Source organism: Globicephala melas, chromosome 20, assembly GCF_963455315.2.
Source record: "Globicephala melas chromosome 20, mGloMel1.2, whole genome shotgun sequence".
Lineage (NCBI taxonomy): Eukaryota > Metazoa > Chordata > Mammalia > Artiodactyla > Delphinidae > Globicephala > Globicephala melas.
The window spans coordinates 27134350-27195297 of record NC_083333.1 but is presented as its reverse complement, the minus strand read 5'-3'; the positions used below and the strand labels follow the sequence as shown (position 1 = coordinate 27195297).

At 56.2% G+C, this 60948-nt stretch overlaps 2 protein-coding genes and 1 non-coding gene across 5 annotated transcripts; 1 reads left to right on the top strand and 2 right to left on the bottom strand.

The window, feature by feature from the left end:
- Window positions 1-201: 201 nt before the first annotated feature.
- Window positions 202-40126, bottom strand: TTYH2 (tweety family member 2). 2 transcript variants are annotated; one of them, XM_030837554.2, is made up of 14 exons: window positions 39933-40126; window positions 32499-32671; window positions 27066-27177; window positions 21604-21824; window positions 16637-16732; window positions 16075-16147; window positions 11582-11651; window positions 11257-11312; window positions 10688-10780; window positions 10378-10470; window positions 8447-8589; window positions 7620-7802; window positions 7095-7173; window positions 202-2009 (listed from the first exon to the last, which is right to left on the bottom strand). In XM_030837554.2, the coding sequence occupies exons 1-14, from the start codon at window positions 40059-40061 to the stop codon at window positions 1929-1931; spliced, it is 1602 nt and encodes a 533-aa protein (XP_030693414.1). In that variant the 5' UTR covers window positions 40062-40126; the 3' UTR covers window positions 202-1928. The 2 variants fall into 2 exon arrangements, with proteins under 2 accessions (XP_030693414.1, XP_060146151.1); XM_060290168.1 differs by lacking the exon at window positions 202-2009 and adding an exon at window positions 2018-4272.
- On the top strand, window positions 2676-2803 carry LOC115842797 (small nucleolar RNA SNORA35). The gene has a single exon (XR_004035478.1). It is a non-coding gene; the product is annotated as a small nucleolar RNA SNORA35 (small nucleolar RNA).
- Window positions 40127-45083: 4957 nt separating the features above from the next.
- On the bottom strand, window positions 45084-49488 carry RPL38 (ribosomal protein L38). Of its 2 annotated transcripts, none has more exons than XM_070044517.1 (5): window positions 49402-49488; window positions 49157-49190; window positions 48934-48994; window positions 45902-46024; window positions 45084-45158 (listed from the first exon to the last, which is right to left on the bottom strand). In XM_070044517.1, the coding sequence occupies exons 2-5, from the start codon at window positions 49157-49159 to the stop codon at window positions 45133-45135; spliced, it is 213 nt and encodes a 70-aa protein (XP_069900618.1). In that variant the 5' UTR covers window positions 49160-49190; window positions 49402-49488; the 3' UTR covers window positions 45084-45132. The 2 variants fall into 2 exon arrangements, with proteins under 2 accessions (XP_069900618.1, XP_030693413.1); XM_030837553.2 differs by lacking the exon at window positions 49402-49488 and adding an exon at window positions 49308-49397.
- Window positions 49489-60948: the final 11460 nt, after the last annotated feature.

Genomic DNA, 60948 nt, shown 5'->3' with positions numbered 1-60948 from the left:
CGAGCAGGAAGGCCTGTCCTAGGTCCTGAAGAGCAGCAAGGTCACCGCCGCCAGAGAGGCCCTGGGACATTCATTCAATAGCCCTGTCTTTCAATCCTTGATACTGAGACCCGCTCTGGAGCACTCCCGGCGCATAACCCAGCCAGAAGGCGCTGTTAGGTACCCTCGTCATTCCCAAAGTTGAGGAAGCTGGACACGGTGTGCATTTTAGTACCAGTGGTTTATTTCTCCCCCAGGTGAGGGCACACGTGTGTCAAGCAGAGGTGTGCCCACACGGCCCCTTCAGGAACCACCCAAGGGATTCTAGTTTAGTTTACATGCATTAAAAACAACTCTAGTCGCCAACGAGTGTTAAGAAGCACCACCTTGATGTCGCCAAGTCCTGTCTGCACGTGACGGGCCTCACGAAGGTGGCTTCACGGTGCACATATGTACAGGTGAATGGGGGAGACAGAGTCCCAGAGGCCCCGTGGCCCCGCTGTCGTGGGGGCTTGGCTGGGGGCTGAGAACCACTCTGCTGACAGTGTTCTGACCAGGAGGTGGTGCTTCCAAAATGGAAATGGAGCCCCTGTCCACAGCTACACGACCCTGGCGCCCCTGCTGCGGTGTGCCGGGCTGCGGAGGCTCCCGGGCCGTGCGCTCTTCGGCGGCAGGAGGTTGGAAGCACCAAAGACCCTAACCCTGGATCCTCAGCGGGAAGGGTGGTGGGTCATTATTTTCTCCTGGTCCACAAGCTCCTTCTCACCCAGCAGGTGTAGGTCAGGGGCTGGGGGACAAGGGGGTGGGGACGGGATGGTGGGAGAGGTAGGGAAGACACCTATCTTCACATCAGGACACAGTCAGCCCATTCTGCTAAAACCTTTTATGACAAACTTTCCTGAAGACAAAAGCGGGGGGTGGGGGGGGTGGGGGCGGGGAGAGCTGACCTGGGCATTGAGCCAGTCTCCTGGACCAGACTCTGTTCCTGTTCAGACTTGCCTCTTAGAGACTTTGTTCTCTCAAAATGCCTCCCTCGGGGTGGGATGAACCCACAACCCCATCAATCAGCATCTTGGGACAGGATGTCTCACTGATCTTTATTTTGGTAGACAAATCAGGTGGGAGGGATGAACCCCACATCTATAGTAAAAACCGGCTGTGCTGTGAGTTTCAATTCTTTGGATAATCAAAACTCTTTAAAACACTGGCAAAAAAGAGAATTGCTTTCCAAGTGTCTGTGAATACCTGAGACTGTCCCTATCCGCGGTGAGCAAACTCACAGCAGCGATTCTGGAATGGAGGTGAGGCGACAGAGGGTTGCAGAAAGACAGGCCCACCCCTGCCACCTGGAAGCCCACCAGGCATGAGGTTCTGGTCCCCCAGCCTCCTATGCAGAGCCTGCCAGTACCTTCCCCTGGTGGCACAGGAAGAGTCCACCTGGCCCCGGGAGACGGATTTGGACACTGTCTGGTCTCATCAGGGATGTCATCTCCTGATCCGCCCTTCCACCTTTACCTGTGGGGAAATGGCACCCATCCGAGCAGCCAGGAGGAGGCACAGTCCAGGCAAGGGGACCCTCAAGCCTGACCCGGTCCTCCTCACTGTCATTCACCACCTGGTGAGGGTGGGGCGCAGGCGCAAACTGAACCAGGCTCCCCCAGCTGAGGGACGGCCAAGCCCCTGGAGGGCATTTCCGGTGTGGAGAGGAGGTCAAAGGAGGGAGAGGCTGGTCCGAGTCATGGGTCTTCTGTCTGCCTGGGAATCTCAGCCAACCCCAGGCCGAATCTCCCTGAATCTCAGCCACTCCCTTGCGCCAGCAGGAGCCTTCCAATCCTGCAGGTCCACGCACAGTCTCTAGGTGCCTTTGGTTTCTATGAAAGAAACACGCTTGCACTTGCCTTAGTTAAAAACCAAAATGCATCAAGGAGGCAGGAACTCCCGAAAGCGTGTTAGGCTGGAAACTCATTCCCATAGTGCCTCAGGTGTTCATCTGCCACGGACAGGTAGGTGGCCCTCATGCTGGGAGAGTACTGTGGGAGAGAGGGGAGGGGACAGTCAGAACAGGGTCACACATCACCCGTTAAACCAGACACCGTACTAGCAAAAATGCTGGAACTTCTGAGGAAGCGCGAGCTGGGCCAGCCACAGTGGCCGGGCGCCAAGTTTCAATGTCAAGGCCTCGTGGCGATTATCAGAGGATCGTCGAGTGGCCTGGGCAGGCTTCGTGTTTGCTGATGCTTCCAACCCTGGGGCCATCAGGACGTCTGGGTCTCAGCCTCGAACTCAAGATGCACACACCGACCAGCCACCCTAATGCAGCAGTGTGCCTAGAAGCCCGCCTAGTGAGCAGGCCGGGGGCACAAGCCCACTGACGCAGAGAGCCAGGCTCAAATCCCAGCTGTGCACCTTACTCATCCCTGACCTCGGCGGAGGCTCTCCAGTCACTCCAAGCCTCCGTTTCCCCACCTGCACGATGGCCCTAAGAACACTCAGCTCTTCCGCTGAAAGGATGGAGTGACATAAAGCAGGCAAGACCCCTGACACGGGGGTTCTCAAACTTGGCTGGGTATCAGAGACACTGCGGGGGCAGGGGTGGGTCTAAAAGCATCCTGAAACCTAGGCCACACCCACCAGTATTGTTTTTTATGTGATAAAACACACATAACATAAAATTAAGCCTTTTAAAGTACCACCAGCAGCACTGGCCGGTGACCCACGAGGCTCCTCCCTGACCAACTGGCATCGAGTAGTGCAAAAGCAAATCCCTCCATAAAGCTGGGAGAGTCACGCTGTGGGCTACACCTGCATGCAGCTGGGTACATATCTCCTGGGTCCTGGGACCCTGCCTAAGGAAAGTGAGGAGGTGGAGAGCAAGTCAAGCAGCTCAGTATCTGCTACTACTAGATAAAAGTGACTTGGGGCTTCCCTGGTGGCGCAGTGGTTGAGAGTCCGCCTGCCGATGCAGGGGACGCGGGTTCGTGCCCAGGTCCGGGAAGACCTCACATGCCGCGGAGCGGCTGGGCCCATGAGCCATGGCCACTGAGCCTGCGCGTCCGGAGCCGGGAGAGGCCACGGCAGTGAGAGGCCCGCGTACCGCAAAAAAACCCACAAAAGTGACTATGTCTGAATCAGCTTAATAGTAGGTGCTCAATAAATGTTATCACTATTATTGCTTATTATCATCATTATTACTAGCTGCGTAGCTCTTAGCAATTCACATTAATCCTCTTAGACTCAGTGTCCTAGTTCGTAAAACAAGCTTGACAACTACTGGAATGATCTAAGATCGTCATGGTGATTATATCACAAGATAAATTCATTTAAATTCGCTGGCAAATTGCTCATTAAGGGTTAGGACAGGAGAGATAAGTTGTTTTCTCCTTTTCATGTGAGAAAAATAAGACTATAATTATCTTACAGAAAAAAATAAAATAAAATGCCACGAATATTTTTCTGTAAGTTCTTCCTAGTGCGGCCAAGTTGGAGAAACACAAAGTTTAAGCATTCATTCACAGATGTTAGCCGGCCTCTGCTCGGAAGTAGAGATGCGGCTTCTTAGGTTAGCACATCTCACATCACACGTAGGACCTGAGATTCTGCATTTCTAACAAGCTCCAGGTGCTGCTGGGCAGCTAACTCCAAGTAGCAGTGGTCCACAGGACCCTGACTGTCTCCTAGCGCCAGGGATGTTTCCGGGGTCCAGGTCTAGGCCGTTCACACCAGAGATGGACGAAGGCTTCCTGCTGGGGGGCAGGGAGTACGGGCCTGAGACCCCTTAAGCCAGTGGGTCTCAACCAGGGGCAATTTTGCCCCTGCCCAGGGACATCTGGTAATGTCTGGAGGCGTTTTCAGCTGTCATGGCTGGGGGCTATGGAGTGGGGATGCTACTGGCATCGCGTGGGTGGAGGCCAGGGATGCAGCTAAACCTCTGACAGTGCACAGGACGGCTCCCGTGACACCAACGCTCTGGCTCAAAGTGTTGGTACGCCGAGTGAGGAAGCCTGTCCCCGAGCAGCCTTCAGGCTTTACCTGGGAACAGGTTAGAAATGCAAATCCCCGAGCCCCACCCCAGATATTCTGAATCTGAAGCAGGGTGGGCCCAGCGGCCTGTGCTGTAATGAGTCCCCCAGGTGATGGATGTTCAAGAGTGAGACCCTCCTCCTTGAAGCAGTATTTTCCAAACTTGCTTGACGACGAGGTTCACCCGGGCTACGTCTTCAGTGAAGTCCCTGGACTGGTATTTTTAAACAAGTGCCTGGGTCATTTTTGTCCATCGGGCCCAGGATACGGTGCCTGGAAAGACAGGAGGTGAGTCCTAGAAAGCAGAGCTAAGGGAAAACACATTTCTAGCCGAGGGAAGAGGCTGTAGGTTCCGATGGCCTGGCTTGATATCACCCACCTTAGTGAAATCCCCAATGTCCCAGAGATGGGGCTGGCAGGGGGAGGGATTTTCCGTGCACCAAATGCACTGGGTACCGATGAATAATATTTAGAGCAGGTGCAGGGGGAGAGTGGGGAGCGGTCAGCTGTGTCCTCTTTACTGGGGCTCACGTCCGTATCCTCCACGCTGTGGCTTCCTTGGTCAGCAGGCTCAGCCGTCTCTTCATGCCTCTTGCATGTCAGGAGGGGAGGGGGCTCATCTCTGGGGCAGGCTGAGCTGGGCAGGGCAGGGCAGTCAACTCTGCCAAAGCAACTGGAGTTTCTGGGCTGGTCTCAGTTATAGCGGGGGAAGGTTTAGTCCGTCCTTGTCCTTGCAAATAAGGTCAGTTCTTGATCATCTCTGCTAATGTCAGGGAGAGTGGCCTGGATCTTTCAGAACAGAAGGTAATCCGAAATTCATTTTTATTTGGCATCCCAGTGCCTCGAGTAATTTATTTTTCACAGCAGCGGATCTCCCCTAATTATGTTGTACTGAGATTAATATTAAAAATCAATCTGCATTCCTGGGGCCACAGCAGCTGGCGGGAGGAAAAAAGGAACCCCAGAGGCTTCTGGTTTAGAGAGAAGCCAGCTTGGGATTTCAAAGGTGCCAACTCTGGAAGCAGGCTTGGACCAGCCGCTCTCCCTGCCTCAGGCCCCCAGGGAGCGAGTAAGGCCTGGGTCTAGTGCTGTTTGTAAAAGGACAGCAGGGAGGCGCTCTGGGCAAAAAGCAGCAAGGTGGGGAGAGCCAGACGGTCGGTCTGGGCACGACACTGCACACATCTGGGGCCGGTCATCCTGCGTGGTGGGCGGTGCCCTGTGCTCAGCAGCTCCCCTGGCCTCCACCCACTAGATGCCAGTACCAGCGACCCCCCAGGTGTGACAACCAAAGATGCCTCCAGACGTGGCCAAATGTCCCGCGGGGGAGCAAGCTCCCTCCTGGGTGAGACCCAGTGCTCCAAGGTAAGGCTCAAATGTCACCTCCTTAGACCCCGAAGGAGCAGTTCCTCCCTCTAGTCCTAAAGCACCACACGGCACTTATTACAACAGCCTTCTGAGTCTCTCCCCTCCCCCCCCCCCCCGCCCCTGCAGGCTATCCATGTCCTGAAGATGGGCCTGGGTCCCCATCTCTCCTTCCGGGGTCCGGCACTGTGGTTTTCCCCAGACACACTCGCTGGATTCCCTGAGCGCACGTGAACGTTGCGGTTCTCGGGGCCAAGGTCTATTTCATTAGTCCCCCGTCCTTGGGGCTCCAGGGCTGCTATTTCACCAACTAGACGGCTCCTTCCAAACTACCTGGATGGGGCAGGTGAAACACCTCGCCCAGCCCAGTGAAGGCAGGGGCTCCTTCCCAGACAGACCCCTGGCTCAAGAATGCAGACTTCAACCTGGTCTTAGAGCCCCCCGCTTTCTTACATAGGCCATGCCTCCGTGGAGGAGGTGGGGTGGGAGGAAGCTTGAGTGACAGCAGGAGACGGTGAAATAAACAGGTGGCTCAGTGTCACAGCACTTTCTGCGTCACACAAACACGCTTCTGTAAGGATCAGTTTCTCCAATGCTCCAACCACCTATGTGCTGTGCGATTACATCCCCATTCTACAGATGGGGACACTGAGGCACAGAAAGGTAATGTACTCGCCCAAGGCCACAGAGGTCATAAGCAGTGAGCTGGCAATGGAGCCCAGGCATTTGGTACTGGAGTCTGTTTTTTTTTTCTCTTTTGGCCATGCCACGATGCTTGCAGGATCTTAGCTCCCCGACCAGGGATGCAAACTGGGCCGCGGCAGTGAAAGAGTTGAGCCTGTGTTTCTGACCTCAGCTGTCTCTATTTGCAGCTCTGTCTCAGCCAGTAGTATGAGGTGACCCTCATACTTCTCCAGGGGCAGACAGCTGGCACACCCCTCACACCCCGATGTTGCGTCTAGGTCCCCTGGCCGGGGTGGAGGGTGGGTGGGAAGGGCGGACCCCACTTGGGCACAGCCTGGGGACGTCAGGAGCTGCGGCGGTGGGGGGCGGTTTGGAGCAGGCAGGTCTGGTATTAGCCCTCCCAGACCTGCCACCACAGGGGCCCCTGACCCTGTAGCCTAGGGTGTCAAGGTAAACGTAAATCCAAAAAGAAAAAATTTCCCTGGTGCAAAAAGGGAAAGAAATGCTTCTTTGAACAGCATTTCCTTTAGAAAGCTGATCATCATAAATTACTCCTCTGTCCCTCTGAGAGGTGTGTAAAGCTTTTTAAAGGCCAACAAAGGCTCTCAGCAGTTTTACAGTCCAGGAACGTTTTCTTCCGGGGCTGGGAGCCATCTCTGAAATGGTAGCATCAGGGAGACTGTCCCCCATCTCCCCGGCACTTAGTGAGCCCTGATGGCCACACGATTAGCAGGTGGATTTAGGATGAACCAGTGTGACAAATGGTGCTGCCGAGTCCTCTTGCTGGTGGACAGGAATCGCTTATCTTGAGGACGGGTACGGAATGTGGTGCCTCTATCTGCCTGGCTGTGTAGGATGAGCTCTGTCTTTACAGTCCAGATAGCCTGCGATGTGCATGGCAGTCTGGTTTAATGCTTATCTGGTAACAAAACTGTTTCATTCTTTTCTACCTCTGTGGCGGGGAGTCACTGGGTCCGCAGGAGGTTTTCTCTTCAATTATTCCCCCCTCCCCACAAGGGCAGTGCCCTTGCCCCGGGAGACCAGGTTACCGTGGGTGGAGGGGAGCCTCTTCCAATGAGCGGCACATTCTCGTAGCGTGGGTTCCCACCGAAGAGCAGAGCTTGGTTCCTGCAGGGCCGAAAGGAGCGGGGAGTGCTCAGGCTGGGGAGGCCGGGTTGGGGGGTGTCTGCTCAGATTTCTACAGGAGGGTCCCGGGGGTGTGCAGATGGGAGATGGAAAAGGACCACGGATAGACGGGAGGGAGTGAGGGCAGGAAGACAGGGAGGCCTGGGGAGGAGCAGATGGGGTGATGGCGCCGGGAGCAGTGTGGCCTGGAGAAATGCAGCTTCTCGGGCTTTCAACCTGCCCTGCAAGCTTGAGGCAAAAGACCTGACGCCTGCAGGGGCTCTTCCTCCAGCACGAGATGCTCCCCGGGGGCCTTCCCACCTGGCATCCTGGCGCTGGCCTCGGATGCCTCCTCCCCACCCGGCTCTCTGGACCCAAACGTGCTGCCCGCAGATCCAGCCCGATGTGTCGGGGGAGGTACCGGGGAGGCCCTGGGAGCCCTGCCGTACATGTACTCCGAGACGGGGGCATTGGAGATCGTCTGGGCCGGGGGCTGCAGGCTGGTCTGGCTGCCCAGGCCGCTGCTGTAGCTGCAGAAGCTGCGAAGCTGCCCGCGAGGGGGGTTGTGGGCAGTGATGTGCCGGGCCTGGGGGTTGAAGGGGTCATCGTCGATGTCGTCGTAGTCTCTGTCCCTAGAATGACACGTAGGATATGGCCAGCTGTGAGGGGCGAGGGAGGCTCCAGGCAGTGCGGCCCCGGCCTGCTTCCCTATCTTTCCTCCCAGGACTCTCCCTCTGGCCACAGGTGTTTCCTTGAGGTTCTTTGATATCACTCTGCTCCATTCCCAACTGCACATCCACCTCCTCCAGGCAGTCCACCATGCTGACCACAGGCACACGCACCCTCCCTACCCTGCTTCCTTTTCTGATCTACTCTGAAGACACTGAAATACCATCTTGTCTCTGTCTATCTCCTCAATGAGACTATAGGTGCCCTGGTGCTACAATATGTCCTTCTGGTATTCCGAGGCACCCCTCCCAGCAGCAGCATCACACCACAAAGTCCTGCAGAGGAAGAGGGGATAAGCAAAGGATGCCAGGCTGTGGCACGACGTTGTCACCATTCTTGACCCTGCTCCTGCCCTGGCCCCCTCCAACCTCCTTTTGGGGTTCTGTCTGGACTTTCAGGGACGCTTGGGCAGAAATCCAGCCAGCCTGTTGGGGCTGAATGCCTGGTCCCCCTGCTGCCCTTCTCCATCTCAGGTTATCAGCTCTTGGTTCAGTCACAGAGCTGAGCCTCCTGCCTCCTCCCCCAGGAAGCCGCCCAGGCAGCCCACCTGGTGGCAAAGTGCTTCCAGGCCCCTGGCCCCATGCAGATCATGGTGGAGAAGGCGAGGGCAGCCAGGAGGGAGAAGAGGCCGAGGTACAGCAGGCCCTCGAGGCCGTCGTAGCAGATGCCAGCGAGGGCGTCCAGGTAGTCCTGGAAGAGGAAGAGGGACACACAGTTGGAGGGGGAGTGGGACACAGCCTGGGGTTTGCGCTGGTCTCTGAAAGCCCCTCTCCCCCAGCCTGGACTCGGGATCTCTGCCCCTCCCCCATCCCAAGCACCTTGAACAGTCCACGCTCGGGACCCCGACACAATGGGGCGTCTCGGGCTCTCTCTACAAGCCTTTGCTGAATACCTACTGTGTGCTGGGCTCTGAACAGGGCAGATGAGCTTGCAGGGTAGGGGAGCCAGGGGACAGGGGGCATTGAATCTGAGGCCAGGACGGCAAGGAGTGGAGTGTGCCTTGAGCAGCTGAGGCAGAGCAGACAAGCTTGGTGTGTTCAGGAAAGAGGAAGAAGGCCAGCAGGGGACAGGTGAGAGGGCACCAGGTCATGCTGGGCCTCGCAGGACAGGCGAGGAGTTTGAATTTTACACAAGGTGATGGGAAGACATGGGCAGGTTTGGGGATGGAAGGGATGTGATCCTATTCATTTTTTTTTTTTTTTTTTGCGGTACGCAGGTCTCTCACTGCTGCGGCCTCTCCCGTTGCGGAGCACAGGCTCCGGACGCGCAGGCTCAGCAGCCATGGCTCACGGGCCCAGCCGCTCCGCGGCATGTGGGATCTTCCCGGACCGGGGCACGAACCCGCGTCCCCTGCATCGGCAGGCGGACTCTCAACCACTGCGCCACCGGGGAAGCCCGATCCTATTCATTTTTAAAAGACCGCTCTGGCTGCCTGGCTGCCATATATGAAAGGTAAGGGGACGGGAGAAAGTGGGGACCGGCTAGGAGGTCACAGTTGTCACCCAGGGGAGCGGGATGGTGCTCGGACCAAGGCGGGAGCTGTGGAGGGAGAGAGAAGTGGACGGAGCAGGATATATTTGAGAGTATAGCTGTGAGGACTTGCTGAGGGATTGGATGTGGAAGGGGAGGAAGGGTACTGGGGCGACTCCCATGTTCTCAGCTCTGAAGTCAGACTGCTGGGGTCGGAAACCCAAGGCCTTGCATTGATAGCTCTGGGATCTTCAGTAAGCTACTTTTTAGATATACATACAGATAGGTAGGTAGGTAGATAGATACATCTGTCTATCTACCTATCTATATCTATCCATCCACATACATAGACACACACACACGTTGCTTATCTATAAAATTTCCCATAAAATAACATGTATCTCACAGTAAAACTGTGAGGACTCAATGACATGTTGGATATAAACTGCACAGAACAAGGCTGAACACAGAACCAAGGACTCAGTAAACCGCAGCTGTGAACGTTATTACGAATATTTGCTTGAATTCCACATGGGATGTGAAACATCGACATGCACTGGCTTTCCGCTCTGGGGGAGAGAGGGCCTCACATACTCCCAGTGTGTTCCCTGCACGATTGTCCGACATTCCAACTCCTAGAGATGACCCTGGCAATGAGAATGGGATGTCCACTTGCAATTCAGGAACTGGTCAGGTGGACCAGATGGCTGGGAGTCTGGGCAATGGGGAACAGCCACCCTCATATAGCTCAGGGCCCCCCAGCGTTCTAGAGGTAAACGGATCCAACTCTCCTACCTGCACCCCCGGGTACCTTTCACTGAGGCTCCCCAGCTCAGCTACTGGAGAGAATCCAGAAACCAGGCACCTCTTCCACCCCATTGCCTGGCCTGAAGGGAGCCCAGGTAATCACTCTCCCAGCCTCTGCAGCCTTGTCTCTGGGAAGATGTGGCCTGCTGGGGTGCCCCCCGCCCCCGCCTTCCACCCGCGCCCCCAGGGCCACCCCGGCACCTTGTGCAGACCCCGGCAATCCAACATGGCCATCAGCTGGTGGAGGCTGGACTCAGATGAATTCAACAGGAGCTGGATTCTGAGCAGATCTTTCTGAAGCAGGAAGAAAGAAAGAGACAAACATGCAGACAGACAGAGAGGCAGAGAATGAGCGCTGGGGGGAGGGCTTGTGGATAAAACCGCAAACCGCAGCTTGTGCAGAGAAGCCTTTAAAGCCAAAGGAAGCGGCTAGGCTGCCGGGAGGGAACACTTTCTTTCCACAGCCTGGTCTCCGAAGCCCGGCCCTGTGGGAGGTGGCCGGCCACCTTACCTCTGCTGTGGGGAAGAGCGGGACAGCAAACTGCAGCAGTCCCGTCACCTGGATGTGCATGGTGGTCAGCGAGCGCTGGAAGATGGTCAGTGCCTGGGCCAGGAGAGACCGAGGTCCCGCATGAGCTTCGATTCCCAGGAGACCCCCGCAGCTGCCTGATTCCCCTCCCCCGTGTGCAGCTGCAGGGGCTTCCCTGATCATGGCCCTTCCTGCTTACAGGAGGTCTTCCCCTCAGCCCTCAGGCTTCTTGAGAGCTGCCCCATTCTCTTGCTTCCTGCTACTCTAAATGTCCTGCTGGGACAACCTTGCCCGGGGGTGGCGCTTGTGAGAAATGCAGAATCTTGGGCCCCAACCCAGACCTACTGCACAGCCTCTGCATGGTAACCAGCATCCAGGGTGGTGGATGGGCGTGCACGCTGACCGAGAGCACTGTCCCCTGCACAGGACCCCAAAGAACACCCAGCCACTGCCACCCTATTGGTCAGTGCTGGGGCTTGGGGACAAGAGGGAGCGAGCTGACCACCAAGGGGGCTGGGGGCAGCGTGAGGGCTGGGCTGGGCGGGCCGTACCTGCTGGAAGGGGCTGCTTGCACTCTGACTGCAATACAGGTAGTAACGGGTCACCTCTGCAAGGCAAAGACACTGGGTCAGGCAGGAGCTCACACGTGACCAGGTGCTCATTCACCCTCAGCGGCCAAGCCGGTACCCGAGCTCCCGAAGGAGGTAACTTCTCAGAAATGACCCAGTGGTCCAGCTGGACCTGAAGTACAGGGGTGGGGAGGCGATGGGTGACTACCGTGCTGAAAGGGGTAAGTAGAGGCACAGCCTGGCTGACCACGGGCCTGCACTGAGCATCCTGAGTGGCTCTGACCACAGAGGCCCGAGAGCTTGTTACCTGTGCGGAGCTGGCCCTCCGTGATGTTGAGGATGAAGGCGTCGGGAGCCGCGCAGAAGTCGCCGGTGCCCTGAGCCGGGGAGAGACGGGAGGGGTGGAGGAAAGTCACACACCGGGGCCCTGGGAGGAACCGGGTGCCCTTGGCCCCAGGCACGGGGACCCCGCAGCTCAGACACAGGTGGGCAAAAACAGTCAACAGCCGTCCTCCCTGCACTCGAATCCTGGCTCTGCCCCTGCCCAGCTCTGTAACTTTACAGACAAATGCCTTACCCCGTGTCTCAGCGGCCTCCTCAGTCACATGGAGAGAAAAACGCTATTCATCTAATGAATTAATCTACATAAAGTACTCAGAAAAGTGGCCAACAGCAGGCACTACGATCCGTTAACTCTTATTTCCAAATGCCTCTTCTGGGATAGACCTGGGTCAAGGGTAAGCTGCGGGACGTGTCTTGGAGAGTTATTTGCACCATGACCTCGTTCGCTCATCTCTGTTTTATTTTTTGTCTTGCAGTTACCAAGTCCATCCCCGCTCTGGGGCTGTCCATCTATGAAGCCTCCCTCAGACTCTCTTTCTAAAGAACTACATTGGTGCTGAATCCATCTTCGAGCTTTTGGGTGCAGGTCCTGTCATGATGAGATGGGGGAGCAGGAAGCGCACGGGCTGAGAGGACACGGGTTCCGGGCTCTGCCACTGCTGCGTTGGGGGACTGGGACACCGCAGCGCAGCCTGGCTAGGTGACCACCAAAGGCCCACAGGGCTGAGTGCAAGCATGTCTGGGCCCTGGAAGAGGCAGCAGCAAGGATGCCATCCTGAGCCAGGCCCTCGCCAGATCTGGCCTGGGGGGTGCAGTGGGACACTGGTAGAGGGGGACTTCCACATTTCAGAGCAGCCAGGGGAAGCTCTGTTCCTCTGGCCTGTTCCAAGGGGCACCCCTGCTCCAGTGCACGCTCTCCAAGCCGGGGACTCCTCTCCATGGCCCTTTCCTGCCAGTGCCCTGTCCTCCTTCAGGAAGGGCTGCCTCAGGGGGCAATGCTGGAGCATCTCTCATTCATTCACCGAATTGACAAATATTTATTGAGTACCTACCAGGTGCCACACGATGTTCTAGGCGTGAGACACAGTGGCAAGCTGTACTACGGCACTTATGGTCTAGAAAGTGTGTGTCTGGGTGGGAATGGGGAATAAAACGCCCCTCCAGATACAGAGCTTCCACAGAGCCACATCTGTACCCGCGCACATATACACGCTCACACAACCACATGCCTCAGGACCCTGGGAGAACCCTTTTATACTTAAATCACTAGCGTCCATCATCAGACTGGTTTATTAATATAAGTCAGAGCTGCCGCACCAGCGGGCCCGGGGGTGCACCCTCACCCTCGTTACAGGAGTGGCAGAGAGAGGGGAGCCAGAGCCAGGCAGGGCCATGGGGAGGCCTTGGGAAACATGACGAGCGAGGCCACCATCTTGGTCTGGGTCATCCCCAACAAATTTGGGATCCAAAGAAGGACAGGAGGCCGCTGGCAGAGGCTCCACCAGGGATGTGCCCCTCACCCCCCCTCCTCAGGCCAGGTCTGCTCTTCAGACCCTCAGGGAGGATTCAACCTTCCTATCGGTGAAGACAAGGGCCGTATGTGCGTGTGCACACGTGTGCTTTCTTCACGCAACGGGGATGGGGATGGGGGGCGGGGGAGGGTGCACTGGGCACAGCTGGAGTCACCCTGTGACCCTCCTAGACAGGTAGTAAGTGTGCAGTAAACCAATGGACCCTTACTGTGTGCCTCCCAGGGGTCAACCAACCCATCTCTTCCCGACAACAGCCCTTCCAGGCGACTGCTGTTCTCCCCATTTTACACAAGAGGAGACAAGGAGAGGGAGGTCTGGGGAACTTCAGTTATGTCCCCGGGGCCCCCTGCTGGGGGGGGAGGGGATGAGGACCCAGCCAGGGGGGTTCCAGCGGCCAGGCTCCTTGGGCTCGGAGTATATAATTGTAATATTTACCTAGTATTTGCTTTTGTATTTGTTCAAAGTACTGGCTATTTTTATAAAATTCTTTGGAAGTTTTTCCTTTATTGATTGGAAGCAGATTATTTTTTGCACTATTAAAATAAGCTTATTATATGAAATATTAAAAAAAAAAAACCCTCACTGGGTCGGGGCCCAGTGAGGTGGGCCCGCCGTCCCTCCGTGGCCGATTCTCAGGGAGACCTCGGCTCAGTCAGGGGTGCCCTGCGGCCAAAGCACCTGGGTGACCCTTTCCTCCTTCCTCTCCCGGAATCCACTTCTCCCCCTTCCTTCTCCTTGGGCACTCTCTCTCCTCTCTGCCCCTCACCCTTCACCTCTGCCTTACACTCCTGACTGCACAGGGGGTGGTCGGGCAGATAAGGCTCAGCTACCCGGCTCCCAGCTCCCTCCCCATCACATTCTTAGGGGCAACAGCTCCACTCCTGTCTCATGGAGGCCCTTTGGTGGGGGGGGACGGGGAAGGCAGGGGGTGAGGCCACCCCTGCAGCGGGAAGGCAGTGTTGGAGCTCTGGTCCCACAGATCTCAAAAACAAAAACACCACCCCCGAAAAACAGGCTCAGAGAGCAGGGGCAGTGGCCACACAAAAGCTCCCCACAATAGCCTTTGAGGGCCTGGCTCCTTCACCCCCAACTTCCTATTAAAATGCAGCAGGATCCGTAGCCCCATCAAAGGCCCATTCACTCCCTCACCCTCTCTCTCTCTCACACACAAGGGCCTGACTAATCGAATTAGGGAAATGGCCTTTCTCTCCAGCTCCCTGGCATCCCGGGGCCCTCAGCTGGGAGCTGAAGTCCCCGCTGGGAAGGAGCTGTCTCCCAAAAGGCAGCCCGTGGTGGCCAGCTGGAGGCCATCGCTGCTTTGAGAAGGCAGATGGGGGAAGGGCCCACCATATGCAAGCTTCCCTGCGCCCACTCTTGTCGCTGGAGGAGAGGCTGTCGCCAGGCAGCCGTGCGTGGGGCTCCGGCCAGCAGCCGCTCCCCCCAGACCATGTACAGCCCACCCAGCTCCAGATGAAGGCAGGATGCGCTTCAGTATGGCCTGAGCTCTCCTCCTCTGCTCTTCCCTGTATCTGGAGGGGCCTCAGCCCCGGGGATGTAGGTTCCGCCTGTCCAGTGTTCCCTCCTGCCCAAAGCCATGGGCAGAGGGGAGACAAAACAGGAGATGCCCACCTCCTCCCCCTGCTGGACAAGCTTTGCCCAAAGCTACTCTGAGCCAAGCTGCACCAGGGTCTACTCATTTTGGGGGCGTCATGGATGCAAAGTGGTCAAGGCCAGAGCCACCAGCCAGCCCCCAAGTCACTGGGCCAGGCACGTATTTGGGTAGAGGGGTTCCAGTGAGCCCTTTTCTTTTCTCCCCAGGTTGAAAGGGCAGAACGGATGCAGGTCACGGGGTTACTTTGTGGCCCTTAAGTCAGCTAGGGGTTCCCTGAAATCCCTTGGTACATCCTGCCCCCTGTGCCACACCCACACCCACACACCCACACCCACACCCACACACACCCACACACACACACCCACACCCACACACACACCCACACCCACACCCACACCCACACACACACACACACACCCACACACACACCCACACACACACACAGTGCTCCACCATGTATCGATTCACACGGGATTGCAGTGATCTGCCTACACGTCTTTCTTCTGCGGGCTGTGACTTCGTCAAGAGCAAACATCACGTCCTCCTGTTTCTGCATCTCCAGGCACCTGCACCATCGAGCGCCACATAGCCAAGCATCAGCTGAACGAACGAACGAATGAATGACTGACACGCACACAGCTTCTCTCGAGCATTAGGTCTATTAAAGACCAAACATACCTGCCCAGGAAGCTTCCCCCCTTACACTCCTGACTCACCTTATGTGTGTGTGTGTGTGTGTGTGTGCACGCTTGGTTTTGTTTTTTTCACATCTCAAGGCACCACACCAGGAAACATACACCACTGCGTTTTAGGTGGTGTGTGCGAGTCCAAGGGCAAGGGGACGGGAAGCAGGTGAAACGCCACCTTCCACGTTCCTGACACCGGGGAAGCCGGCCCAGGAGTGTGCTTCTGAAGCTGGAGGGCTCCTCCAGCCTGAGGTTCAAACCCCACCCACACCCACCAGACCTGGTTAGTTCTTTATACCCAGAGAGAAGGCACCTGGTCATCTGTGCCCGTCCTCACAAGCCGTGGCTGGGAATGGGCCAGCGGGGTGGGAAAGGGATCAGGCTCCACGGGTCTTATCTTGGCTCTGCCCCGAAATGCCTCGTGACCCTGGGCAAGCCCCTTCCTTTCCCTGGGCCCATGTCCCCATCTGAAGGGGGAGGGGTTGGCACAGATGAGCCCGGCCCCTTTAGTCCTGAGACTCTGCGATTCTATTAGGGACTGAGACTGGCAGCTGGCCCTACCCTGGGAACGCTGGACAGACGGTCCACCTGGTCAGACCACCCAGCACCCCCAGGCCACCCAACTCACCACCGCCGCAGCAGTGTCAGCAGCCAGGGACGTCCAGCTGAGAAGCAGGGCCACCACCCCACAGCACAGCACCCTAGGAGAGAGGCAGCTGCCGGTGGGATCCAGGCCGAGGCCGGCAGGCGGGGGACCCCGTGATGGCTGTCACCCCGCCAACCTTCAACGCCCTCCCTCTCGGCTACGATCTTGTCCCCCCGACCCCCAGACTCTTGCAGTGGCCCTGAGGGCAGCCTCAGCCCCTGCCCTGACATCGCCCCGCTGACTGCTGGCGGAGGGATATGGACCGATGCCTGGGGCACAGGTCCCTGAGCCGAAGAGACACAGCAGTGAGGGCGCAAGCTGAGGAAGTGAGTGTCTCTAACGCCTCAGCTGCTCAACAGTCAGGCCCAGGAGGGAGGGGACACGTGAAGAAAGCCTGGTGTGGCTTGGTGTCCAGATGGTGAGCCAGTGGCTGCTGCCCCCACATCCTCCCAGCCCTGCCAGGCCCTCACCTCTCTGCTGGTGGCACTGTCACCCCACACCCTTGGCCAGCTCCTGTCCCAGGCCCAGAGGCGGGGCTACTCACGAGGCCAGGAGGCACCTGGAGCTCTTGGCCAGTCCCAGGCAGGCGAGGAGGCAAAGGACCAGGTCCAGGACGAAGAGCAGGAGGTAGGAGAGCCACCTGAGCAGACCAGAAGGGATGGTCAGGGGAGCAGGGCAGAACTGCCCACCTGGGGTCCACCAGGGAGGCCTGGACCACTGCCCCAGGCCCGCTGGACCCTTCGTGATTCAAACCGCCCACAGCCAGTGGCTAAGCAAACTAGACCAGGGGGCGCCCCTGCCCCGGACAGGAAGAACCCAGCGTGCATGGTGGACAGCTCCTCTGGGCTCTGGGAGCTGCACCCCGCTTCTGCCCGGACAAAGGAGTCACCTTCCCCTGCCCCAGCTGAATGTCTGAACCAGCATGGTCCCCTGAACTTTCTGCAGTGATGCAAGTGGACCACCTCTGCACTGTCCACTCTCTCTGCCACTACCCACGTGTGGCCAGGAGTGGGAAACATGGCTGGTGCAACGGAGGAAATAAATTTCTCCTTTCATTTACTTTTTTTTTTCCTTTTTTTTTTAACTTTTTAAAAAAAATTGAAGTATAGTTGCTGTACAATATTACATAAGTTTCAGGTGTACAATACAGTGTCTCACAAGTTTTGAAGGTGATACTCCATTTATAGTTATTATAAAATATTGGCTACATTGTACAATATATCCTTGTAGCTTATTTTATTTTTTAAAATTTAATTTTTATTTTATATTGGAGTATAGTTTTTTTCTTTCTTTTTTGGCCACACCCAGCGGCATGTGGGCTCTTAGCTCCCCGACCAGGGATCGAACCCACGCCCCCTGCAGTGGAAGCGCGGAGTCTTAACCACTGGACTGCCAGGGAAGTCCTGGAGTGTACGTAGTTGACTTACAATGTTGTGTTGGTTTCAGGTGTACAGCAAAATGATTCAGTTATACATATACATATATCCTTTTGATTAGTGTTTTTTTTTTTTTTTTTTTCCTGCGGTACGCGGGCCTCTCACTGTTGCGGCCTCTCCCGCTGCGGAGCACAGGCTCTGGACGCGCAGGCTCAGCGGCCATGGCTCACGGGCCCAGCCGCTCCGCGGCATGTGGGATCTTCCCGGACCGGGGCACGAACCCGTGTCCCCTGCATTGGCAAGTGGACTCTCAACCACTGTGCCACCAGGGAAGCCCTTGATTAGGTTTTGATTTCAACCACCTTTTGTGCCAGGCACCGAGCTTAGGGCCAGGGGATTCTCGGATGCGTGGGTTCATCCCCAGACCATCAGGAGCTCGGGGTGGGGCAAGGGAGCCCAGGCCAGGTCATCCCAGGGCACCAAGAACCTCCAGGCCTCCCAGCCCCTCACTCCTCTGGCCTTTTGCTGCCCACCCAGGGCTGAGGTGATGGGGAAAGGCAGTCACACAAGCTGGAGAACTTGGCAAGTTGCACCCCCCCTCCCCCTTGAGCCTCAGTTTGCAAACCTGTGAAGGAGGCCGGAACTCTGTGAGGATTAAGTGCTCGCTAAATGAAAAGGGAAACAAAGAAAGGCAGAGGGATTCCGGGGTCCCTGCTTTTCTGCTTCTCCAAAGCACGGGCTGCAGAGCCCAGGGTACCCAAGTCCAAGGGTGCTGACAAGACCCCAAGCAAAGCACCCTGGTTCGTTCCCTTCCAAACAGGATCCCAAGGTGCCCTCACACCTCAGCTCCAGCCTCGCTGAGCAGCCACTTCCATCGGCCCTGCGCGGGGGACCAGTCTGAGCGCTGGGGACTGGTGGACGGAGACGGCAGGGAGCAGAGAGAAGGGGCTTCTCCTAGTCCCAGAAGAGGGAAGTCTTCTGATCATTATGTCTCTTGATGCAAAAGCCAAGCAAATTCGTTGACTTCTCTCCAGCAAATGTTTTCGGCTTCACTAATACCACAAGGAGGGTAAGAAAGAGCTTGGAGTGTGGGGAGGGAGTGGGGTGGAGCTGGAAGAAAGTGACAAAGAAGCTCCAAGTCGGGGAGAGCACGCTGGAGGCCGCCTGGCAGCCAAACCAGGTTCCTTCCCCCTTTACGAATGGAGGCTAAACGCCTCAAAAAGGGGGCAAATCAAAATCCTCGATTCCCTGCCTGGAGTGGAGCCGGGCAGCCACTGTAGTCTCTGGAGCTCCCAGGAATGGATCTAGCGGCTCTGGGGAAGTGCAGAGCCCGCCCCGCCCACCACTAGGACGAGGCCACCAAGAGCCAGTCTTCCTAGAATCAGAGTCGGAGCTTGAAAGAACCTCAGGAACATCTAGCATTAGAATCTCATTCTACAGGGCTTCCCTGGTGACGCAGTGGTTAAGAATCCGCCTGCCAATGCAGGGGACACGTGTTCGAGCCCTGGTCCGGGAAGATCCCACATGCCGCGGAGCAACTAAGCCCGTGCGTCACAACTCCTGAGTCCGTGCGCCACAGCTACTGAAGTCCACCTGCCTAGAGCCCGTGCTCCGCAACAAGAGAAGCCACTGCAATGAGAAGCCCGCACGCTGCAAGGAAGAGTAGCCCCCTCTTGCCGCAATTAGAGAAAGCCCGCACGCAGCAACGAAGACCCAATGCAGCAAAAAATAAATTTTTAAAAAAAGAACCTTGTTCTACGATTGTTAAACTGAGGCCCGTGGGAGAAGAGCCTGGACCAGGAATTCCAGACTCTCCATGTCTCGGAGCCTTCCTACAAGAGACACAGCCAGCCACCAGGCGCCTCTCAAAGTCCTGGTTTCATGTTTCCAACATAAAGGTTTCTTGTTACCTCTCTCTCCTCTACTCTGCACATTAGCAGGAAATCAGTTAGGACTGCTTCTAACCGACTCTCCACGAGGACTGTGTTTCAAGGCATCCACGCCTCCTTGTGTAGTAAAGGGTTCCTGGAAACAGCTCTGCGAGGCGGATGCATTTTCCCAGAGGAGCCTGGTGATGACCTGGGGATGTGTTTCTAACCAAGAACTTGGCTCTCGCAGGAGCAGCTCAGGCCCCTGCTCTCTCAGCTCCTCCCATATCCGGTGTTGATGCGATTGCTGTTACACCCTTTGTAAATCTCCGGAGAGGAATCTCTTAGCTTTTTAATTGCCTCCAATACTTAGCCAGGCCTTGTGTAAAAGTACTAAAAAGAATTTGCTTAGCTGGATGGCTGTGCTCTAGAACCATTTGGAAAGCAAAGATGTGGAGGCTGTCCAAAGGAGACCCAGCCCCTAAGGCTGGTTAGGTCATGAAGAATAAAATAAGGCTTTTGTTTTAGGGCAGCTCAGGCAAGAGGCGGGAGCAAACAGCAGATGAGGGGAAGGGACAGAACATCACTAATGTTCAGAAGCCACAGGTGCTACCCTTGAACTAGACCTGAACAGGGGTGGAAGCTGGGGATGGGGGCTCCAGAGGACGCTCTCAGTCGCCCACATTGAAATAGATACTGTGCAGCGGTCGCCACGCTTACCCCAGTTTTCCATAAAATCATCTTAAACGTAAGTCCCGGTTGATACATACATTCTGACTTATTTCACCACAGTCATTCTCCAAGTGCCCGCATTAGGCCCTTCGGCGTACATGGCCCCAGGTTAGGTCCACTCAGAGAGAATGGCAGGGTCAAAACGGATACCTAACTTTCCACGACAGAAAGATGTAGGAGGCTCAGGCAATGACTGTCCCTCACGTCACAGGACTAATCAGACGCCCCTGTACTGGGTCACAAGTCACAACCAGTCCTTAGAGTTGGTAGTTTCTTTGTGGTCACTTGGGAGAAAGGTGCTTTTGCACGTGAGCGAAAAAAAATCTGGTGGGAAGTTGCACTGGTGACATCTGGAAAGGCAGGGGCTGGATGGGCGGAAGGGGAGGAACAAGGAGCGCTGTCCAGGGCGGGGGGGCCTCATGAGCTCCCCCTGGTCGGGGCCTGGCCATCTCCTACCCCGGGGAAGGGAGAGCCCTGGATGGGGAGGTCTCTGGCCAGAGGCCACCAGAAGCATTTTCTCTGGGTCAGTTCAGCCTGGGATGAGGCTTTCTCATAAAGGGGAAATGAGCCCAGAGTAAACTGTGCAGCGTTGTGGTAAAGACTCTGACCTTTGCTAATGGCTTGAAGGGGAGGCAACAAAGGGGGGCGGAGGGGGGGGGTGGCGGGAGGGGCATCCAAAGAGCGGACACCTGCTCTTCAGGGCTCCTGTGTCCATTGCTCCCCAGCACTGCCTCCGTGCCAGGCGCCCTGCCCTGGGTGCGCAAGGACGTGTACGCCATGAGTGGGTGTCACCCTTCGGCTGGGAGCCCCCCAAAGCCGGGGCTGCCTCCTCCTTTCTTGGTTGTCCCCAGAGTGACCTTCACCAGACCCTGTGCGTGGAGGGAGGGCAGCCGGTCCCTGGTCAGCTGGCCTGTGTCCAGTGCCTTCACCTGGGATGGGGTTTGGGTGATGGGGAGGCAGGGGAGACGTAAATGAAACCCCAAAGGCTCGATGACACAGGTATGAACCTGCATACCTGACATGGCAAAGGTGGGGTGGCGCCCCGCAGCCCACATCACTCAGGCTGGAGGCATCTCTGAGCTTGCTAAGCAGCTGCCCCTGGGGAGAGGCAAAGAGGCTGCCATCCCCCCGACGCCCTGCACCTCTGGGGCTGAGAATGCAGGTGCAGGGAACCCTGTCCCAGAAACCCGGGCAGGTGAGGAACCCATAAGCCACCAGCACTTCACCCAGCGCCAGCCACAGAGGATGCTGGTCCCGGAGGAGCCCCTTGCTGTGTGCGGGGTGGGAGGCCAGGTCCAGCCTCCTGCGCTGAGATCTCGGCACATCACTGCCTCTCCCTGGGGCTCAGCGCCTGCCTGTACAAGCAGGCTGTACCACATGCCCACCGCTCGGCCCCCACCAGCTCTCATGTCCTAGGGATTTCAGTCATTAAGGCTTAAGACCTTCTGGTGCCACTTCCCAGCCCAAGCCCCAAGACGCTGGCTTGGATGAAGGAAGCTGGGGCAGCCCCATCACCCCTCCCCGGGGCCCCTCACCGGTAGTACTCCACGTAGCCAGTCTGGTTGACCAGTTCGGTCAGCTCCTCGGTGACCTCTGTCCACACGGGCACCCCTGCCAACTGCACGATGATGTTGCCCGCCATCTGCTGCATGAACTTCAGCGTCTGGAGGTAATCGCCCCGGGTGGCAAAGATCTCACTGAGCCGGGCCAGGTGCTGCTCGAGGTCGACCTTCATCTTCTGGGTGGTTCCAGACACCTGGGGAGGGGCGGGGCTTCTGAGTCTGGCCTCGGGTGGGAGGAAGCCAGAGAGGTAAACCCTCTGCCTCAAACTCTGGAGGAGAAGAGCTTGGCCTTGAATGAGTGCCCCATGGGCGCCACCCCCAGCCCTGAAGAGTCACGAGGCTGTGGTCCAGACGGAGGATGGACAACAGAGGCTCCCACTACCCGCCCAGCCCATGGGTCCCTCCATCCAGGGGACAGGCTCGATCTGGCCCTAACCAGGACCTGGGCTCCAAGACACAGTGCTTTCCTAGAAAGACAGACCCAGATGGGGAAACAAACAAGAGAAGCCATTTTTCTTCCTTGAAGATTCTCTTCAAAGTTTAAACACCTTGGGTGATGAATTCTTTTGGGGGGTGAGGAATAAAACGTTTAAACTGAAGAGTCCCTCTGTTGCTACCTGACCTTTTGTTCCCACAATAGGCTTTCTCAGCGTCTCACAAGAGAAAGGCTTTGTTGTAGAGCAAAGGACAGCCCACAGCGTCCTGAACCCCCCGAGTGAGGGCAGAACAATGGAACTTTGAAATAATACAGGCAGACGGGATCCTGCCTCCGAGCAGCCGGGACACGTGACAGGAGGAGGAAATCGGCGCCTTCTCTGTGCTTGTCCACCCGCCCCCCCGCCCCCCCCCCACGTTTGTCCTGCCTGGAGCTGAGCAGAGCCTGAAGGAAGCATCTTTCTGCTCAGAGGTAGAGAGGGAAGGGCAATGGAGGTGACTCTCCTGGGTCTGCAAACAAGGACCACAAGAATTAGAAAGGTGCCTCTCGATAGCCCAGATGCAGGGTCCGGCAGGGGCTGGAGACCCAGCCTGGGAACCCCAAGCACCTCCCTGCCAAGCCCGTTCTGAGCCTGGGTGTCAGCACGAGGGGAAGAAGGGCTTCGTTGCTCTGAAACTGTCATGCTATACCAACAAGCACAACTGGTTGGAAGCGGGGAGTGTGCGCTATTCCTCCAGGCAGACTTCAGCTCCCCCAGGTCTGGAAGGAAGAGAAAAATGACCCAGAATGGGAGTTCCCTGGCGGTCCAGTGGTTAGGACTCTGCGCTTTCACTGCCGAGGGCCGTGGGTTCAATCCCTGGTCGGGGAACTAAGATTCCGCAAGCCTTGTGGTACTGCCAAAAAAAAAAAGACCCAGAAGAAGGTTTAGGAGTGTCCAATGGGGAGAGCTCTGCAGAGAGGTGATCAGACCCCACTCCTGGCAGCAAACGCTGTTTCTCCGCATTAGGGGGGACTTGACAGCAACTCTGTGGCCTTTCACATCTGCGCTAGGCTAGGAGTTCCTGGTTCCGGAAAAGAGAATGGCCCCCTTTGTTGCATTTTATGTTTTTCAGTGTCAGCGGCTTGTTCCTTTTCCCGGCTTGTTGCTGGTTCTCACAAGCTGGCTAAGGACTGAGAGATACCAAAGTGCAGAGATGCTGGGCATGTACAAATGAATTCAATAACTAAACCTCACCCTAATAAACATTCCTTTTCAATTCAATAAGATCAACGGACAAGTGCTTTGCAGCCATTGATCCAAAGGCACTCAATAAATGTTAACATTGGGAGCAAGACCTGTACTGCTAGGATATAGGATATATCCTATATAGGATATTTTCATATTCCTATATGATACCCAGCACACTTTAGATCACAGGGCCGTTAAAAATGCTCTGTAGGGGGCTTCCCTGGTGGCGCAGTGGTTGGGAGTCCGTCTGCCCATGCAGGGGACGCGGGTTCGTGCCCCGGTCCGGGAAGATCCCACATGCCGCGGAGCAACTGGGCCCGTGAGCCATGGCCGCTGAGCCTGCGCGTCCGGAGCCTGTGCTCCGCGACGGGAGAGGCCGCGATAGTGAGAGGCCAGCGCACCGCTATGAAGAGTGGCCCCCGCTCGCCATAACTAGAGGAAGCCCGCACAGAAACGAAGACCCAACACAGCCAAAAAAAAAGTGCTCTGTAAACTTTTCCTGTAAGAGGACTTTTTTCCCCTTCCATAGCTCTATATGTTTAACTTCTCTATTTCTTAAATTCCTCCTTGGAAAGAAAACCCGAAAGCCAGGCCCTCTCTTTCCTCCTGATGTCTTCCCATAGGAAACGAAACAAAATAGAAAAAATTAAAATCACAGTGTTGACCTACTTACACCCCCGGCTTCCCCACTGCACCTCCAGTCCTTGGAGGTTCAGCACAGAGCTGCCCACAGGGAGATGGCGATGGGCACACTCAGAGGTGGATCAGGCACTCCCACGGGGAATCGGGAGGGCCGGCTCAGCTCCCCAGGCTGGGGTGGGGTTAGGGGCGAGCTAGCAGGTGGTAGAGGAAGCTGCTGCCCCAGAGGATGGAGCCGTGGTTCTCCACTGTGGCCCCTGGACCTGTTATCAGCTGGGAACTCGTTATAAATGCAGATTCTCAGTCTGGTCCCAGACCTACAGAATTGGAAAGTCTGGGGTGGGCCCCCGCCATCTGTGTTTATCAAGCCCTCCAGGGGATTCTGTTGCAAGCGCAAGTTTGAAAATCTCTGAGACGGAGGAAGCTCCCTCCTAGACAGGGAGTTGATGAGGTTTTCTAGACAGGCAGGGGATGAAGGACCAGGAGATGAAGGGTGGAGGCTTGGCAGGCCGGGGGCGGGGCCCCCATCTCAGAGCCTTGAAGGGAAAGGCTAAGACCAGACCCCTGGGTTCCAGTACTCGCTCTAACACAAACTAGCTCCCTACCCTGCAGCAGCAACACGACCTCTCTGTGCCCAGTTCCTTCCCCAGGGCTGCCCACAGGCCTGATGCCAATGCAAAGGAGAACCCAGAGGAGCCTCAGTGGCCACCAGAACATGTGGCTCAAACTCGAGCCAGCTGAGCTCCCAGGGGCTGTAGAGCCCAAGGCCCTGGTTTTAAGCCGAGACCCCAGTGGGTGAGAGGTGTGCAAGGTGCCCTGAGTGAGTCACTGGGCCCAGATCGGGGGCGCTGGATCCAGAGAAAGGACCCACCTGGCCCTCCCAAAGGACCCTTTGTGACCCCCCAAATCAGAGTGTGCAGCTGATCCAGGACCCTCCCGCCGCCCACCGAGGCCCAGGGCTCCCTCAGGGAGGAAGGGCGCAGGCCTGCGGCTTCTGGTCTGGGAAGGGGAGCCTGGGAGGGCCCACCTCGCTCTGGCCCAGGTCTTAGTCGCCTGACTTGTCTCCTGAGTGCCGCCGCCCCCCAGTCCAAGCCTCCTCTCTCTTTCGTGGTGATTACGGTAACACACACAATTACAGTAATTATAATAATGGCACCATTAGCATAGGGTCCCCCCTCCCAATGTGGAGCGTTTTTTGTAGATTACCAGGCACTTTCATGGGCATTATCTCAACCAACGTCATTTATGTGTGATATTTGGCCTTCACCCCCCTCCAATCTGGGGAGCCGTCTAAGATCTGCTGCCTCCCCTGGAGCCCTTGGGACTGTGAGTGTTGGGGGCCCACCCGAGGCCCAAACCAGCCCCATAGGCCCAGCCAAGGACGCAGGTCAACACAGGAGGTGGCCATCAGGACCCAAGCAGCTCCTGGCCGGCTGGACCATCGCCAGAGCCTGGGACGCCTGCCTTCACTTTTCAGAAATGGTGGAGAGAGGATGAGGGGCTGACCGCCAGAGACACACGGAACCCTTCCCTTCAGGAACACGGGGGCATTTAGAGACCTGGGGTCTGATGCACAACGTCCACCCCTGACCCTGGGGAGCGCTCAGCTGGGGTGGATGGGCCCAACCTGGGGGTCTCGGGCCCAGCTCATCTACGGCGGATAAGGACATGAAAAGCTTGAATCTTCCCATCAGGGCGGCTCTGGGACTTTCTTCCTCAGCCCTGGGGAGCCACGGGTCATTCCTTACAATGGTCACAAGTCAGCCAGTGAAGGTCATGGCTCTGGGGCTTCCCGGGGAAGGGATTCTCCTTCAGGGGCTGGCCCTTCCTCCAGTGGTTCTGTGCTGGTGGGTGGAGCCCCTTCCCCACCAGGGCAGAGGGGAAGGCAGGGGTCCCCAGGGAGTGAGCTCCCCCCAGGCCCCACCCAGTGCTGGTCAGGCGGCGTTCGGCCCCTCAGCTCCCCCATCCCAGCCGCCCCATCCTCACCCCATTAGAGCTGCTCCAGCCCAGTGTCCAGGCAGCTCTCAGCCCCCAGTGGACACAGGGGGTGGTTGGATGAGCTCAGCAGGAGAGCTGGGCCCCTGCTCTGGTGTGTGACCCTCGGCTCCCCAGAAGGACCCTCTCTGCGGCCAGAGCCACGGCACCCAGCACCCAGCCGTACCCCCAAGGAGCAGCACAGCTGTCTCTTTAAGGGAGTCCCTCCTGGGAGGAGCCGGGCTGGGGGATTAAGGCCTGAGAGGAGCTTAAGGGAGAGGAGGGGCACTGAGGTCGAATCCTCCTGAAGCCGCACCAGGAGGAAGTGAGGTCCACAGGCTCCGGTCGGGGCTGGATTGCGCGGCTGAGGCTGCCTGACACAACTGCTCATTTGCTGAGGTCACCCCTCTACTGGGGAACTGGCCCAGAGGTGATGGCGGACAGGACTGGCATTTCTGAAAACTGCCCCGGAGCCTGGCTCCTAGGGCGCCAGGGGCTGCTGGGAAATTAGCTGCAAAGAGCCAGTGCTTCCAGAGAGAAAGTGACAAGCGCTGGGGGCCATGGGCTACCTTTTTTTGAAGACCCTGACTCTCCCCGCCCTCGAGGCTCAGCAAGTGGACCTCTTCCTTGGGCGAAAACTCCTTCCTCTCCTCTGGCCAGCCCAGCACATCCTTCACCCTTAGCCCCCAGCTGGAGTCACGGCGCCTGGAAACCAGAGCCCGGAGGACACCTTGCGGGGTTTGGGGCTCTTCACTTGTTTTTGAAAAGTGTTGACATCTCCTGGACGCCACCCACCATACTCTACACCCAGCACTGAAAGTGAACACAGAAAACACCGCGGGGCCGACTGTCCACATTCAGGGGCCTCTCGAACAAATGGCACAGTGCTCAGCTCTGCTGAAGATGGACGGGCTCTGATCCCACAGCCGTCCTGGCCCCCAGGACCCCGCAGCCTTTCTCCTTCGGTCCTCACTCCTACCCCTGCCCCCTGTGCCCCCCGCCCCCCAGCCTGGGGAGCAGAAATCGCCGGTTGGCTCCTGGCGGGACCAACTGGCAGCCCCAAGGGGAGTCCGGGCCCCCTTGGAGCCGAGCTGGCTGGGCTCTGACTGGGGCTCTCGTTCCCACCACGCTGACCTCACCGGCTGCCCGCGACCTTACCAGCACGTCGATCCCAGAGAAGGTGTGGTTGGCATTGTCCAGGGAGTAGATCAGCTGGTACACCCCGTCGTTGGCCTCGCTGTTTCCATAGAAACCAACGCCCACCGCAGCACTAGAGGCAAGACCCCAAAGTTAGAGGTGACACCCAGAGGAGAAATTTTGTTAGTATACTATTTTTTAGCGCCGTTTAGACTTCACAACGAAACTGAATGGAAAGTACAGCAATTTCCCATATACCCTGTGGCGCCTCAGACGCCCAGACAGCCTCCCCAGCCGTCAACAGCCCCCGCCAGAAAGGGACAATTGTTACAACTGATGAACCTACGTGGACACGTCATTATCACCCAAAGTCCACAGTTTACATTAGGGTCACTCTTGGTGTCGTAGCACAATCTTATGGGTTTGGACAAATGTATCCGCCATTATAGTTTCATACAGAGTAATATCACTGCCCTTAAAGTCCTCTGTGCTCTGCCCATCCATCCCTCCCTCATTCCTAACCCCTGCCAACCACTGATCTTTTTACTGTCTCCATAGTTTTGCCTTTTCCAGAGTGTCATATGGTTGGAATCCTACAGTTCGTAGCCTTTTCAGACAGGCTTCTTTCACTTAGTAATATGTATTTAAGATTCCTCCATGTTTTTTCATGGCTTGATAGCTCATTTTTCTTTTTTTAAGCGCTGAATAATATTCCATTGTTTGGATGAACACAATTTAGCCATTCACCTACTGAAGGGCTTCTCAGTTGCTTCTAGGTTTTGGCAATTATGATGAAAGCGCCTTTAAGCATCCATGAGAGCGCGTTTTTGACTTTAGCTGAGGAACTCTTTCCCGGGGGTAGGGGAGGGGGTGGTCTAGAGTTCTGGCAGATGGGCTGGCCGGGGGAGGGAGGAAGGTTCTGGGGCAGCGGTCTCTGGCCGGGCCAACTAGCTCTGCAGCACATTTCATTCAGCCAACAAGAAAATGCTCCTGTTCTCCAGTCCCGGGGCTCTGAAGGGTGGAAGATTGCGGGCCGGGCCCTAGGGGTTTTGATGCTACAGTAGGTCTGGGAGGGGCTCAGGAACTCGTACCTTTGCCAGCTCCCCAGGTGACTCTGACACACGTGGGCTTGGGGACCACTGAGGTCTCATGAAATCACACTCGCCTCTCCCAAACCCTCCAAGGGTTGGGGATGCCCCCTCCATTCTCTATCCTTTCACCTCCACTTCCCCACACCACACACGAGGCATCTGTCCTGCTGAAATGTTTGGGCTTCTAGAAAGTCCCTTCTTAGTTTGAGTTAGGTTGAGCTGAAGCCTACCACCTTAAATCACGTACCTGCTGGCTCCTGGCTGTCCTCGGGGCCAGACTGGAATAAGCTTCCAATTCTGCAAGGCACCCTGTCAGACATCTGAATGGGGCTCTGCGTCACCCTTTCTCTGCTCTACGAGTCAGATGTGTCCTCCAGGCCCCGGTCTACATCGCCCTCTGGTTCAACTCTCTCTAATCATGTCACGTCACCCTTAAACGTGGCCTCTGCGTGAAGCACCTAAGCCCAGCTGGTCCCTCCAGCTCCGAGCACAGGGGGCTAATGCCCTGGGGTCCTCCCTCCCTGTCACTGACCTTGTGGTCCATTAATATTCCTGGATTTCTCCCCAGGAACTGCCGCTAAGCCCAGGCGTTCCTTCTTCCTCTAGTGCTGTATTGCTTTTTGTTTTGTTTTAAATAAAAGAGGAACTTTAAATCCATCCCTGTGAAATTTCATCTAGTTGGTTTTAGTCCAACATTCCAGCCTGAACAAATCATTCGAAGTCTCGCCTCTGTCACTGATCATACTTTCTCTGACTCATACCCCTGGGGGTCCTCTCAAGATTCATTAAACAGCCTCCTTGAGTTTTCATCCAAAACGCTGATTTTGCGGGGGAAAGATGAAGACACATGTGCAAACGCTTTCACCCTTTTTCTTTAAACAGGGCAGAACCTGGGATGGAATCCCCTGGGAGACTGTTCTAGAAACCTCCTTCCAGGCTGCCCTTGACCCCCAATTCAGTGTTTCTCAGAAAGCGGTCCATGGACCACAGGACAGAATCACCTGTTAAAAGCGTAGGTGGGGTGGGGCGGGGGCGGGGGGCACACCGCACCCATTTGTTACCAGTATGGTCTGAGAATGTGCATTTTAAAACAAGGTTCCTATCTGCTTCACGTGTCTGACGCACGCACGCGTGCACGCACCAGCTAGTTTGGTGAAGCCATGAGTAAATCAGTATTCTCTGCATTCATCCAGAATTGTTCAACCAGGTTTGAATCCACTTAACCGCACCACCACACAATCTGTAAACACAGCATCCGCAGGGATACTGGGAGGACCTTGGTCCAATGCAGAAATATTCATACATTAAATGTATTGTATTTCTATGAGCTTCTCTTTAGTCACTTCATCTTTTAAATTTCAGTCTGCTCTGAAAAATACCTTTCGGTTGCTCCTTGTGTTTCTAACTTTCTCTGCTAGTTCTCTGTGTCATGAGCCAGTGTTTTCTGGGGACGCGGCCTCAAGCCAATGCTCTCCCAGCCTTTTAACTCTCCCTTTCCCTCTTTTCAACAACGGAGGATTCTACTTTTGCGTCTTCTCATGGTCTATGGATTTATCGGAGATGATGGTTCAGGAGGGGCTGTGTAATTGCACCCAGTCTTCGGAGACAAGTCTGTGGTGCTGCCCCTCTCTGGTATAACAGCACCGCTCCCTTAATCAAATGTTAAATCACTCCCAAAGAGAGGTGCACTGCGAATTCTCCTCATGTCCCTTTTGCCTTGTTCATTCTTTCTTCTACGGATTCAATCTCCCCTCTTCTCCGGGATCCTTGCTGTCAGAGCTCAGCAAGACTCCCGCCTCCTAATCCCCCCGGCCTCACCTCGTATCCCTTCTCCTTCTGCTTTTGTTGGCCCCCCCTCCCCGCTTCTCTCCCTCAACTCACTCCAGCTGGGCTCCAATCTGAGCACGACTCCAGTGAAGGTAACTGTGGGCCTCCACCGCACTTACTGCCTATCCCCCACCCTGCTGCACCCCTACCCCAGCCCCCTCGCCCGCCCCTCTGCTCCAGCCACACTGGCTTCTCTCAGTGCCTTAAAAGTTTTGTGCATCCCACTCCTGGGCATATACCCGGACGAAACTATAATTCAAAAAGATACACGCACCCCTATGCTCATAGCTGCACTAGTCACAATAGTCAAGACACGGAAACAACCTAAATGTCCATCGACAGACGAATGGATAAAGAAGATGTGGTCCATGTACACAATGGAATATTACTCAGCCATAAAAAAGAACGAAATAATGCCACCTGCAGCAACATGGATGGACCTAGAGATGATCATACTAAGTGAAGATAAGTCAGACAGAGAAAGACAAATGCCATACGATATCACTAATATGTGGAATAATCTAAAATATGACACAAATGAACTTATCTACGAAACAGAAATAGACTCACAAAGAACAGACTTGTGGTTGCCAAGGGGGAGGCGGGGTGGGGGAGGGATGGACTGGGGGCTTGGGGTTAGCAGATGCAAAGTATTATATACAGAATGGGTAAACAACAAGGTCCAACTGTGTAGCACAGGGAACTCTATTCAATGTCCTGGGATAAACCATAATGGAAAAGAATAGGAAAAAGAATAACTGAATCACTTTGTTGTACGGCAGAAATTAATACAACATTGAAAATCAACTATACTTCGATAACATAAATTAAAAAAAAAAAGCTTTGCTCCCCCTCTCCCCCCCGCCCCCCCGCCACAGGGCCTTTGCACACACTCCAATTCCCTCTGCATGGAAGTATCTCCTCCCAGCTTGCCCCCACCTTTGCCTAGTTCACGCCTTCTCATCCTGTTGGTCTTGGTGCCCTTGTCACCCAGTTCACACCCGACTCGAGTGGGCCATCCAACTTCACGCCTATGCCTTGTCTCCAGAATTACCCTTTAATTCGTAAGTACTCAGATCAAACAAGCACATGATCCTCTGTCTCTCCCAACAGACCGAGAGCTACAAGAAGGCAGAACTGGTGGCTGTTTTTCTGATCGCCGGCTCCCTCGTGCCCGGCCCAGGCGACCCGGAGAATTCTGAAGGAGGAGCTGTGCCACATACACTCCCGTTTTGAGTTTTCCTTAAGCGGCAGGTCATGATTACTTATTGGAATTGACCCTCCCAAGTCATTCTTACTGTTCCAAAGTATTCTTCTGTCACTTGCAGTATTTTTTGCGGAAAAATCTGAGTTCCTAGGAGAGAGGGCTGCCTGCGTAGCAAGCACTGCTGGTCTCTTTGGCCGTCTCCATCCTGTCTCTCCCTGCCCGCCCTGCACACCTTGCTCTCAGGAGGAGGCTGTTTAATACCAGGTACTTTGCAGGAGGCTCCTTTCTGCTGGGAGTCATGTTTGTCTTTGAACTTGCGACCATGGCTCAACCTCTCTCCTTTAAGTTTATGATTTAAGCCCCGGCCGCGTGTCTCAACCAGCCCTGGTTCCCTTCCACGTGTTTGCTGCTTTGTCACCCCTGCAAAGCTGCTTTGAGTCCTTGCCTATCTTTTGGCTTAGATGCCCTGACACTGCAGGCAGGACGGGACCTTGAACGTGATCTAATGGAGAGGAAAGCCCGGGGGATGAGGTGAGCCGCTAGGGATGAGCCCCATCTGCCTCTTGTCCCGGGGCCAAGACAGTGCTGTGGGTTCTTGGATACAATGGACAATTAGCCATGAGGCATTCCACCCCTTGGGTAGGACCACCCCCCGGAGCGTTTCAGGAGGAGCTGAGGCTTTTGGAAAAACCTCTGTAGATACAAAGACAAGAAAAATACAACTGGTGAACACAAGGCCCGCGTGTGTGTGTACACTGCCTGGGCAGCGTGGCTCTGACACACAGTTAGAAAGCCTCACTTCACCATCCGAAGCAAAGAAGACCCAGCTGATGGTGCTAAGAGCTATTGATCTTGTGAGAAGATGGCATTGATCTGGACTGGAGTCAGACTTTGATCGCAGACCCCGGGCGGCCGCTGGGAGGGGACAGGACGCAGAGAGCAGCGATGTCGCCGGTTAACTGCTCAGGGAGCTCGCTGCCAGGCTGGAGAGACCCCCCCGGGGCAGGGGCCAGGGATGCACGGGAGCCTCCCCTCGCCACCCAGGGCATCTGATTCCCACTGTTGGGCGAGAAAAGGCACAGCTTTCACCCTGGAGACAGGCCCTCCCATCCAGGTACCCGGAGCTCAGGCAGGAGAACATGGCCAGACAGCTGAGGAGCCACTTGGGGTTTGCCGGTGGTGGGGTGGTGCGGGAAGTGGAGGGCGAGGCAAGACCCAGATGGTCAGGCCCACTTTTCTTCCGCTGTGTCCGCCTTGCAGCCTCACACGGAGACCCCCGCCAGGCCCGCCCGAGCGCGCACGCCGGGCCCGGCGCAGAGGGACACTCACCAGCAGACGAGCCCAGCCGCCACGGCCGTCCAGGTGATGCAGCAGGGGTGGCGATGCTTGGTCTGCACCGCACTGCTCTGCAGGGAGCAGCACACACACACCAGGTAAGCCGCGAGGAAGACGAGGTTCAGGCCCAGCCCGACGGCGGCCACCAGCCCCAGGAACAGCAGCGACTGAGGAGGGAGAGGCCTGGGGTCAGCACTTGGTCTCATGGGTGGCAGGGGTGTCGGGAAGCGCCCTGCCCTCGGGCTGGGCGAGGAGTGGGGGGCAGAGGAGCTCAGGTGTGGGTGGGGGAGGATACGAGATGAGTGGTGGAAGGAGGAACGGCTCAAGCCTGGCCCCCAGGTCCGGGGCTTACACACCTGGATGCAGGTGCGGACCAGGCATTGTCTGATGGATACTCTGAGCTGCTCAAGACACAAGGCAGGAATCATCCCCAGACAGTGAGGTCTGTGGGCAGTGCTCCGTGTGACTGAGGGAGACAAGATGGATGTCCGTGGGATCAGAGCATCCAAGGCCTCCTGGAGGACACGGGGCTGGGCGGGGTGTCTCAGAAGCTGAGTGGGGCCTGTCGCAGGGCAGGGAAGGGATGCCCTGGCGGATGTGCCCCACAGAGCCTTGTTCCAGGTATTGGGGTACATCCTCAACCAGAGGCCAACTCTGCGCTGGGGGAGGGGGGAGACGTCAGGAGATGCACCTGGGGCATCCCTCTCATCACATCTTGAAAGGGACGGCGACCCCTAGATGCCAATTGTGGCAGCAAAGCCCAGAATTCTGAAGGGGGGAGGAAATGCCGTCTCAGGCCCGCCGAGCAATCAGGGTCCTACAGAAGGAGCCGCTACCCGTCAGGAGGCCCACAGCCCCCCCACTCCTTGCCTTCCAATCTCGATTCAGCCAGATGGACGCCAGATGGCAGCAGGACTGGTGGCCGCCAGCCAGGGCTGGACCTGGCTCTAAGTCAGGCTCCCGAGCTGACAGCCTCGCCCTGCTGCCCACGTGCCCCGGGTCGTTCCCAGCCCAGAACCCCCAGTGCTCCAGTCTGGGCTGTCAGGGCAGGGTGATGAGCAGAGTCGGGGGAACACTGGGGCCCTTCTGGGCTAAGGGGGAGACAAGACTCAGGCAGGGGCATGTGCACACCAGGAGACACCCCTGAACACAGAGGCTGGGGTCTGCAGTCCCGAGGCCCGGGGTCGTCTTGGACGGGGGTGGGCAGAGCCTCACAGGGGAGAGGGTGTCTGCTGAGCCCACGCAGCCGCTCGGCCCGTGAGGGCTTGGGCCGGCCTGCGGACCCCTGGCCTGACCTGCTCAGCTGGTCACCTGGACCGACGGGTTTCTGAGCCTCACGGACAAATGGCCAAAGCAGTGGGGACAGCCCAGAGGAGGACAGGAGAGATGGCTCAGGGTGGATGTGACGAAGTGTGGCTTTCGCCTCCACCTGGGATAAATATGTCTTAGGTACTGCCAGGAACTTGCTCCCCGACCCCCGACTCAGCAGCATGGGTGGTAAGCCCTCCTCCTCCAGGTAACTGGGAAGGCCCAGTGGACCTGACCACACCCCCCTGCGGAAGTCCTCCTGGGTGGCAGGCGCTGGGGCTCCCGGGCCAGGGCCACTGGGCCTGTCCCATGGACTGTGCCAGGAGGCTGGCCTGGTGAGACGGTGGAAGAAGCTGCCACTAGCCGGCCCCCAGCCCATGCCCCTCACTGGAGGCCCTGTAGCCCCAGGCCAAGGGGAAGAAGCCAAGGATGGGGGTTTAGAGCCTCGCTATTCAAAGCGAAGTTCACCTTCTCAAGCCCCACCCTGGACCCAGTGAATCAGAACTGCACCAAGAGATATCCCAAGAGATCTGTATCTCATTGAAGTTGGGGAAACCCTGATTAGTGTCAACAGACTTTCTCAAACTGTTTATAGCAGCTTAACCTTTTCTTCAGACTCGCTTAGCAGAGCGCTGATGTACAGAGAGCCTCTGACTGAGGGGTGGACGTAAATGCCAAGCTTTGTCCTGGCCACCCCCTCGCAGGCCTGAGGCCCCTCTGCTAAAGCCCAGGACCCCCGTCACAAGTTGCAAACCACTGTGCATATACCCCAAGAGCCAGCAACCCCACTCCTGCATGTTCACCTGGCAGAAAGGAGGGCTCATGTCCCCCACAAGATACATGCAAGAATGTTCACAGCAGCCTAACACTGCGGTAATAGCCAAACACCAGAAACAAGCGAAATGTCCACCAACAAGAGATCGGATAGATAACAGGGATTGGAGCCACACGATGGAATATGACGCAGTTATGAAAAGTCAACTGCGGCGACAGCCAGTGATGTGGGAGAATCTCACAGATGTCACGGTGGAGGAAACAAGCCAGATGACACAGCAGAGACTGTGTGGTTTAACTGACGTAAGATGCAAAGTCAGAGAAACTCATCTGTAGTGACAGAGGTCCGAATAGGAACTACCTTTGGGAGGGAATCAAGTGGGACGGAGCCTCCTGGGGGGTCAGGAATACACTTTGACTGGGATGGTGTCACTCACACACACACACACACACACACGTATTGAGGTGTACACTTAGGGATGTGCACTTCCCTGTAAGTTAATCCTAATTAAAAAGAAGGTAACAAAAACCTGGATAAACCTTTTGTATAGATTAGAGACTGGTTAACAGCCATATTTCCTCCCAGCTACCCTGGACAGCCTCACCCTCAATCTCCCCCCAAACAGGAAAACCCACTGACTCTATCATGGGTCCCCATCCACCAAGGAAGGACCTCCAAGGAGTAATCTCGACTTGGGTTGGTGCCGTTTCAATCTCTCCAAACCACAGCCCGTCCCCACCCCTGAGCCCCTGCCCTGGCTCCCCTGTTTCATGCCTCACAGCCAACTCCGGCCTCCTGACCTCCTGCAAGCCTCATCTCGTGCGCAGGGCCCTGGGATTCCAAGGCCGGGGGGCAGGGGTGGGGCTCCCCAAGCTGGGCATCTGGTCTCATTCGATTACCCTTGGTGCAGCCCATCCCCGGGGAGGCCCCGTCTGGGAAACCCAAATGCGGAGGCCCTTTTGTTAGCAGTTCCCCTCCAGAACTTTCCTCGGGCGCTGGGAGCACGAGGGCAGGGGCAGAGGTTAGGGTTAGGGAAGGAGGAGTTGGAGGGGGGAGGGAAGAGGAGCCTGAAGAGCCACCTCCCACGGCCACCTGGGTGTCACCGGCCACCTTGGTGTCACCGGCCAGCGGCCAACGGGCTATTATTTTCCGGCTGCTAATTAACACTGCGGGTCCCCGTGTGTCTGGGTGCGGGGAGGGCGTTACAGGGAGGACCTCCCGTCCAGAGGAAGCCAGGAGCTCTGCTCACACGGCCTCCTGCTCTGACAGCGCCGAGAAGGGAGCGTTCCAGGGCAGCTCCTGCGGCCGCCGCCTCCCCGCCCCCGCGTCAGGGCTCGGGCCTCTCCCTCGTGGCAGTGACTTCCATTAGTTCTGGTTTGTCACTTTGCGATGAGAAACCAGAGCACGAACCCAGGACCCAAGCTGGGGGCAGCACTGACCGACTGGCATTCTGGGAACGCCGAGGCTGCAGCTGCATCGCGAGGGGCTCCTGCACTGGGGCGGGGGAGTGGGCAACAGCCCGAGCGCCCCTCGCCCCGAGACCCCAGGAGACAGAGAGTGAGCCAGCCGAGGGGCGAGGCCAGGGCGAGAGGAGCCGGAGGGAGAGGCAGTGACTCGATATGGTGCAGCCCCTCCCCCCCGGGGGCAGGGCGCAGCGTGACTGTCCAGCTGACCGTGACTCAGGGCTCAGACTGAGTGAAGGGGGCTTCCTCTTCCCAAGCTCGACTCCCCTCAAATCCTGCCGGCGGGCCTCCCCGCCTGGCCTTTCCTCCTGAGGACTGCCCCCCGAGTTGGGGGAGCCCTGTAGTTCTGGGTCTAGCCCCTCCCCCGGCCTAAGGACACACACTTGGGACTCTCTGGGGAGTCTAGGAGCGGAACCACCTAACGTCAACACACGGAAATCCGTGCCTCCGTGTAAAAAATTAAGAGTGTCTCCTCTACTTCCTCACGCGCGTCCCAGGAGAACGGCTGGGCTACGGACGCGGCTGGGCTGTGGACGCGGCTGGGCTGTGGATGCGGGGCAAGGACCGACGGCGCAGGGCGCACACAGGAGGCTCCTGCACATGCGCAGGCAGGAGCAGCAGTGAAGCTTGGCGCAGCACTCGGGAGCCGCCGGGCCTCTCGGGGACAGCACCTCCTCGGTGTCTGGTCTCCCACCTCTCCAGGGAGGCGGCCGCATGCTGACGGTGGCAACTGAAGGAGGAAACTGCAGTGGCTTGTTCTGGGAGTCACTGCCGGGGGCAGTGCCAGGGGCCCTTTCTGTTGTCCCCAACTCTGTCCAATGGGCACCTGGCCAGCTGGGGCTTCCTCCTTGCCAAGCAGGGCTTGTGGCAACTTAGGGAGCGCCGGGCGCTGGCCACATGCTTTACACCCACTAACTGATCGGGTCCCTTCAGTAGCCCTTCGAAGCAGGGATCTGCTCCATCTCCACTCCTTCTCTCCGGGCAGAGGTCAGCAGACTCAGGCTGAGAGGTCTGGGCTGCTTCCTCGGATGGGGCTGGGGGCCCAGCGGGGCCGGGGCGTCCTCCTCCACCTGGGGCTCGCCTCACCTGCCCCTGCAGACAGACTGGGCACGACCTCCCCAAGAGCCTGGTGGATGGAGCCCAGGTAGCCTGAGCGAGGACTCAGGGTCAAGTCCACTGGCAGGGAGGGATGGAAGGACAGCCATCAGGGGGCTTCCATGGCTCCCCAAGACCCCTGAAAGTGACTGACCCCTGGGAGCTCTGCTTCCTCAAGGAAGTTCTGGGAACTGACTTTGCTCAGGATGTCCCAGTCACCAGGCGACCTGCTTTTCACTCCTAGACCTCCTTGCCTTCCAGATCCCCCGCACGGCTCGTCCCCGCCACGGAGCTTTCCAGGACGCACTGCCTGTTTCCAGTTCCATTTAATCTTTGTGTACACACACACACACACACACACACACACACACACAGAGTACCACAGGACGGTACTGTTCACTTGGACGTTTGGGGCATGAGCTGAAGCCCCCTCTGCATGAGTCTTTCAGTCCTTCCTGATCAGTGACTGTAGACACAGATCTTCCATCTGTTCTCCATGGGTTATGGTACTTGGACACGTTTCTGAACCTCAAGGCCAGTCTGCGTAATGATTTGCGTCACTGGGTCCTATCACGTGCTATGGGACCCTCTACGTACTAAACATGTTTCAAGGGACATCTCATTTAATACTTGCAGAGGAGGAAAGTGAGGCTCAGGGAGGTACAGACACCTGCCATGGTCACAGTTTGAGTACTGAGATGACTGACAGCAGAAGGTGCCCAATCCAGGGTGTTAACTGACGTGGTGCCCTGACTTGGGCGGTGACCGCCGCTCAGGAGGAAGGGGACGAAGGTGGGGACGTCCAGGAGAGACCCACGGTCAGACAACAGGGGAACTTACCAAAACAGGAGCCGCCTTAAATAAACACCCAGAGCCAGACTTCCCATCCAGGCTCACCAGACTCATCTCCCACTCAGAGCCCTGAGGCGGCCTAAGCAGTACAAGGAGGGTAGGGGTGGGGCTGGGTGTTTGGCGGCCGGGGAGCAGCGGCCCTGGGGATGCCAGCACAGTGTGTCAGGGTCTGAAACCCCGGGGAGGAGAGGGGCAGGGGCTCTGAGTGGGTCCCTCTGGCTCATCTGCCACCTCTCCAGGGGACCGAGGGGGGTGGCCCAGGCTCAGGCCCTGCCAACCACAGCTGCTGGCCAGACGGGAGCTGTCTCTGGCGGGGGGAGTGCCCTACCGCCCCTCCCCACACACCAAGGTCTTCTCCACCCAGGCCAAGAGTTTACTTTTCCTCCAGGGGAGAGGAGAAAGCTGTGGTTGGAGGCCCCAGGGGCAGGATCTGGGGCGCAGGGTTTGGGACACAAGGACGTGGGGTCAGACACACACACACACACACACACACAGTACGCAAGCAACACAGCTGTCTCTGAAATCATATCCGCCTCTTTTCATGCATTCATTGGGAACGGAAGATTCCCTGGAGCTCTCCCCAGGTGGCTACATTCTCAGGGAACTGCCTTCCCCAGGCAGGGCTCGGGGAGAGGGAGGCCAGACAGACAGGGAAGGAAGAGAACTCGGCAAGCCAAACCCGGCGACGGATCCCTGCCTAAGAGCAGGAAGGGGTCCTGATTCTCTCCTCCTTCTGGAAGGGCAGGCACCATCTGCCTGGGGCCCGAGGGTGACGGGGACACTAGGGGTTATTATTAGACTCCCTGTCACTGGCACCCTGCACACCCTACTGGACCAGGATCCCCGGCGCCCTGCAGGAGAGAGTCCTGGCAGGGGAGAGGTGAACAGCCGACCCCTGCTCAGCCTCCCTGGAGGCCCCACTCTGCCCTGACTGGCCTCACACCAGGAGACTGCAGAGAGCCTGACACGCAGGCAGAGGCTGCCGGGGGTCAAAGTCCTGAACAAATGGGCCCCATCTTGGACTTCCCAGTCCCGGAATCTTTGACCCAACAGAAAACTACTCAGCCTGGCTACAGGGGCTAGAGAGGGCTGGGCCACACCTGAGAAGGCTGGGAGATTCTGCAATTGTCTGGGCGGGGAAGCCTGGGGAGCACCCCTTCTCCCCAGGGGTGCAGAAACCGCGGAGGCCAGCAGAGCAGGGCAAGGAGAGAATTGCAGGGATGAGGCGAGTGGCTGGCCAAGCCGCTAAGATCCCAGAAATCCAGGGCCTAGAAGGTGTGTCTGTACAGAGAAGGAGGGTGCGCTGGTGTGAGATGGGGCTGATGGGGGCCACCTTCCTTCCCCCAAATATCCACACGTAGCTGAGGGTCCACACCCCTCTCCCCCAGCTCTGTCGCCTTCCAGGAGGGGCCCAAGTAGAGGTGCTGGCAGCGGCTTCCACGCTGCAAGCAGGGGCTGGGGAGGAGAGTTGCTGCGGAGACGAACCGGGAGACCGGGAGTTTCTGCCCAAACTTCTCCCAGAGAGAGCGCGTCTTGTAACCGCAGAAGGAGGAAAACGGCGGGGCCCTCCTCAGCATCTCCGCAGCTGGTGCGGCGGAATCACCGGGTACGGGCACAAATGCCCCTACGCCGCGCGGCGCTGCCCTCCCCCTCGGCGCTCAGCCTCCCCGCCCCGCCACAGGCAGCCTCTGCGCCCTTCCCCCCCGTGTCCCTCGGCCGGCTTAACTCCCATCTTTCCAGTTGTCCCGGCCCATGAGGTTCCCAGACCGGAGGGCCGTAGGCCAAGGACTCGCGGGGAAAGGGGAGAAGGGGCGAAGAGGCTGCGGGGAGAGTGGGGGACGGGGTCTGGACGCCTGTGGAGAGCGGCGGGCTGGGAGGGCGTAAGGGGTGGCGCGGGGACTTGGGGCGCCGGGTCGGGGGGCGGCGCGGACTCACCTCCTGGTAACTCTCATCGCGGGGCCTGAAGGTGCTGTCCACCGGCTGCAGGCGCAAGCCGACGTGCGGGACGCTGTGCAGCCACACCACCCACCAGGGCGCGATATACTCCACGCGCGCCGCCAGCATGGCTCTGCCGGAGTGCGCCCGCCCGCTGCGACCGCCGACCGCAGCCCACCGCCCGGCCCGGGACGCGCGCCCGCCCGCCCCGCCCCAGGCCCGGCCCCGCCTCGGGCCCACCCCGACCCCGCCTTGCCCTGGACTAGGCCCCGCCCGCTGAGCGCGCGCGCCCTCCCCGCCCCCTCCGGGGGGGGCGCTCCTCGCCCTGTGCTCACCCTCCGGCTGCAAGGGGTCACACCGAAAAGCCTGAAGCGTGTTTTTGGCCTGGAATCTGTCCTGGCCCCACGGGCGAAAGAGGTGGAAGGAGAAGTGGAAACAGCCCCCAGAAGGCTTCTGAATCTGTCTCTGAACAGCACTCTCTAGGTCCCCGGGCTTCTGGTCACTTATCATCAAAGCCAGCATGTAGAGGGTCTATGAGTGCCGCGGGCAGTCATGGCGTGAGAGGCGAGGCCGGCCGTTCCTAGCCCTCTTAGAGGGTAGTGAACTGACAGACTGGGGAAGGAAGGGACCCAGTCCTGGGTCACTAATTCCGTATTCACTCTCAACCGTGATTGAGCATTCACTCTGTAAGCCACGTGGGTTCAAAGACACGGTCCTACCCCGGAAGCGCCCAGCGCATCTGCCCAAACTAACGGGTGCCGCCTGGAAAGCCCCGGGCGGGGATTAAGAGAAGCAGCCGATTCTTACCAGCCGGCGGGACGGGGCGGGCCCCCTGGGGAGAGACCCTGGAATTGTCCTGAGGGGAGGGGAGGGGAGGGAGCACCGGGAGCGCCGGGAAGGGCCGGACATCCCAGGGAGACGCCAGAACCGTCGAGAACACAAGTTTATTGAGCGCCTACTACGTGCCAGGCACTGTTCTGTCCGTGAACAAAAGCGGATGGAAGCTCTGGCTGGGAGGGGATCGCAGTTTAGCGGGAGGTGGTAGCAGTACCCACGTGAAGACGGACAGCGTGCTAGGTTAGCGATGTTCTGGAGAAAAGCAGAGCAGGGTCGGCGCGTCAGGATGCGGGGGATGCGGTGGGGGCAGCCCCGGATCCGACATAGCCTCGCGGAAGGACGCGCGGTCCTGCGACCCAAACCGCGTGTCGTGACTGCGGGACGCGCGGGGCGGGAAGGAGGGGGAAGGCTTGGGACAAGGTCCAGGGCAGGGTAAAGGGCCGCCTGAGGTCGGTGAGGTGGGTGTGGGGCGGTTAAGGGGTCCTGAAGGGATCAGGCTTGAGTTACAGACAGTCTGAGAAGTGGTAGCGAGGCGGGTAGAGACACGGGTGAGAACAGAGACCCGGGAGAGGCTTCTAGGTTTCTGGCTTGGGGAACGGGGTGGATGCGGGTGAAACTCCACCAAACACGCGTGGCTGCTAGAGGGGGAGAGACCACACACACCCCTTCCCCTATCAGAGATCCAGGGCTGAGAGATGGAGTCCTGTGCTGTGGTCGAGACCTCTCTCTCCTCCGGGAGGTCGCGGTCCGGGTCAAGGTTCCCTGAGCCTGACTGCAGCCGTCCATCTGCGCAGGCCCAAAGCTGAGGCACAGAAGCTGGAGAGCACTGTTCCTGTCACTGGGGTTTCCTTTCATTAATTCAACAAATTTTGATTGAGCACGTTCTCTGTTCTAGGGAATACAGTGATGAGAAAAACACACGTTCCTGCCGGCATGGGAAGTTTAATAGGTGAGGGGAGGCAGCCTTTATCCCACTCAGTGATTAACTATAACCCCAGCCCCGCCCAGCCCCCCCCACCCGGCCCGGCAAAGTGCTTTCAAGAGCCCGGTGTCAGTGTGTGAATCGGCACAGTCTTGGGAGGGGGGGATATTTCCTGAAAAATGACACGTGAGGTGAGAGCTGAAGTTAACCCCCAAGTCCTGGGGGAGGGTGGATTCGGAGCAGGGGGACAGTACACTGTGAGATCAGGGACCAAGGTCCGCAGGGGACGGAGTGGAATCAGTAAATGCAAAGCCCGCAGTGAGGGGAGCGACAAGAAGGAGAGGCTGGCACACCACCGACAGGAACAGACCGGTGGCAGGCTGCCAGGGGCTGGGGTGCAAGAGGGGACTTTGGGGTGGTGGGAATATTCTCTCTGGATTGCAGGGTTGGTTACACAACTGTACACGTTTGTCAAAGTACAGAGAACTGCATACCAAGAAGGGTGAATTTCACTGTAAATTATACCTCAGCCTTACTTAAAAAATATATATATATATAAAATTTATATATATATATATATTTTTTTAGTTCTCCAACCAGGGATCGAACCCGGCCCCTGGCAGTGAAAGCTCTGAGTCCTAACCACTGGACTGCCAGGGAATTTCCCAAAATAAAGGTATTTTTCAAAAGAGAGAGAAACAAGTTGTCAAGGTAGGCCTGGGCCAGACCACACATGGCCCCAGAGGCCCTGGTCAGGGTCTTGGTCTTGAACCGGCCGTGCTGGTAGCTCAGGAAGACGGACCTGAAGCGGTTTCGTAGGGCCCTCGGCGGCGCTGATAACCTGCATGGTCACGCAGCCCCCAGGCAGCCCCGGGACCTCCGGGATAGGCACCGCCTGGTGCCACATACACGTTCCCCTCCCCCTGCCCGTTGTCAACAGCTCTGGCTGCAGCTGCTGATCCCTGCCACAATGACCCGGAAGTTAGGAGGATTTGGCATTCCTCTAGGAAGATTAGAGTCACTACAGCAAACTGCAAGTGTCTTAGGGGAGAAGGGAGGGCGAGGGCATGGAGTGCACCCTGAGCATCGACTTTGCTGGAGCTGGGGCTGGGCCCAGAGACAGAACGGGTCGGGGAAGGGTGGGCCCGCAGCCCACACCTGAAGACGCTGACTGCACAAGCCCACCCTCAGGGCCATCACCGCAGCCACGGGGTGCAGCCTGGAACACACAAACCTGCTGGGCCGGTCTGCACCCAGCTGGACAGTGACCTTTCTAGCTGCTTCCCCGGAGGCCTGCTGACCTAGACGGGACGCCAGTGAAGCAGAGAAGCAGAAGAGAAACGTGAGACCTCCCAGGGCCTCGTTAAGGGCGTCGAACAGCCCTCTTGCCTACGCAGCTCCCCATTCATCTGGCGTGGCAGGAACCACTTCACCCAAGCTGACCGGCTGACCTCAGAGAGGCAGTGTCGGCCCTGGGCACCAGAGGGCTTGAACACATACCGATACATCAAACCAACTTACGCAGAATCTCTGGAACCAGACCTGGCCTCAGCGAACTTTTAAAAAGTGCCCTAAATGACTGGCAGGCACAGGCCGGGGCTGAGAACCACAGCATGAAAGGATGCCTTCTCTAGACAAATGCCTGCGGGGTTTGTATCCTAGGAACTGGGGCTGGTCTCTGCAAAATGTGCTGGGACAAAGGGAGCCCAAGTGGTAAACCCGCCCTCTTCCTGGGAAGCTGGACCAATGAAAGGGCGGGCAGGACTGGAAGCCGCTGAAGGCGCCCCATCTGGGTCTGTCGACAACCAGTGAGCGCCGAGGACCCTTGTGCCGGAGGAAACAAAACCCGAACTCCTCAGGACTAGATTGAAAAAGGACCTCACATGCCTCGAATTCTTATAGAAAAAAGCCTACAAACGATCTCAGCCACTTGGCTACTTGGGCGTAGATATCAGTGCAAACCACGGCCAGACCTTCCCGGGCCGCCGGCGCTCATTTGCCGTAGTTTGGCGCCACCTCGTGGTGCACCCACACATCCGTGCCAAGACCCTAACCTCGATGGTGTAGCTCACTGGACTCTGAAACCACTGCAGTGGGGACTTGCCATAACCTTCTGGGAACTTAGTGCTGGGAAAAGCGCCCTGGCGACCCCCACTCAGCTGCCTGAGACTGGTCCTCGGGCTGGGGAAGACTTCCTGGCCAAGGGGTAATGAGGCCACAGGACCTGTGCCGGGCTCGTCGTTGTCACCAGTGTGGGAAATTTCCTTATTTCAAGCTCAATGAATCACTTTCCCTGCTTAAAAATGCGTGCCTCCTAAAACACTTGGCCCTCCATACTGCTCTGTGGGGAAGGGATGGGGGTCCTTCCACGAGGCAGGAGGGGTGCATGTAAGCGAACTGCCCTGCCACCGTGCAGACACTCGCTGGCCACAGGGGACCAACGCCCACGACTGAAGGCGATTTTGCCTTCTAAGTATTGCCCTATCTGCGTCTGGAGTCCTCCCCGGGATTGGTAACTGGCGCAGGGGGAGCTGCGGTAGTTTCTCAAGATCATTCATGTCAGCAAGCAGTGGAAGCAGGACTGAATCCCCAAGGAGCCAGGCCTGGCTGGGAGGTGGGATTCGGGTCTTCATGCACCTGTCTGAGCAGCGTGTCCTATCCCCACACCCACCACTGCACTGCCTCAAGGTCCGGGGTCAGATCTCTGGCTCCTCCATTTAAATGTTCAGACCGGTCTTTGGGTTCCAGGGGCTCCTTTCGCTGGGCTAACATCCACTCATCTCCATGCTTAACTCACAGGCTCCTTCTCAGAGCCCCTCATCTAAACTGTCCTCTCATCTGCGTTCATCTCACGGCACCAAGTACCACTCCCGAGCTCCACTTAATCTTGAGTAGCACTTAGGAAACACACAAGAGTGAATTTTCACTCCTGTGCCTGAGAACACAAGTGTCTTAGTCGAGGGAGGGGAGGGAATCACACATCCACCTCCGCATCAAGAAACATTTCAACATGGCAGACACAAAAGCGCCACCACCTCCTGAGGAAGAGACGGCTTCATTTACTGCCGTTTCCAAGAAGGCTGATCAATTCCTCCTTTTAACTATCATTTTCATGACAAGGGAGCTCATTTTACCTAAATGACTTTTACATCCCACGAGTGCAGACTGGCTTCACTTCCACCAATAATTGGCTCTTTTAACTGCCTATTTCCATCTACTTATTTTCAAACTTAGGCTTAAGGAAAAAAAAAAAAAGATGGCTTTATTTGTCCACTGGGATCACAGCCCAAGATTAGGGATGCAACAAGGTAGCAACCAGGACCCCCATCCTATTCCCACCAGAAGCCATTCCAAGTAACACCCACACCCCCCATCCTCAAAGAAAAAGGCCATTTTGAGAATTACAAATTTTTTAATACAGTTCAAATCAGTGTGCGTGATTCATTTCAGCTCCTTCACTGCCAAACCTAGAGGAAAAGAGACACCAGAAGTAAGCCACTCAGAAGATTATTCATTTTATCTGAGCTACTGCTTGTCTGGATTTTGCACTTAAGCTACAGAGGGTTCGCAAAGCTCAGAAATTAAGCCCACCAGGACGGTTTCGCTTAAAACATAACAGTTAGCGTTTGATGATAAAAACGTTCCCTCTCTCAGCCTTTCTAAAGACGTTCCAGTTAGTCTTACAAGGGCAAGTGGTGCTGGCTGACTTCTCACTGTGAAGCAGCAGCCTTTGGAACCCCCTCTGGGCTCCTGGGGCAGTTTCCTCCCAGGTGCCCTTTTGAGCCTTCCACCACCAGGACAGGCCCCTATGCTTAACTAACCTACGCTCATGGCCTGTTGTATTTAATAAGTCCCTCAGCCTATAAACATGGGGGTCATCAATATACCAGCACCTACCTACCTTGTAGGGCCGCGGTGAGGATGAGATGAGTGACAGAATGAGCATCGGCCGTTATGCTGCTGCATTAGGAAAGCACTGAAGGGGCTGAAACAAACTTTCCTGTGGCCACGGAAGCGATTTCTGCTATGGGATCTAACCTCTGAAAACCACACATATTCCCTGCACTACAGCCGCAGCAAGAGCAGATACTTAGACAAAGTACAGAATGGACTTTCCTCATTCTGGGGACAAGTGAATAAACAAGGTGGTGACACAGGGACCCCCACACTCCGGGCTGCTCCCCCCCGCCGGGGTTCCCGCCTCACTCACCTGGGGGCAGGGACTGCTTCAGCTTCTCCGCCTTCTCTTTGTCTGTGATGACCAAGGTGTAAAGGTACCTGCTACATCGAACCTTAAACTTCACATTATCCTTATTTTTCTTGATCTTGACCGCTATCAGAGACCAGAATTAACAATTAAACTGTATCACAGAAAAGAGAGGGCGCACAGTCCACCGGCTTTGTAGGTCTGCAGGGCGTGGCACGTGTGACAGCTGTGCTTGCCTCCCTCCACTGTCCCTCTGTTGAAACAGAAAACAAGATGCCCCCGCCCTCCTCTGAGCTCAGTATTTAAAAATAATGTCAGAAATCTTCATTTCCCTTACGTTACTACTCAAGAACCTGGAGCTTAATGTTTATATTTAAAACACAGGTAGTATCTGGTACACTGAACACATCCCGGAACATCCTGTGTCCATCTCATTATTATTATTTTTTAAGGGATGAAAGTAGCTCATAAAGTAAGGAGATGGATTATCTGCTGAGATCAAGAGCTTTCCACCACCCTTCCAGAAATAACTGCATATGAGATGCCATCGGGGGCGATGCTAAGGCTCTTCCTTCAGGTCCGCCCCCCGACATAATGAGCATGTGCTGAAGCTTTTCCTCAAATGCGAGCAGAACACATGTCCTGGGCTCTTTATTGCTTTAAAATTCCATCTCGGGAACACAGCTCAGACCACAAAGAGCCCCCCAAGTGTGCTCGAAGTTCAACAGCGCAAGGTTTGAAATGTAGCAAACAGCGTGGTTATGTGCAAGCGTCGATGCACCTTCATGAGGCCGCCACCTATTCTGGCGGCAGGAAGACACCCGCTTCCCAGGTTACTCATGTCAGGCACCTGTCAAGTTCCCCGTTCCGACTTCTACAGCACAGGTAACTTGCACTCACAACCCACAGCTCCATCTCTGCCAATAAACTGCTCAAGGGGTGGGACGTGTCACAGGAAGCAGAAGCTCTGTGGTCCTGCCGAAGGCACGGGCTGCCTTGGCTCATGTCTTAATAAATCAGGCACATGGATATTTACTCAAACCAACCTATTTTGCTATCTTAACATTCCTCCCAAAGCTAAGTATACTGCGTCGTCCCTAGCAGCTGCTGTACATCTATAAACTAACTGAACCCTCACAAGATAAGGCAGACGCATCGCTTAAAAGTGTTTATTCAACATCATGTGATGCAGCAATGCTACTTACAGGAATATACTCAAAAGCACAGACAGCAGCAACAAGAGATGTTTGTACAATGTTCACAGCAACATTATTCACAACAGCCAAAGGCAGAAACCACCCAAATGTCCATGGACGGATACGGAGAAACAAAATGTGGCGTGTGCACACAATGGACCATTTAGTCTTAAGGAGGAAATCCTGACAAATTCTCCAACGCGGATGAATTCTGAAGATCTCATGCCAAATGAAGCAAGCCAGTCATGAAAGGACCAATACCAGAGGATCCACTTACACGACATACACCGAGAAGAGCCAAACTGATAGAGACGAAGTAGAATGGTGGTGGCCAGGGCTTGGAGGGAGAATGGAGACCTACTGTTTAATGGGTTACAGAGTTTCAGTTTTGCAAGATGAAAATTTCTGGAAAAGGATGGTTGCACGACAGTGTGAACATACTCAAAGCCAGTAAACTGCACACCAAAAAAGTTCATATTTTACAATTAAAACTATAAAGAAATATTCAAAAGTGTATTCACAAAACACTCACTGAGCACCCTATCACATCCAGGGGAACGTGACCCCTACTCTCACAGGTCACTGTCTAAACTCAAGCTCCCCAACAGAATTAAAATGCACAGCCATCTGATGGATTTGGTGTCACTTGCTCAACGTGCTGACGTCTCCAAGAGATCATCTGATCTGATCCTTGCACCAATACTAGGAGACAGATGTCATCACCCCCTCTTCAACAGAAAGAAAACAGTGGGATTGTGTTTACCTTGCTAAGGACAGCTACCTGCTGGTAGAGCTAGGATCTGCCCAGGCAGTGACAGCAAATTCCGTGGCCCGGACCAAGGCTGACCTGATACATTTCCTTTGTGCACCACAGTACATACAAAAACACAAGCGCACTGTCACCCGGGGTCCCCACCACCCGTCAGGACAGACATTCCCACCAGATGCTACTTGTTCTCACAGGTGGTCACCAGTTCACACAGCACCAGGGGATCAAAGGCAACAACCTGTTTCAGGTAAAGGGGACACAGACATGACTCTCCCTGAAGCCCCGTGAACTCCCTCAAAGGCTCTCCTGCACGCCACTGCTTCACCCTACCAGTGACACAGGGCATCAGAGACGGCTGGCACCTCAGCCCACCTTAAAGTAAGTCAGCCCGAGAATACTCCACCTTCACGTGTTATCCGATTTTCTCTTTAGCACAAATCTGGGAAGGAAAGAAAGCTATAAGGAGCAGCACAAGAAAGATGACTCCGCATTAAGGCAGTTCAAGATCTAGTATAGAGCACAAGCTCCCCACACCTCCTTCAACTACAACACAGGCACACCAGCAGAATTCCCTCCCAGTGTAGAGAGAACACGCTGGCAGCTGGGGCTGGCACACGTCCACCAAAAACTCGCTGTTTTATGTTTCTGATGCCATCAATTACTTTTCCCTTCGTTTACAGGCTAGGACGCTAACACACGTAGAAGGGAGATGACTTAGTTCCTTGTGAGCAGGGCCTGTGCTCAGCCCAGAGCCTAACATGCAGCACTAAGTCGGGGTTTACGAAACGCGCGTTTCCAGATTTTCACCCAGTAAGGGTTCCGTTCTGAGCACCTACCATACACAGGAGGACACACACGAACAAAACACCTTAGGACTTTTCTTAAACGTTCACATTTAGCTAAGGAAGAGAACACACTGGCCAACCACCTTTTCTTACGCGAGACCTGCTAAAACCACTGCTTCCCGACAGCACGCACAAGCTTAAGCAGCCGCCCGGCCCAGCGCCCGTGCAGGAGCGGCTCCGCGCCAACGCGACCCTTTCCACTCGCTCGTCTAAACCCTCACTTACATTTGGCGTCCTTTCGCCTGGCTGTGAGCAGAAAGTCCTTAATTTCCTCAATTTTGCGAGGCTGCAACACAAAGCAAAAAGAAGCAACTGTAGAGACACGCTTTTCTAGGATGGTCGGGCCCACCAGCCCCTCTCGGGGCTCGGAAGACCCTCGCACAGGCGCCCCTGCCCTCGCCCCTCGCCCCCCAACCCCGGAAAGGCCCCAGGCAGGGGTCGTTCTCACCATGGCGACGAGGCGCGGAGAGCACGGGCAGAACCTACGGGAAAACAAGCGTCAGTGACCATGGGATGCGGGGACCAGCAGCTACCCCGCTTCCCCTCCCCACACCCCCGAAATACCGGCCCCATCGCACTCCATCCTCCTCCCCCCGCACCTGTGATCCAGGCCCTGGGTCCCCAGACATCACCCAGCCGTGGATTACCACGGATAACACCCCACTCCCAACGCAGGGCCCGAGAAACACTCACCGTGAACAGCCAGAAGCGAGGAGAACGGAAAAGAAAGACTTCCGTTTCCGGGCAGTTAAGCCCTCCCCCAGAGGAAGCTGGGTACGGTGTCCGCAACGGGTCAAGAATAACACAGGCGTTCGCCTTTCCCATTGCTGCGTCTCTTCCTGGATTAACAGCGCGGCTCCCCGAAAGCAATGGGCCGCTTCCCTCCACCACTCCCTACCTCCTCTATCCTCCGGTCCAAACCCCACCTTGGCTTTGCTAGGTTTTATTTCAGATTCGGTTTGAAGACCTGTGTTAGGACTTACTATCTACTACTTTCATTAGACCTGTGTATTGGGCATCTACGCAGAGATTTTTTTTTCTTTTAAATGGAGGGACCCTCCTACGTACATTTTATAACCTCTTTCTAGGGGTTCCTCCCTTTTCCTTCTGGTCTTTTTTGCCACGGACATCTAATGTGTCATGGGCAGGGCCCTCTTGCTCGCCTCTTCTTATTGAACGGAGCTTTTCCACTGGCTGCTTCCAATTCCTTTAAGAACTGGTACCATAAAAGCAAGTTAAAACTTGGAATAGGGGCTTCCCTGGTGGCGCAGTGGTTGAGAGTCCGCCTGCCGATGCAGGGCACACGGGTTCGTGCCCCGGTCCGGGAAGATCCCACATGCCGCAAAGCGGCTGGGCGCGTGAGCCAGGGCCGCTGGGCCTGCGCGTCCGGAGCCTGTGCTCCGCACCGGGAGAGGCCGCAACAATGAGGCCCGCGTACCGCAAAAAAAAAAAACCCCAAAAAAACCAAACATGGAATAGCTAACGTTTTATGGAACACTCACACCGGGCATCTCCTGTACTAAGCACTTTACCCATAGGGCCTCTGTGATCCTCGGGCGTGCTTGTGATGGGTGGCTCCGGTCGTTTACTCCAGTCTTACCGCAGAGAATGAAGGCATGTCAGTTGCTGGGAGAGGTGAAGTCAGGACTCGGAAGCACGCTCCCAGACTCTTGACCACCTCCTCACTAGGCTGCCCACCTGAAACGGGCTGGCAGCTCTGGGAAGGCAGCGTTCCCTTTGCCCCTTTGGTTCCTCGCAGCCTTCACCCCATTCCTGGTATTATTTTCTCAGCACAAATTTACCCTCAGCTCTTCCAGAACGTCTTTTCAGGCAGGCTCCGGGAAACCTGAGGTTATCGATTTAATTTTCATCCTCCACTTTATTTTTAACCTCCTTACAAATGTCTACATTTTATTATATTTGTTTCCTCCCCAATTTAATAACTGCACAACAGAATGTAATTGCCCTGTGCGCATTATTACAGAGCAGCTCATCTGAAGAGAAAAGAGTCCTTTACCATGAACTTCGCTTTGAACCCACTCCCCCCCCCCCCCCCCCCCCCGCTTCCCTCCCATTAGACAAGCCCAGGCTGAGCATTTTCCTAGAGATGCTGGAGATACAGGGAAGGATAAACCCACAGTCCTTGCCCCTGGGAGATCACGAAATCCTCTAATGGTGCTAGACAGCCTTTTAAAAGAAGGCAAACTATGTTTCTGTGACTACAGATGCTTCTGGGTGTTAACAAAGAGAAAAGTTAATTGGTAGGGCCTTAATGTGAGATTATCTGAAGGTCAGGAGGCCTCAGCTCTGACCTGAGAAAGACACTCTCAAATCCCCCAGCCTGACCTGACAGCCCCCCTCCATCTCAGGCTGATGCCTTTCTGGTCTTTTCTCCCCCACTGCACCGCCAAAAGCAACGACCTTTTCAGCCCAGCCAACCGGTGTCTTAAGGGCACTTCCTGACCCCAGGCATCGGCCTGTGCCCTCCCCTCTGACCCTAGGTCCTGTTTATCCTCAGAGCTCAGCTCCGCCCTCTCCTCTGGGCAGGACCCTGCACCTCTGCCTCCTGTCACCCGTCACTCATGCAGCAGTTACTCCCACCTGCCTTTCCATAGGCTGTGCGGCAATGTTAAACTTCCCATACGTTTGCACCGACTTTTTTATAGAGGCGAGGACGAGGTTCTGCATTCTGTTGATAACTCCCAAAGTGCACTGCTCATACATATACAGAGGTGCTCAGTGCTGACATGCAGGATCCTCGAGATGGTTGCAGCATCCGAGATCACTCACCATATGAAGGGTGGATAGATTGATGGAGGGATGTTTGGATGAATGAACAAAGGGATGAAGAGAGGGAGGGAGGGAGGGAGGGAGGGAGTGATTAATTCGGACAAAGCAGTGCCTGGCACATAATAGGTCCACAAAAATATTTGTTGAGTGAATGCCTGCTGCTTCTCCCCACTGGGACCTACAGGACAGGGACAGGGAGAGGGGCTGCCCCTTCCTTTTGGCAGTGATCCCAGAGACAGATGTTTGCCTCTTGAACTGCATAAGAAGAGAACATAGATGTCTAGTAACAAAACACAGAGACCAACCTCCTGGGGGTGCCAGTGGGGGAGCTCAAGGTTTCTATAAGAGCCAGGAGGCAGCGGGAGAGGAGCGGCTCCCCGAATTGCCTTTCCCACTTTATGCTGCGCTGCAGGGCTGGGCTTGTCCACGGCAGGCGTCATCCTGCAAAAACCCATGGCTGGCTCCAGGGGTTTTCCGGGGGAGGTCACACTACCTCTCTCTCTCCTCCCTCGGGTGCTGCTGTGAAGCCCAAATGGGACAACGAGAAAAGCCAGAGTCAGAGCCATCCTGCCTGCCCCGCCCCGGGTCTGAAAATCCCCGCCCGGCCCTGTGTGTAGTTTCCATCAGTGGCCACACGAGGGCGCTGAGGCCGTGACTGGAAATGGAAAGCGAAGATTCTGGCCCCTTTCTGCCTTGCATCCTAAAACCCCCGGCTGAGAGCACTTACATAATTAGAGGTAATATTTGTATGGTATTTCATACCTGACGGGGTGCTCTCATATCTACCACCTTATAAAATTTCCAAGAGGCCCCCAAGAGGCCCACGCCTTTGTCTGGCGGCAGGGCTGTCCTTTAAACCATCTTGGAAGGGGGTTATTTTGAATCTGCTGACTTGGGAAAAGGTTGATGAGGGAGGGAAGGAGGCAGGGTGCGGGCACGGAGGCTGGTGCTTTTTGGGGGGACCCAAGAGGACTAAAGGAACGCAGGTTTCTTCCCTCCTCCAGCCCCCAAGGAGTCCAGGAGAATCTCAGGTGCTCCCGAGGGATGCAGGTTCGATATTCTCCCAGCTGCTGAGCTAAAAGCCACAAGGCATGGCTGGTCGGGCTGGAACAGGGTTTCTCAAACTCGGCACTGCTGGCTTTTGGGATCGTTCTGTTTTTTGGGGGGAGGGGTGTTCTGAAACTTGTAGGATGTTCAGCTCTCCCTGGCCTCTACCCACCAGATGCTGGACCCTCACAACTGTGACAGACAAACGCATCTCCAGACATTGCCACGCGTCCCTGGGGGGCAAAATCACTCCACGTTGAGAGCCACTGGACCAGAAAGACAAAACCAAGAGGATGTTCTTTATTATAATGACGTCTGTCCTGCACCTGTGGCCAGGTACTCATGGGCCCAGGCCTCTGTCTTTGCACCCCATGGCCATTGCTCATATTGGTACCCAGCCCTTGCTCTGGGATGCTCGAAGGTTCAGCATCCTTTTCTGCTGCTTCTCTGTGGGTCTCTGGCTGGCTGGCAAGATGGATGTGGCCAGGTAGTCAGTCACCAGGAGCACGTGCGGCCCCATCGGCCAGAAGCCCTGAACCTTAGGAATGGTGTTCTCCTCCTTGGCAGCTGGAGGACCGTTTCCAGTGGGAGGCCTTGTGTGGGGCTGGGGGTTGGGTGACGGGGGGTGGAGGGGAGAAGGCAGAAAAAGCTCCTGCAGAGCCTGCCTTTAAGGGACCTCTAAGAGAGCAAACACCCACCCGCCCAGACGGCCCATTGACTGATTAAACGGATTCAACCCATTTTTAGAGAGTTCCTTCTGTCGGCCAGGCGGTGAAGATGCAGAAATAAAATACGGTCTGCATCTCTGTCCCCATCTCCAGAGAATCACAGACTAGCAGGAGCGGCACTGATAAGGCAGTAAGTGCTTCTCACTGTGGGACCAGATGGGGACCGTGGGAGATTGATCCGGGCTGGGGACAGGCTGGGCCCAGGGAAACCCGCCAGGAGGAAGTAACAATGATGCTGACTCACAACAGAGAGAACCCACCCAACACACTCAGCAGCCAGCCGGCAAGAGCAAACCTTCAAAGCAAATATGTTCCAGGGGGACAAGAATAAAGAAGCAATTGGATTAGGTGGCCTCAGTCCAGGAGGTCTTCCTGGAGGAGGCGTTGTGATAGGATTTATGGAAAACTGACCCTGGAGACAGATAGTCTTGGATTCAAGTCCTGTGTCTGGCTGGGAGAACTTGAACCAGTCTCCTGGCATCTCTGAGCCTCAGTCTCTGTTGAGGAGGGATATTAATCCCTCCTTCCAAGCCTTTCAGACCCCTATGCCAATTGGGTGTAGCCCACAGGACTGTCTGCCACTTCCCTGCCTTGCTTAGCAGAAACCACAACAGAAAACGCTTAGCCCAGCAGCTGGCTCTGGGACTGTGAACTGAATGTAAGTCAAGAGTTGCCAGTGGATTTGGAGAACTACAACCCAGAGAAGAGGAGGTGGGCTGGGGTGGCCCTAGACTTGGTGAGGCCGGCAGAGGGCACCCCTGGGAAAGTCTGCCTGGTCTTGCCCAGAGGGGACACAGCCAGTTTTGACAGATGCCACCTCCTCAACTCCCCTGCTTCCACCAACCCTTTTGCACCGTGAACGGCTTCCACGGTGTCCAACCTGCTACCGTAAAAAGGATGGATTAGACAGCGTCCACCAGCAGAGAGGAAAATAATATCGGGGCAGAGGAGAATCCATCTTGAGCGTAAGGGACAAACACCCCTCCTATATATCAACGTATGCCAGGGTGAGGGGGACATGAGAGAGAGAAAGAAAAAGGGCACGGTCCCTTCAAAGCAAGGGACAGGGGTCAACCTATCGGCTTGTATATATCTTGCATTATGCAGCAGGAGAGAGAAAATCAATACAGCTGTCAGCAGTGTAATGCATTCAGTATTGCAGACGGTCCCATCTCAGGATGCTCCAGATAGATGCTTCAAATTAAAAAACAGGGAAGGGGGAGAAGGGCTGCAAGGGTGGCAGATAAACGCCCTGACAGACCAGAGGGAAAGAGGGGACACGACTGAGGACCTGGGAAAATTAAAGTCCATAAATCATGAGCCTTGGAGAGCATCCTGGGTATGAATGACAGGAGACCTTCATCAGCAGTGGTGCCGGGTCTTGGACCCCCCTCTGCCAGGTGGGGGTCCCAGGGAGGGAGGGGAGAGCGTGGAGAGGCCGCTAGTATTAATGGTGTTTTAAATTATTTATTTATTTATTTTTGCCGCGCTGCAGGGTCTGCAGGAGCTTCGTTCCCCGACCAGGGAGCGAACCCGGGCCCACGGCAACGGAAGTGCAGGGTACTAACCACTGGACCGCCAGGGAAGCCCCTATTAAAGGTGTTAATGCCGGGGCCTTGGGGGTCGGGCTAGACTGGGGTGTGAGGGGTGGAAGGGGTGCGGAAGCAGGATGAAGTGATTGACAACCTCATAACCTGGGCCGTGTGGGTCCTTTGGTCGGGGCGCAGGCCAGTGCCTCAGAGCCTTTGCCCTCTTGCTTCCCTCACGGTGGCCCCCAGGGCTGCATCCCCCCTCCCTTGGAGGGAGTGGGGGAGCCTGGATGGCCCACGTGTCCTTCCCGGAGCTGGCCGGCCCTGGCTTAAGACCTAGGAACGCTGGGAAAGACCTGTGCATAGGGTGAAGAGCCTGCCCCCCGCCAGTCCCCCCCCCCCCGCCCCGGCAGGAAGCCACGTGCCCCTCCCCCTCCCCCAAGGGGCCACCTGCCCAGGGTGGGCCAACAGAGAAGAAAACCAGTCCCCCCCACCCCCATCAAGGTGTCAAGGGCAGGACGGTGCTGGCTCCGGGAGACAGCCACTGCCCACCAACACCGTCGCCCACCGCCGTCTGAAGCCACCCAGATCCTGACCGGAAACAGCACAGCAAGACTGAGTGACTGCAGGATAATTTTTTTTTGAATTTTATTTTATTTATTTTTTATACAGCAGGTTCTTATTAGTTATCTATTCACACATATTGGTGTATACATGTCAATCCCAATCTCCCCATTCATCCCATCACCGCCACTTTGATTGAAGGATAATTTTAACCACGGGACTGGGCTTGCAGGAGCGAGCAGCAGGTACACGGAAGCAAGAGGGAGACCTACCCTTGGGCCTGGGGGTGGCCGGGGGCGTCACCTGGACCCGGGACAGCAAAGCTGTCTGGGGGGAGGGGCCGCCTCACTGACCAGGGCTGAGACCTTCCCCCCAAGAACACGCTCAGCCCTCCTGCAGCCTGTCAGGGAGAGACCTGGGATGAGTGTCCCCAGCTCATTGTCTTTCCTCCCTCCATCCCTCCTTCTCTCCAGCTCTCCTTCTTCGCGGGACGCGGAGCAGGCTGGAGGCTCCGACCTGGAGGGGCCAGCCAGCGTATATTCACAGAGCAGGGAGCCCATCGACAACAGCCCTCGGGGTGGCCTCATGACCTAATGTGGCCGTGTCACCGCCTGGCTCCTTCGCGGTCCCGAGGCAGAGGAGTCCCCAGGGCTCAGAGGGCTCCCTTCCGTCCTGTCCATCATCCAAGCGTACTCCACACTCCCTGATCCCCGGAACCCCGGCCACGTCTACAGGCTCACGTGCCGGCAACAGGCACAGACGAGCTCTGCGCTCCGGCCGGCCCACATCCTACGCGCAGGGGAGCCGCGCGCCCCGCACAGCGACACACTGGTCGCGCTTCCCGAGAAACAGGGAGGCCCGGGTTGCTTCACTAGGTTATGTCAACCGGGACAAGTTCTACCGATTAAACTGGTGACCGCATTTCCAGAAGCAACTATGGAGTGCTGCACTGCCTCGCAAGGTGAGGAGATTAAGGAGAGCGCTCAAGGCTGCGGCGGCTGGAAGCGCGTCTACCTGCCTCTGAGCACGTGCGCCCTTGGAGAGGGAGAGAGTCCCGCGGAGGAAGCCGGAGCTCGGGGGAAGGAGGCCGGCGGCCCCACGGGTTCATGGTGGGAACTGGGACTCTGTTCCCCTGTCCTTCCTGTTTCCTTCTCTGGTGTGTACGAGCAGGGAAAAACAATTTGTGCGAATCTAGACTCCATCCCAGGGGGACAGGGAGACGCGTTTCCTGCTTGTGAAGGGGGAGGCGCGAACTGGCCGGGGTCTCCGTGGTGAGAAACCTTTGCCACCGCCTCTTCCCAAAGGCTCGCGCGAGCAGTCGGATCCCTCCCACGTGGCGGAAATCGCAGCATCTTTGGAGACGGAAGGATGGAGACAGAAGTGGCCCCAAGCAGCCTCCTGCTTGGCTGAGTCTCGGGAAAGGCGGGTGTGCACGGGGGTGGGGGGGCTGCTTCCCACAGCCTGCAGCTCCAACGCCTGGCTCTGCTCCCCGCCTCACACCCTCCCCTCCACTTGCTCTCTGGATCACCTGGTGAGGTGACAAGGGCTGTTACCTGTGCTCTGCCGTCGTCCCTCCCCTAGAGTTCGCCTGTGGCGTCTGGAAAGAGTTAGCTTCCGGGGCTGCAAGTCGGGGAGTGATAGAAAGTGGCAGGGAGGGAGGGGGCAGTTGGGTCAACGTCCCCCCTCCCCTACTCTGCTTCCTTCTTACCTGTTCAGAATTTCCCCCTCAGCCCTTGTGGGGCAGGCTGATCTCCTATTAATGAGCAAGACAGATGTAGTTGGCTTTTTTTTTTAATTAATTAATTTATTTTTGGCTGCGTTGGGTTTTCATTGCTGCCCGCAGGCTTTCTCTAGTTGCGGTGAGTGGGGGCTACTCTTCGTTGCAGTGTGTAGGCTTCTCATTGAGGTGGCTTCTCTTGTTGCAGAGCACGGGCTCTAGGTGCGTGGGCTTCAGTAGTTGTGGCACGTGGGCTCTAGAGCGCAGGCTCAGTAGTTGTGGTGCACGGGCTTAGCTGCTCCCTGGCACGTGGGATCTTCCCGGACCAGGGCTCGAACCTGTGTCCCTTGCCTTGGCAGGCGGATTGTTAACCACTGTGCCACCAGGGAAGTCCAAGGATGCCTTGTTACTTGGGCATGGAGTGTTTCCCTGGTGAAATACTCAAAGCCTTTTGCCTCCCTCTCCAGTGACCAACTGGGTCACAGGTTGCTGAGAGAAGACCCAAGCTGAGGTGATTCCTTGAATTTACAAATACGTATTGAGCCCCTGCTCTATGCTGGGACTGGGCGTCTCGACATGAATAAACACATTTTCTGTCCTCATGGAGCTTGTCCTCCAGCTGTGAGGTGGGCCAGTTTCTCAGCTCTGTCCACCCCTCTCACAGCTCCCACTGAAGACACAGCAGCCGTGTGACCCCCTGCCCCATGACCATGTGACCCCCATGTGCCGTGATGATGTGACCCTGCCCCATGACCTCAGATGATTGGACTGGCCCGGGACCAGAGCTTAGAGACTCTGGCTTGTTATGTGGCTGATCGGTCTGGGGTTTCATGCAAACCAGGGGCCCAGGGGCACCTCTTTGGGGGAAGCCACGATGGGTACATGTAAGCAGGATTCAGGGACTAGGGCTTCAGAGAAAGAGCAGCTGTTGGACGTCTTCCTAGTGGCTGTGACGGCAGCTAAACTTTCCGCCCCCGGTCCTGTGAAGTTCACCTCCCCCTTCCCTTCCTGCATATTTCTACGTTTTCCTGAAGCTGCTTTGAATTGATTTTCATTTGGGAAACAAATGATCCCTGGCGTAGAAGACAAGGTGAAAGTCCAGGTTGGGTGCACAGAGGAGGGGGCTGGGCTCCTTCCGGGGCCTCAGCAAATGACCGGGGCAGAGAAGGGAGACAGAAGGGGCATCCCAGGGAGTGGGGGGAGAGCCTGGCAGAGGGAACCGCCCACACAAAGATGGGCAGATATGCAAGTGGGTGACATGCCCGGGGACCTTTCAACGGGTGTATGCTGGCAAATGCGTAAAATCTGGCTTTCTGACCTAAATAAATAAATAAACAAATAAATAAATAAATAGGTCCTCTGTAGCATGTGCTGATTCCCATGGTGTAAATCCTCCCACCATGGTCAATTTCAGGTTGCCAACGTGATGTCAACTTTTGAATGCAGAACAAGTGGCTCCCACGAGCTGGTAGAGCCGATTCCAGGAGACCACCCATCAGGTCAGCAGGTCAGCGCCTAGATGCAGGGGCCACGTGGGGAGGACAGGAGGCGGGAGAGGAGGGTGGAGATGGGATTGGGAGGGGTTTCAAATGTCATGTTTGGGAGTTTGAGCTTCAGTCTGAACTGGCCTTGATTGGGTGCTTTGGGTGGGCGTGTGAATCAGCAGCTCTAGGCTCTTTGTGGTCTGCTGTGGCCTGGCCTCCCCTTCAGCTGGTCCCCTGAACATCCCCAGGGAGTCTGTTGGAGCCTGGTATTGGACCTGGAGAGGGGTGCCCAGAATGCGAGGTGCACTGTTTCCAAAGAGAGAGGGAGAAGAGGACTGACCCGCAGCCAGCTGTGCCGCGGGGCCATCCCTCATCCTAATAAGTCCATCCAAATCTCATTTGCTAATGAGGATTTTAATGGTCACAGGCTGACAAGCGAGACTGAGAGGGGAGACGGGAAGGTCGTTACGAAAATGAAGTATGTAGCTATGTGGCACGCCACTGCTGCCCCACCTGCCCACCCAGAATGCGTGAGACGTGGGGAGCAGGGACTGGCTTGCCCACACCTCGTGCGCCCCTGGCTGGGCCTGGGGGTCAGCACCACGGACAGGGGATGGTTTTGCTCTGTGTTCCCAGTAGTCAGGAATGCAGGCCCCGTCTGCTCCCTAATAACGTTTGCTTTTCCAAACCTCAGACGGGACGTCACCTCCCTTTGGAAATCTTGAGTGCAGCCCCAGATGGTGTCAGCATGGCAACCTTTGCACAGTCTCTTAGCACCTACGTCAGGGTGCTGAAATGCTTCATTTCCTTGGCTGTGCTCCCTACTAATTTGTAAGCAGCTTGAATGCAGTGTCTGTATTATCCTCTCCATACCCTGAATCCTGACCACATGCCCAGCACTGTGCAAGGCATAGGGAGAGAATTTGTTGAGAGATGAATGAGCGAGTGAATGAACCAGTGAATAAATGAGTAGATAGGGGAGTGAGGGAAAGAATGCATGAACAATGTGTTCAATGAAACAATCAATGGATATAGAATCACAGCCAGGCTGTTGAAGGAGTGGGTAAAGATTTGGATATAAAAGAAATATCCCATCCTTTAGACTGCACAAGGTGGACGGGGAAGTTAGAACAGAGACTTCCAGAAATTCCCTTACCCCCCACCTCCCATTCTTCCATAATATAGGGCTATTCAGAATAAAAACTACACGTTTCAGCATTCCATGCAGATATCTGTGGTCATGTGACTAATTTATAGCCAATGGGGTGTAAGGAGAAATGGTGTAAAGGGAGGGGGCATTGCCTTCTCCTTCCCTTCCTCCTTCCTATTGGCTGAACTGTGGGGGTGATGGCTGGAGCAGGGGCAGCCATTTTAGACTCGGAATCCAGCCAGTTTGAAGCAACATGATGGAAGAAGAGTGAGTCTTTTGAGGACTCTGCAGAACAGAGCTTCTAGACTAGCCCTGGGCTGCTAACATCTAGATTACCGTTGGAGGGAGAAATGAATCTCTAACCTTTTCTTCTGTTATTTTAGGTTTCAATGCTCACTGAAACTAATCCTAAGTAATATATGCGCTATCGTGAAAGAGAGACTCAGACATAAGAATAAAGGTGCAAATCGGTGCCATGTATGTAAATCATGGAAGCTGGCACTGAGCAGGGTTGCCCAAGGTTCCCCCAGGGTGACATCTGAGCAGGGTGTGGAAGGAGGGAGGAGGCACATGAGGAGGAGTAGGGTGGGTGATTGTTAGAATGACGACTGGGCTCCCAGATCCTGGGCCCCTGTCCTCATCCAGCCTGGAGGAGCTGCTTGCATTTGTCCCTGTGCTCAGCATCCTGGGAAGAAGGAAGGTCAAGGCTCCCAGGTCAGGGCAGCCAGGAATCCTGGCTGGGGCTCGGGACACAGAGAAGACCAGAGATCAGAGGAAGACCACTGGACAGGGAACCAGATTGTGTCAGATCTCTGTTTTCTCCATTTCCTCTCCCAAATGGGAAGGCTCTCGTTCATGGCTGGCCGCTGGGTTGTTTGTTGGGACAGTCCATCAGGCTGGGGCAGGGGAGGCCTGTGGCTGTGACACCGTCCCACGGCCTGGTTCTGTTCATTTGGGGAGGAGCTCCGATGGAGGGTGTGGTGGGCAGGATTCTCACATGACCTCCAATGACCCACACCCTTCAAAATTCCCTCCCCTTGTGTGTGGGTAGGACCTGTATCTTGCTTCTCGCCCAAAGAATATGGCAAAGGTGAGGGGATTTTGCAGATGTAATTAAGGTCCTTAAACAGTTAACCTTAAAAAAAACCCAGAAAACAGTTAACCTTAAGTTCGTCAAAACTGAGATTATCCTGGTGGGCCTGACCTAATCAGGTGAGCCCTTTAAGAGAGG

Bases quoted from the DNA above. Each gene is read 5' to 3' on its own strand.
- TTYH2 (XM_030837554.2), bottom strand. From the start codon at position 40,061: ATGCTGGCGGCGCGCGTGGAGTATATCGCGCCCTGGTGGGTGGTGTGG. The intron at 11,652-16,074 runs GTGAGTTGGGTG...TCCCCGGCTCAG, and splicing joins CTGACACTGCTGCGGCGGTG to GGCACCGGCGACTTCTGCGC. The intron at 2,010-7,094 runs GTAACCTGGTCT...TCTCTCCCACAG, and splicing joins GAGGCTCCCCTCCACCCACG to TACTCTCCCAGCATGAGGGC.
- RPL38 (XM_070044517.1), bottom strand. The intron at 46,025-48,933 runs GTAAGTGAGGGT...GGTCTCTGATAG, and splicing joins CAGGCGAAAGGACGCCAAAT to CGGTCAAGATCAAGAAAAAT. The intron at 45,159-45,901 runs GTGAGTGAGGCG...CTTTTCCTCTAG, and splicing joins GAAGCAGTCCCTGCCCCCAG to GTTTGGCAGTGAAGGAGCTG.